This window comes from Aegilops tauschii, chromosome 5 (genome assembly GCF_002575655.3).
Source record: "Aegilops tauschii subsp. strangulata cultivar AL8/78 chromosome 5, Aet v6.0, whole genome shotgun sequence".
NCBI lineage: Eukaryota > Viridiplantae > Streptophyta > Magnoliopsida > Poales > Poaceae > Aegilops > Aegilops tauschii.
In genome coordinates, this window is record NC_053039.3 from 2131553 (window position 1) to 2203641 (window position 72089).

At 43.1% G+C, this 72089-nt stretch overlaps 1 protein-coding gene and 1 pseudogene across 1 annotated transcript; one reads left to right on the plus strand and one right to left on the minus strand.

Annotated features, from left to right (window-relative positions):
- Window positions 1-4238: 4238 nt before the first annotated feature.
- LOC109757534 (uncharacterized) lies at window positions 4239-5845 on the minus strand. Its single transcript, XM_073499597.1, has one exon. The coding sequence runs from the start codon at window positions 5270-5272 to the stop codon at window positions 4478-4480; it is 795 nt and encodes a 264-aa protein (XP_073355698.1). The 5' UTR covers window positions 5273-5845; the 3' UTR covers window positions 4239-4477.
- Window positions 5846-16204: 10359 nt separating this feature from the next.
- LOC109757532 (uncharacterized) lies at window positions 16205-53866 on the plus strand (annotated as a pseudogene).
- The last annotated feature ends 18223 nt before the right edge of the window (window positions 53867-72089 follow it).

Genomic DNA, 72089 nt, shown 5'->3' on the forward strand with positions numbered 1-72089 from the left:
TAAAATTTTCATGATTTGTCTTTTCATAGCTCGTAATTTTCTGTGACATTAAATTAAATGTCAAAGTTGCATTTTAGATATTATTGTCATATCTAGCAAATAGAGGGAGTACTATATAGAAGATTTTTCTTCACTTCCATGCAGCCAACGGTATATACTCATTGTATGCATATTAGAGGTAGTACTAGTTATAATTTTTTTTGTTTAATGTTAATACAATTTTACATTCAATACCTGGATAATAACCTCACAAATAAATGTGCTTAGCCAATTTGAAGCGTCAGCATATCTTCATGTAAACTAGAAACATCAAATTAACAAACTGAAGAAACCTGTTTTGCTTTTCAGAACAGTGGAAACTGTTTCTTTCTTTGTGAAAACTTACGTGTTGGTATCATCTTATGAATGGCATGTGGAACACTTGACGAAAGAGTTATTGGCTGTATTGCATGCATGTGCTTCACTGAACAAATAATATACTTTAGCTAGGAAAAATTTCAAGTATACTCCAATTTTATGTGCTAGAAGAAATTATAGGCATCCTGCATAAATGTAGGCCTTTTAGGATCTGTATGCATGCATGCTGGCGAAAGAAATTAAATTATATGGCACCTACATGAATTTGAAACACATTTACGTACCCAATACGGCCTAGTTTTGGTGCTCCTGTATTCAGAAATGTCAAACTACATTTTGCTAATTGCCATCTATGTTATCTCCTCTCCATGACTATGTGTAAGAATTTTCGAATAATATGATGTACTATACTTCCATTCATAAATTATGGTGTCCAGGAAAAAAATGCAGCCAGCATGATTCTCTAACATGGACTTACAATACATAAGCAAATAGTTTGACTGATTAGCTAAAATAGATTTAAATTTTTCATGAATTTTGTTCACAGTATCAAAGTTCATCGTTTTCTGTAACATTAAAATTAAAAACAAAGTTGCAAGTTAGAGATTATCGTCATGTGCAGAATGACATCTATTTATGAATAGAGGGATACTATATAGAAGATTGTGTAATTCACTTCCATGCCACAGATATATTGTATGTAGAATGTGATATAAGTAGTACTGTTTATGAATTTCTTATATTTCTGAATATTGAAATAAAAGATTTATAAAAAAAAGTTGGTGTTCTGTTTTATCTATGCCGTTTCTGTAGGTGACGGAAGTTTGATCTATTATTTTGCCTCGTCTTTTTAAACTGACGATTTATCTCTCTTTATTTTTCTCTTAGCGAACTAAGTATGTATTTCTCGTTTTACTTTGCTGTTAATGAACTCTCTAATACTAAGTAATAATTGGTGATTATTTCCTAATTCATTCAGTATGTAAAATAAGTAGACATATGCCCTTGCTTCAATATCAACTTGCCTTAGTATACATAAGATGTCGTACATAAATGTACATACAACAAGACTAGCTAACTCCTAACATTTTAATAAAATATTTTATGTCGGGAAACATGCTCCTTTTTTGCTCTGTTCTCTTCTTGCTCGTTCTACAGTGACAGGGGTAGTTATGGACAGATATGTGACTCTGGTGGGATGTTAATTGTTGTACAATTTAATACATTGAACTCTGGTGCGATGGACACTGATAATTTGGAGTACATGATTCGTTTTCATGTTTCTTGCAGGAAGCAAACTGTTTCCTGTGAAATTCCTTCGTACTGAACAGTTTAACCTCCGCTTATCTTTTGATGTTGTTTACTAAATATTTTTTATATGCGTGGAAAAATAATCACTTTAACAATCAAGAGGCATGTCCTTCACTGAATTATCTTCTGGAAGAGACATGCGTCATGACTGGTGCAATGAAGGCCTGCAAGAGTTGTATGTGAAGGTTTGGAAAAGGTAGTGACTAACGTTGTGACAAGATTTATTCATTTTATTCTGATGAAAAAAGACACATGGTTTGTAGAAAGAATTATGAGGCAAGTAGCGCCACCATTTTCGGAATGCAAATTGGGAACCTAAAGGGTACCTTCTGACCCTTCTTAGTTCAACCAAATAAACTAATTTTTCCTAATTTAGTTCATTCAGTTGAACTAAGTAGGGTCGGAGGGTACCCTGGAGGTGCCAAATTTGCATCCCTAACAAATATACTATGGTACAGATATATGTGGTCATACTTCCTCTTGGTGGGGGGGGGGGGGGGGGGGGGTGGATAATGGTTCTCCCTATGTTTTTGATAATTGTGTGAAAAAACTCACGTGTTCCTGCAGGCTAGTTAAGCAAGTCTTCTCGGGAAGAGATAGTGGCCTTGTATAGATGCAAATTGTATTTTTGATAATGGCCTTGTATACAAAAACAGAGGAGGTAACTATATTTATAAAAGGAAACATGCTATTTGATTCAGCTAGAAAAAAGATAGAAATTCTTGATCTGCATGCAATGCTAGTTCCTACAACATTGTGTAATTCAGTCTGGCAGACACACTCTGAATCATATATATGTACTGTGCGTGTGGTGATTCTACTCTCAAGAAAGATCACACAGTTATAAATCACATGTCATTATTATCCAATGGGTTAGTGCCTTTCTATTACACAACCAATTAAAGTGCCGTTTTCTGAAATTTCTGAAAATAGCTTTCACGTAGAGCCTAACTGATAATTTATTCAATCAGCACATTTCCTTGGTGCAGATACCTCATTAGTACTTTGTCATGCCTGTAAGATCAGAGGTTAAGATTATGTACTAGGCTCTGTGGTACTACTTGAGTACTTATTATGTTTCTGGGAAGTGATATGCATGCATGCCTCCATACAAAAATTATACAAGTTAATATAAGTCACAGTTTAATCCATGTGTCATTCAATTAGATAATAATTAAAGAGGTCCGCTATAGATGTTTACTCTAGAATTATTATTGACTGATAATTTTATGCAGAATCTGGCGAAAACTGGAAGGATCTGAGGATATCGTATTAATTACTACCTTACATTGGATGAACTAGTTAATTAATTAGTACTGTATATTATTATTTACTTGATTCTTCTGATACATTATGGCTTGTCAACTTTTCTCCTGATGTGTGTGATTGGTACTACTGATGAGTGCATGCATGCATGGATAGGGTTGATGGTTTGCATACATGAAACCAAAATCCATAGTAGTGCATGTACGTGGATGACAAACTGATCTGCCAGCAACATGGACACTTTAAGCTAGTGTTGTGTCGTTGTCGCCTGTCCTCGGTACTAGTTCTGTCGGCTGCTCGTACTTCCCAATCAGTTACATGATGCAAATAATAGATTTTGTTTTTGCTTAACAGTATAGTAGTGTGTGCAATGATCTATCTTACTACTGCTTTTGGTCTTATAGCCCCTGTTTGGATGCATATGTGTTGTCCACATGTATTAATGGCGCCTATCTGCTGTGGTACTGCAAACAGAGCTATCGAATAGTACTATTAATAAATGTTTCTAGCAAACATATAGTATCGTTTGAGAAGGACACAACATATTATGTATTTCTCGATGATGTAATAAGAGAAACTTGCATGATACTAAATTCCTTAATTAATGGAATCTTGCTGTTGCATTTTGGTTAAATGTGTATCAGTATGATTTATTTTGTGATGTAAAATTCTGGTGCTGAACATTTTCATGTCATCAAAATTGTATACATCTAACTAAGCTTAATTAAGTTAGGTGCTGGATATTTTTCATGCGATATAAATGTTATATACATGCTGCTTCGTTATCTAATATTTGCATGTTTCTTGATTGAACATAAAAATATTGTTTCAAATATCATTGGGACTAAAGAGTATCAACTGATATAACAACCAGACAAAATTTGTAACATTAGTTGCTGGTGATGAACAAGTGTGGACACACATATATCTAAGGAACTAAGGTAAACCATGAAATTATTATCATGTAATTATGTGTTGCGAAAGAAACTAAGAAAACCGAGTAGCTATTTTGGGTTTGGTCCATAATAAAGATATGACATATACGCATGCATCAACGATACAGATGCTGGAGGGTAATATATACATCTTCCATTTTCAACTTGTTTCAAAAACACAAAGTTTCCTTTTCCACCAAAGATTAAGAATTAAGGCGGGTGAAGTGACGTTGTATCTTTAAACTCTAGCATGGTAGCTCAAACAATATTTCATCTCTCATCTTTCTACACATATAGAGAAGGGTTGCAAGTTATATTCTTGTCATGGTTACAAACTAGTAAGTCACATCAACAAATTAAAGCACTCGATGATCATTCAGAAATATAATCCATAAACAGCGCAAGATGTACTACAAAGCAAGCAAATAGATTAATCCATCCATTCATCACTGATGGATGGATGAAGTTGTTGCAGAGAAAGAAAAAAAAAGAGGCAAGATCGAGATAGAAAAGCAATCAGTTAATGGAAACACACGTACTACGTACGAATCGAAGATAGAGGAGCCTCTGCAAGTACCGATTTGGATGGCCTTTATTCGACTGGATGATCAGTACTGGATGCGTGGTTTGGCAAAGACAACTCCTCCCAGTTCCCATGGCTCTTGCTCCCCATCCTCGTAGTAGTTGTTGCTGCAGGCTGCTGCCGGAACCACTGGCTGCCCCGCTGGCGCCGGAGCCGGAGCCGGAGCTTCCGACCGGAGGCGGTTCCTCTCGGTTCTCTCTCTGGCCCGCTGCCTCGCCCTCGCCCTGGACGCCTTTTTGTCGGGGAGGAGAACAGGGGCGCCGCCATTTTTGCTCTTCTTCCTTGGAGCAGCAGGAGCTGGACTTCTCCTAGCCTTCGGCATCTGCTCCTGCTGCTTGTTTGTTTCAGCATCGGCCGCCATGGCCATGGCGTGGTCGTTGTTGTCCTGGTCCAGGAGCACCGACCCGTCCTCCTCCGACAAGGACATGGAGGCGGCGAGGTGGTTGATGCCGGCCGTCGACCTGTCGAGGAGCCACTGCACCGTCTTGCTGGCCTTGTCGAAGCCCAGCTTGTCCTGGAGGGCGAAGAAGCGGCGGGCCACGTCCAGGGACAGCCGCATCCGCCGGTCCCTCATCCCCCCCGCCGTGCATATCTTGCTATGCCTGTCTTTCCTCACCACCGCCCTCGATCTTGACGCCCTTGACCTTGAAACTGCCGGAGGCGTTGGGTTGTCCGTCGTGGCGGCCGCGGCCGCGGCGAACGGAGGGTAATAGAAGTAGTAGGAGAAGGCATCTGGTACTTGTGAGGAAGGAGGAAGAGGAGGAGGAGGGTGTTGATGGTGGTGAGGCCAAAGAAAGTCCATCCCCATTTCCATTTCCATCACTATCTCCTGTTAGCTAGCTCCCTTCTGAGCTCGAAATAATTCACGCATCATCTCATGGTCATATATACCTGCAGCTGCAGGGCTGCACTGACCTGCTCGCCCTTCCCCTCCTACTACAGTGCTTACTACTTGACGACCAGAGGGGCCATGCTATTCTAGTGTATGCTTGTTCAATACATACCCTACACATCATACATACCGGTAGGAAACATCTTTTTTTTGCTATAAGGAAAAGAAACATTAGAAGGCATGGCAATTGTTCGATAAAAGGAAACAAATTAATGGCCTCCAGCCAGCCATAAAAAAATCTAGCAAATGAGTGACAAAACATGCATGGACCAACTAAGTTGAACGTTTTTTTACTATAGTAAAGGACATTTTCATTCAAATGTTAGAAAATGTTGATACAAACGCAATGTGTTAATGTCCGACCTCTGCATAACAAGCTGCACACATCCAACAACTAGAAAAAAACATTAAAAACATCGTTTTACAGCAATAGTACCTGGTCATATCCGCAATCGGGTATGATGTCGTCATAATAAGATTTGTGTCCTCCATCCTCTGTAGGATAGAGCAAGTACGGAGCAAGTGAGTACAAGCATGAATAACCTGCAAAGGAGGGAAACACACTTTTTTTTAAAATCCACATCATTCCTAGGAAGGCACGGAGTCCAAAATATGGTTGCCGCCCCCACGAGGATATGTGTGGAATTTATTTGTCATTCCCCTCAACAAGTTACCAAAAAAATTATGCACACTACATGGTGCTATAGGGTAGAAGCTACCTGAAAAATAATAGACCGTACTGTATGAGCAACCTTATACTAAAAATAGGTGTTTAATTCACATGTGATGGTGAAAAAAGACACAACACTTATTACCCTGCCAATGTTAGTGTGCAAGGTTGTCTCTAGTCAAGACCACACCCGATTTAAAAACCATAGGAATTCTTCACGTGCAAAGGTATTTTTGAGATTCCATATTTTGTCACTGTCCATAGTGACGTCACTACGAGCGAGTGACATGTACAAAGAATGGACCGAGGACTAACTAAGATGAACGTGCCCAATAAGATCACCCTCAACACTCAGAATCCTATCGGTGGGATGCCGTCCAAACAGGGATCTAAATTGGTGATTCACTCCAACTTCTTTGTACCAAGCTCCATCATCTCTGTATGTCACACCTGTGATAACATCCATAGATTAAACTGCCCCAGAAGATTACAATCTTCCTATGGCAACTAGTGCGGGGGCACCTTCCTTCTGGCACGGAGGTGCTCAAACGGAATGGCCCATCGGATGGTCTATGCCCTCTTTGTTCCTGAAGACTCGAACCACATCTTCTTTTCTTGCCCCTCCGCGAGATTTTTATGGTGTTGCTTGCACGAGATCGTAGGTGGCGGTTGGTGCCATACGAATCTCCTGGATTTGTTCGTGGAAGTGCTTACCTTCCCTATTTTTGCATGTCCCTCCCTTTGGGTGTTGGTCGGATCGCTGTTGTGGACATTACGGAATGTCCGCAATAAATTGGTGATTGAGCATTACATTCCCCTGCGTGTCACTGACGCCATATACAAACTGTGTGGCTTTTTTACAGCTCTGGAGGCCGCTTAGCAAGCGCTAAGACCGCATCTCCATCGACAGGATGATCACTGACCTGCGCTCCTCCGCTTATAGACTCGCACCGCCGCTCCAGCATCAGCTTACGCCGCCTCCATCGGAGCCAGATTAGTTTAGCTTTTATTTGAGGGGTTTGTTGTATTGCGCCCCAAGTAAGACCTTTGGTTCCTTTGCGTGTATGTCTGTTGACGGGTCCGCCTGACGGAAGCTTGCTACCCTACTTTGTTCTGTGATAGGTGCTTTATAATATAAAGCCGGGGGAAACCCTTGTTCATCAATAACATCCATAATTGGTAGTACATGAGAGTGGCGCCTGTAGACAAGAATGAACCTTATTCATTTCAAAAGATGACATTATTTTTCCATTGCCATTTAGACCAAAACACCGCTGAAATTAAAGATCATAAATAATTACAACAGTCCCCATGGCCAAGACCCAAAAGTATGTGGAATACTCCTTCAGAAAATAAGTATGTGGAATACTACAAGGAATGTGATACTAAAAGATAAATACACAGCTCATCCTACAAGACATGCCAAATATCAGTCAAAAAAGAAATATTGGATGGACATTTGCTTTAATAAAATTCCGATTTATCTCTAATAAACTATTGTCTTGCTCATTTTTTCCCCAAACCTTTCTTGTCTTAACTCTATCATGTCTAGAGTGCTTTAGCCCCTAGCTGGTTTCCATAACATAAAATCTGTTTATGGAAACTATATAAAATACCCAAAATATCATGTACTCTATGTAGGTTGATGCATGGATTTTTTTCGTTCACACATTTTTTTGTAAAAGGAAAATTATGATATTTGAAAAAATGTAACACATTCAATATTTTAATTTTGGCCCAAATAGCCATACTTTGTGTGCAAAATTTACATGCATATACATATACTTCATCAGGTGACTTACATGCATGATTTATTTCAAAACAAAAATACAACATGCTATAGGTTGTAATACGCGAATACTTTGGAAGAAACTGAGAGGGGGTGGGGAGAATTGGTGAAGTGCTCAGAGATATAGGTTCTTAATCATCTACACCGGTATCTGAAAGACCAGATTTTGTTTTAGAAAATAGAATATATATTGCCTCTAATATTTGCACATATGCACACAACCAAATTGATTACAAGCTCAAAATAATAAAATGTCCAAATCACATGCTATCCGCCAGACAATAGCCTAATTATATTATGATTGCCATCTAAATCAAGACATAAATTCTTCCGTAAGCCACTTCAAGTGCTTGGTCCCAGATTCCATTGCTTCATGTGTTGAATTTTGTCAGAAGCCCAATATCGCAACAAATTGATATATGAGAATAGCAGTTGCCTGAAAGAGTGAACATTTTTTTATTAAGAAGGAAATCAATTCGGCACAATCAACTATCCAAAAATCGGTGATGGTGCTAATATGACTTTAAGGACGAAGACACTTCTGCACACCACATAGCCATGCACCAAACTTTTTGTCACAAGCTACATGGTAGAGGTATTTAAACACACAATGTATAGCTTGCCAAGCAATTCAAGCAATTGTGCATGTATCAGAAAATACAATTTAAATTGCATCTTGCTCAAAGCAGAAGCAACATTGTGCCCCCACCTCCCTTTTGTGGTTTAGTCTAATTATCCATAGTACACCATAAAGATCTTTCTTTTTGAAGGAAGTTTCAAAGTTATAGTCCCTTAAGACAGATTTTTTTATTGAAGTTAATGAATGCCATTCCCATTACAATAAATGCGAGGTGTGAACTATATATATTTGCTCCAAGTGTCAAAAACATATATCGGCGTTGGCCACACAAAAATGAATGACAAAATAAGATAAACAAGCATACATTTCTTAATTCCCAAGGAACAAAATATGCATGGCTTGATTAGTTGGCATGAATTTGTATGGATTGAATAATGCAATAAATTGTCAGAGGGAAAACCATGCACGATCTGTGACGAAATTCATGCTTGGTGATGTGGCATGCTTGCATCGAGAGGAAAATTTTGTAGTGGGTTGCGAATATTTAGGAATAGAGGATGCGGAAGTGCTTCTCTTCTGGGAGGATAAATTGTTAGAGGCGGCTCCACTCTACCGAACATACCCCTCCATTTTAATATTGTGTGCAATAGACATGCCATGGTTGTTAGCATGTCGTGATCAATACCTTTAAATGTAAAGTTTTGATAAACCCTATTGGGGTAGATGTTGAGAAAACAACATTAAGTGGTATGTAAAGTGGTTGAGACTACACTAACTTGGGCAAGACACATTTATATGGATCCTACATGTGTCTCAATAGCTTAACCCCTGCTCCAAAAAAATGTACAATAGATTAGCAACCCTCTGTTTTAATCCACTCAACTATCTCTCCCCGTTCCACATCAAAAGGTTTCGTGACATAAAGAGGCAAGAAATAATGGTTGCAAAGAAAACCTTTTTTCATTCAAGAATAACGTTATTTGAATCTGCCTTTTCCTTCTCTCCCTTGAAAATATAACTCAACCAAAATCCAATTTTTTATTCAACAAAAGCTTGCTTGTAAGCTTTTGAGATAATAGAAACATGTTACCATTTGATTCCGGCCACAAGAAACTCTTTTCCTAATGGCAGAAACAAAAAATTATGTTGGTTATCTTGAAGCTATTCTAATCTCAGACACACACAAATTTGCAATTATTCCACAAACAGTAAAAATCCCTCTTTTGCCTACCTCTATGTTAATGAAAGAAGACAAAAGCTCTTTCTACTGTTTGGGTAATAATAAAATTTTGAAAATCCTTTTAATACAACGGAAAAAATCCAAAAGGTTTCTATTTAATGATGAAATTAAAGTGATAAATAGAAAAGGCTTTTGAATATATTTTTCCTTAAATGTTAATAAGCAAGACATGCTTTATTTATCAAGCATATCTTCAATTTCGTTCAAGCAAGATCAGAGGTATCTGCCTTGGATTTCTAAACAAAATTATCATGTCATTTTTGTTCGACCTAGCTAGAGTCACATATGAAATAGTCGAAGGAAGAAATTTAGCAGCATGTTTCCCGCAAGCAACTCTTTCATGGATTTTTCGTTGATTATTTGCGATGGTTGGCAAATAGCAAAAACACAAGTTTCGATATATCTTTATGGATTGACGTGACATGAGCATGAAATAGGTTCAAGAATATGGTTTCTTTTTATAAGTGGTAAAATCACTTATCTTTATAATCGGTTCTTTCCAGTTAAGAGCTTATTCTTACACTTCACTTTCTAAGAGGGCATTTGATGCATCAATCCCTTCTGATTGCCTTTTTCCGTAGAGATGGACAATTTGTCCACCCGGTTTTATTAATTCTATACTAATAAACAAAAGTAGATTATATTGGCATTTCCATTCGATCATTCAACATCATTTTTTTCACATACTTTGTATATTTTATTGTCTATCAAATGTAAATCACGAACACTCTTATTTGCTTTGCATTAGTATTAGTTATTTTTGTAGCATCTAATTTTAACAAGTTTCCTGCAACAACGCGCGAGGTATCATCTAATTTTGGGTATGAAAAGACTGAAACTAGAGAAAAATGTCTTTAACCTTCCAAAAAAGGCTAAATAGCTGGGAATACTTGCCTCAAAATCCTTGGCTTCAACGAGACACAATATACTTCCTCCGTTCCTAAATACAAGTCTTTTTAGAGATTTCAATAAAAACTACATACGGATGTATATAGACATATTTTAGAGTGTTCCTTTTGCTCCGTATGTAGTCCCAGTTAGAATCTCTAAAAAGACTTATATTTAGGAACCGAAGAAGTATTTAACTCCCACAAAAATTAGTTTAAAAAGCATGGCGGCTACTAAATGACGCAAAAAATGAGCTTCATGTTCATGGCACGCAGCCACGAAAATATTGGTGCCATCCGCATACCACAGGATGGAGAAACTGTCATTGTCATCAACAAGGCGGGAAATGACACCACTAACAAATCTGTCGCCATGCCCGGCTAGCTCTGTTAATTAGTACTAGTGTCCAAAACATATCCTTGATTGGGCAGTAGGTATTTAGAGTAACCAGTCATTAACCAAACAAAGGCCAGGGACAGTAAAGTAGTACTAGCTACTCCAGATAAGTAGGAGCTAGGGTACGTAGTGCGAAGGTGGATGGGTGATAGTGGAGCACCATATGCCGTTGCCATCGTTTGTCACGGATCCCAGCCCTTGGTGGAGCTGTCGGAGCACACGTTTCGGACGCCAGGCGCAGGCAGCTCCTGTAGCCAAGGAAAGTGACCGGCCTCTGCCCTCTGCCCTCCGCTAGCTGTGGCTAACAAAGAGATGAGATGCACATCCGTCTTTGTGTGATATGTGCATGCACCTGCACTGCTGTGCATCTGCATCCTATCATTCCAAGGTGGAAGTTGGGGACCAAATTAACCTCTAGCTAGGCTAGAGCTGCAGCTTGACCCCAGCACTAACTGGCTGGGTACTTGAGGATGGAGGACAATGGCTTTTAGGGGGTATCTCTTTCTCTGTCGTGTCGCTATTGGGGAGCAGTGGTGATGCTTTGGATTTATCATCTCAGTCAAGTAACCCAGTAGTACCATGCATATATATGGCCCATGGTAGTACTGCCGATGGTGGTGCCTGACCAAGAGCACGGGTGCACAGCTAGTTTTCCATGATGGAGGCTTTTTTTGTTGGCCCTCCCTTCTTCTTATCAAGATGATACAACCGCAAAAGAATTTAAACCGTTAGGGCATCTCCAACACCGTACTGTAAATCAGACTTGCTATCCGTGCATCCAGGGACATGGACACGGAAACGGCCATCCAACCGCATGCTCTAAACGTCCATCCGTATTTCAAACCTAAATTGAGCAAACCGGACAAATTTGATGCAAACCGAACAATTTTCATGCAAAGCAGACCTAATTCATACCCCCGATCTGACCGCTCGTGCTTTCCCCTCGCTCGCGCTGCCCCCGGGGGGCGGCTCGAGCGAACCCTAGCCGCCGCCGCCCCCAACCCACCTCCACCTCATCCTCCCCGCCGCCGCCGGAGGAAGCTGGTGAGCGAAGCTCGCCCAGCGGACGGCGATGGCGGCTTCGCCTCTTCTCACTTCGGGGCGCCCTCCGACCGGTGCGCGACGGCGTCCCTGGGCGCTAGGCATTCCGGCGAAGCCAGGAAGCTGGGGCGGCGGCCCCAGGGACTCGGTGGTGGCGGCGCCGCCACGGCTGCTGGGGCAGCGTGGTGGTCGCCCGTGGTGCCTGGTCGCGGCGGATCAGGGTGTCCCCTGTTCAGATCCGTTCTGACGAGGGTGGTGGTGGCCCGAGCGCTCATCGGCGGCCCTGCTATGCGTCAGGGTGCTCTCTCCTCCGGCGTGATGTTGGGATGTCGTTGGTGCTGCGGGCGCGGTGGATCTGGAGGAGGTCCAGATCATTGGCTGGTGGTGTTGGGGGCGGTTTCTCTCCGGCTTTCGGCACGTGCGGCGGTGGGAGCTCGGTAGGTTCTGCTCTGCTGTGGCTTTCGGATCCCAGGGCGGCAGTCAGGCCAGTAGGTCCGGCACGGACGTCCGGTCGTGGCTGTCCTTGGTACAGGAGAGGCCGGCGGCGCCCGGTGTCGCCGTTCTTCTTTGACAAGGGTGTGGCTTTCCTTCTTGCAGTGGTGGACTCTGCCAATGACTGATCCCCTTATCTCCGCTCCGGTGGTTTGGACTTTGGTCAACGGCCGGGGCGAAATCCCCGCATGGCTGGCCTATGCTGGCAGCGACGACGCCTGCGAGTGCCGTGTCCTCCTTGGGGGCGCTGCTATGGCCTTGATCGGGTCTCTCCTCGAGTGCCAGGGGAAACCCTTGTTTCGGTTCACTGGGACAGGCAGTGGCGGCGTCATGACGTCGTTTCCTTCATGAAGGCGCTGCCTTGGCCATGCGGAGGCCTCAGAGTTGGAGCTTGGGGAGTTTCTGTTTGCGGTTCGGGTTGCCACTCAGGACATGGGCCTCCAGGGCGCAATGTATGCCATTGCCAACGCTTCCGGCGTGTCTTCTTCCTCTAGCTTGGCTTGGTCCTGCCACCCACTTGCCGACTTCTCTAGGTGACATGGGTGGGTGGTACGTTGACCCTGTCAGTCTTAGGGTGGTTGTCGCGGCTTGGTTGTGTAGTGCATCGGTCGGACGCGGTCTAGTTGCTCAGTGCCCCATCTCTTCGTCATCTTAGCTGGAGATCATGCAAGGCGAGTTCATTTGCTTTCGATTGTAGTAGGCGTGGTTCTAATCCCAGGGATTAACGTGGAGTTGTTTGCCTATTTGGCATTGTATCTGGGGTGGAGTTGTACTGGCCGCTTGGCCCTTCTTCTATGAAATGATGATACACCCTTCCATGGTGTATTCGAGAAAAAAAACTAATATTAAGAAGAGTAGAAAAAAAACTAAGCGAGCTACCGGGCGGTAACCTCGTACGGATGCCTGCCCTGGCCGATGGGACCTCCGTCGTTGTTGCTGTCAGAGTTGGAGTCATCATGGTCCTTCCAACGGCGGAAGGGCTCGTAAGGGCTGCGAGCAGCCCTAATTGGCCGCCGCCTGCTACTCGCAGCATAGGCGGTAACACGATATCAAATGCTAGTCAAAACATGAAAAAAAAATGCACACAATCAAATTATTAGAAAAAGGAAAGCAACCGTGATCCATGGAAGGAAATAACACTGACCATTCCTTGACAACACATGGACTGACTTTTCCTTCTTGTAGCTCACATGCTTGGGATTATCGATCTCTTCACAGCGAGATAGGTAGCTATATGTATTTTCCTTCTAACTCTTTTTTTCAAGTAACAAAATTCTTGCATGGTACAGAAAATTGTTAGATGTCTAAATTCGACACCATCTACTTCCACCACAAATAAGGCTGACAGAATCACTTGGACTCAGATTTTTTTTGTTACGTCATTTTCCATAAATAGAAATAATTAAGTATTTTCCTATAAATACTTTTTTTGCAGGTACTACAAATACACCGATTTCTGTTGGTAAATGAAATTTTTTAGCACGGGCCATGGGCTCCCATTCAGCACTAGGCTAGCGACCTTACCTAGATACCTTTTCTGGGTCTTTTGTAACACGAGAGAGTGTTGTTGTGTTAGGTTTCCCAATATCACCATAGGGTATCTGCGCCCATATGGGAAATGCAAGCTTCATTTAACCCTGCTTCAGTAATAAAATAGATATAAAATGGTTTGCTGTTGGAAACAGTGAACCCATCGTTTGGCTCAGTTACCTTGTTGAAGGCATTGCTTGGAGTTTGCTCGAACTTCTCTTCGAGGTGAAAACCCACGATCCATCCTCAATAATTGCATCAGGCGACGGCGTTGTCGTGCAATGTTCCCTTCTTGGAGGCGTTGTTGTTGGAATACATATCATGTTACCCTTGGGTTGCCATCATCGGTTGATGTTGATCAGTGATCACTCTGCAATAATTTGGTTGTGTGCATCTCAATGTCTTGACTAGCTCCTTGTATCATGTTGGTGCAGAGGCCATATCTAACTGATATATTCTTCATATTAATATATTCCTTCTTTGAAAAGGAATAAATTGTACTATGACACTTGCTTCCATTTAGTTTCTTCAAAGTTAAGGGCTTTTCAGTGACGAGTAAAAGCGGGCCAACATCACACTAAAAGTGCATGGGGATATGGCTATAAAAGAAAGGAAGACATGTCAAACAAATAAACAACAAAGTTCTATCCTCACTTACTTTCATGCTAAAAAAAGAATATAACCACTTACTTCATTCATCCTTTTTCATCATTCTAAATGCAAATGGATTTAATCTAATAATATATTTAACATCAGTTTAGGCCTTGTTTGACTTGTGAATCATGAGGTCACATCTCGCTTTGAAGGGGATTAGTGGCATGTTAAAGTCCACCGACCTTTGATTGGTTGGATCTTCTGTAGGCGAGATCTAGGACAATGTTGGCAAGACCAATGGTGGAAAGCAATAGGGTGCAGGTAGACCTAGGACAACAGTGGAATGGTTATGGTGGAAACAAGAAATGAAGAGGTTGGAAGAGGTGTCGATGATGGAGAAGGAGGACAAGTGGGATGAAGCATGATTAAGAGGGGAGAGAAAAAAGTTTTATTTGAATCAGCAGCGGGAGAGAAGGAGAGAGAAGCAATATGAGGAGCATTATGTAAAGTCGGATAGAATTGAAGAGTGTCGCCTCTTGAAACTATATAGGTGGCACAACTTTTGGGCAATGTCAAAGTCCACCGACCTCTTGCATGTTTAGAATTTGGGAGACTCAAGTTGTATGTCTTGGGTATTTTCATGTTGGAAAAAAGAGAGCTGCCAAATTCTCGTCAACTCAGGGAAAAATTTAAGTCAATGCCCATGTCACAAATCGAGCGAAAAACTGAAGATGCATGAAACTAACATGAGCAGAAACAAAGGACAAAGTGCCGACGTGATGAGACTTTGTGATCATCCTAGCTAAGCAAATGAAATAGCTAGTGGATTATATAATTAAGTTGGGGAATCCAGAGTGTTAGTGCGAATAGAGATGGATTGGTGGAATCAATGTTTATTCCTTGAGCCTCGTGGGCATATTTATAGGAGTACATAATCTTCTTGGAGTACAAGACAAGGTAGGGTAAGATCCTACTCTATCCTATCTTTTCTAATAATCATAATACTCAACATCCCCCGCAGTCACAACGATAGCGACGCAGGCGGTGAGACTGGAGAAGAATCCGAAGGTACGTCGACTGACATCCCCCCACAGTCGTAACGGTCGATGCATCGCGGAAGTCGTGTCTGGAGTGGAAATCGACGAGGTTGCCCAAGCAAGGCGGTAGCACTTTGTGCCGATGTCGAGGTAGTCGAGAGTGTAGGATGGTGTATTCGTGGTCGAGGTAGTCGTGCGAGGGATGTTGTAGTCGATGTCGAGCCGAGGTGGACAGTGTCGAGGTAGTCGTCGTGGAGCCGCGGGCGAGTTAGTCATGGGCGCAGTGGTGCGAAGTAGTGGTGCACCGGGAAGAAGATATTATTGACGAGGCAACGCGCCGAGTTTGCCAAGTCCGGGGACACGTCGTGGATGAAGGCACACATCGGTGTTGCTAGTACCGGGCATGCGTAGAAGGACGAAGTCGGACGATGCCTCGCTCCAGGCTTGCCCTGCCCGGGGACACGTCGTGGACGAAGGGACGCGTCGGTGTTGCCAACATCGGGATGCGTAGATGGAAACCAGCACGAGTTGTACGCATGTCGAGGGGGCTAGTAGAGAAGGACTCGATGACGGTTGCGGCGCTAGTCGACACGAAGCCAGCCAATGTCACCCGCGGTGGTCAGAGTAGATGAAGTGGTCGGGGAAGATGACAGCAACGCTGGCGATGAGCTGGGGCTAGACGAGGACAAAGGTGGTGGACGGGCGGCGCGGCTCGGGTGAGCGAGCGGCAACACTGCCGAAGAAGAGTGGCAGCGGTGCCTGACGCCTGGGTTAGGAGCACGATGGCGATGCTCAAAGTAGACGAGGAAGAGCCCGACAACGTGACTAAGATCGGCGCAGACGGAAGCATTCCCGTGCCAAGGAAGGTGGCACGACGCATACCACGTGGAAGTCGACGCGCCGAGATGGCGGAGGGGACCGCGCGCCGCAGCGGTACGCCACGAAGGGGCGACGCAGCGGCAACGCGCGGGTCAGGGCGACAGCGGGAAGACCTCAGGGTAGCGGCGTTGACCGCGTGCTGCGGCGCTAAGGCCCGAAGGGGCGACGCAGCGGCGGTGCGAGGGCCGGTGCAACCGCGGGGACGACCTCAGGGCAGCGGCATGGACCGCGTGTCGCGGCACTAAGGCCTGAAGGGGCGACACAGCGGCAATGCACGAGTCGATGCAGCCCCGGTGGGAACCATGGGGCGGCGGCACTCGGGACGACGGGGTGACACAGTAGCATCCTGTTGCTCAATCGGTGTAGGGGTGCGTTGTACTCGTGACGGTATTCATGGGACCTGCGGAGGCGCGCACAACCGACGGGCCAGATCGGCCACACGATGTGGATGACGCGGATCACGGGCGGGCGGGCGATCAATCTGATCGTGCGCGAGGTCAGGGACGCCGCTCGGTAGAGGCAGAATCCAAGATGAAGCCGGTGACGGCAGTCGGCATGGGACGGCGTGAGGACGAGCACAACCGGCCCGAGGCAACCGGCAGGCGGTGAGGCAGGCGGCAGGGCGTCCGTACAGACGCGGCGGAGGCGGGTGGTGATGAAGAAGTCCAGGTCGGAGCAGGGCGGCGACGGACGGCACAGGGCGACGGGTGGGCAAATGTGCATATGACGGCCTGCTTGGTCGCGCGAGGCCGTCGGGTCGGAGTAGAGACCGGGTGGTCGTCCCGGTGTCGGAGTAGAGGCACGGGATCGGCGGGCGACGCAAACAGATTTTAGATCGGAAAACTAAAAAAAAACACCGATCGTTGCGACGGGCGAAAGAGAGAAAAATCAGGATCAAACGGTTGGGGAAAAGACTCTCCAGGACAGCCGGTCAACACGACCAGCGGATGGCGGTCATGGAGACCGACCGCCCCGGAGCGACGCAGAGCGGAAGCAGCAACGGCGACTTGGGTTTGAATCGGTTAGGCTGGTACTATGTTAGAAAGGAATAGAGAGGGATTAATTGGTGGAATCAATGTTTATTGCTTGAACCTCGCCTTCATATATAGAGGAGTACATAATCTTCATGTAGTACAAGACAAGGTAAGGTAAGATCTTGCGCTATCCCATCTTTTTTAATAATCATAATACTCAACGCAGAGATTTTTGTTTTGGTACAGATATATGCTGTTGCTGCAATCCACTGACTGGAGTTACCAATCCATTTCACCGTGGTTGTTCAAGGCAAAGCTGCTATCTCTACATAGATGGATCGATCTGTCACAGCACTATCATCTCACTAGCGTCTGCCCCCAAACAGAGAAGTAAAGCCGCCGCCTCCGTAGATCGGCCGCTCGTAGTGTTCGTGCACCCTACAAAGCTGCTAGCTCAGACAGCTCAACACATGGCATATACTCGCTGGTGCACGTGCTAGCTTCTGGATGGAGCTGCCAAGCCTACACTACAGCGATGCGTTTGTTTGTTTGTGCCCTAGCTTTTTTTTTTTTTTTGACGGCTTGTTTGTGCCCTAGCTAGCTAGCATCCTTGAGCCATTTCCTCTTTGTGTGGCGTAAAAAATGCAGCCAAATCCTCTGAGTTGCACGCACCGAGCTAACCTAACAAAACGATTCGTTACTGCCATCCTTTTTGAGTTGTACTACCTCTGCTACCATCCAGGTACACTCCCTGGCCTATAATCCACACAGAAGCGCTATGTACGGTACCATCTTTCTTTTTTGCCAACTACACAGGGGAAGCAAAAGAACTCAACTGAGCTGAATAATACCTTGTTGCAGCATAGACACAAATTGTTGCTCAATTTCAGTTTTCTGCATTGGACAGTAACGATAGGGTTTCACATTTACTGAATAATACCACATTTAAAACATTTCCCTTGTTGAGCTCTCAAGTTATCCACCTTATCAGGTATTTTGACGATGTCCTCTTGTGTCTTGTCTGTTGGTGCAGCACAAAGCAGTCCTTGATGCACATAGGGCTTAGAAGTGTACTTAGATTCCCATTTGCGGCTCAACTTGGTTGTGTCCTCAGCCAACAACTCCTCTTGTGTTTGAGCCAATGAGCCAGGTCCACTGTAGCTGGCTCTTGCAGCTTCACCGGTGCTCCAATGGCAGGTTTAATTTAAGACCGTCCACAAAGCGATTAATGAAGAATGTTTCATCATAATTAAGCATGGTTATACATGAGCATAGTATGCATGTGCTCCTCAAAACTATGTGCATACTCATCGACGGATCCCGTTTGCTTCAGAGAAAAGAACTAACACATCAATTGTCTTTGTATACTTGTTTCTGTTAAACTTGGCAAACACCGCGACGCCGACGCATAGCCCTGCCCAATTATCAACAGTGTGCATGGCTTGGTAAGTCTGAAACCACAACGCTGCATTCCCAATAAAATGCATCGTAGCGAAATCCACCCACAGATCAGTCTGCAGTCTGCACCAAGTACATCCTGAACTACTTCTTCCACCATTTCGGGTTTATGATCCCCATCAAACTTAGGAAAATCAGAATGAGGAATGCGTGGAGTGTGACGCGGCCGATGCGATGTATTGATAGAATTAGGTGACAGGAATGGATCCTCATTATCATCAGACATGCCTCCATGCTAGCAATCCACAGATTTTGAATGTTCACCATTGCCCGTGGGGAAGGGAAGCGACGCGGTCTGTGCAATCGCAGGTCTACACCTGGTGCTTGATGGCCGCCCTGGTGTGTGTCCAGTCCACCCGCACCGGATCAGCCCGCGGCGGACCCTGTGGTTGTGGTGCGGCAGGAGCTTGCTCCATCGAGTCCACCCGACGACGTACTCCTTGGAGGGAGAGGCGCATCCACTCCACCGCCGCGTCTAGGTTGATGTTGGAGCATAGTTTTAAATAGCACGCTAAGCCTCTTAGCGGCGGACCTTTTCTAAATGATATAGCATGCATAACAAAACATAAAAATAGCCATCAAGAAAATTTATGTTTTTCCTGCGGCGCGTCCAAACAACTTCTGCTACAAGATTTTCTGTTCTCGCATTTAGCATTATCTCTACCTAAAACAAAAATTCTATTAGGGTTGTCTTCATCAAATCTCTACCCATGCTTTTATTACATGCATTTCAAATGGAAAAAAAAGACCCTTAGTTTTTAATTCTATTTGTTGCATGTTTCTATAACTAAATAATGCAAAGAAAACTAGCCAGTTTTTATTGATCAGTGCAATAGGATAATTTCAGCGGGTTCCTTAGAAAATTTTCCTTTAGGGCCTTTTTAAGTTTTTTTTATTGAACATTATAGAATCATTTCTTATGAACTACTTCCTATCTCTATTAGAATCTGCAAATATCCTAGGTTATAAAATGTGCGCGCTAGTAGAATCTATAACTCCGACATTAGAATTCAATTGGACAAAACTTTCTTTATTTTTATGACAATGTCATGAGAAACACCTAGAACATTTGTTTGTTGGTGCAACAACCAAAAACATTTGTGTTATGTATTCAGAAAAGGTGGTTTCTTTTTACATCTTGTATGGTGTCTTATACAACATTTGTTTTGGGTAGTGGGTATGTATTTTTCACCTTAAGACAAGGATAGATATGATTTCCCTTCAGAGCTAGTTTACGGGGACATTCCCAAGGTTCGGGTTTCTCTTTTCTTCCATACATTTTTATTTGTCTATTATGTTTCCTTTTTCTATTTTTTTCCTTTACTTCATGTTTATTTTTTAGCAAATACACAAAAATTATTTGAAGTATGTGACATTTGTTTTTGCAGTCATGCATATTTGTTTCATACATATGGACATTTTTCTCTGAAATACATAAATGATTCTTTTCAGATACATTAATTATTTTTTAAGCCATGAACATCTATTAAAAATAGAAGAACACTTCTTTTTTGTAATACATGCACACCTTTTTATTACTAATCTTTTTACAAAAATATTTTTATAAACATGTACAAAATTAAAACACATCTTTCTAGTATTTAGGAGAGTGTTGATGGACCGTTGTCTAGCGGCTAGCCCAGAAGCTTTTAGGCGATTTGCCCCATTTTTTGCTTCGCTTAAAGCGGAGAATGGAAGCATTTCATATGCTCCAAGGGGGAAAAGGAATATATGCGGGCCAATGTGTTGAGCTGTGTTGCAGGCCGAGGCTGGGCTGAAAGCTATAGGCCAAGCGATGAGTGGGCCTAGGAAATAAAGCCATGAGTAGGCTTCCTACAAGAAGTGTTATATCTCGTTTGCTGCAAAATAATATATGCAACTCTAGCCTTGACCTCGCTTCCTCCAGAGCCTCCAGAGCCATGAGTAGGCCCAGTAGTAACCATGAGCGGTTTTCTGCATTATTTTTTGGAATGTTTTACATTTCTAGCGTGAGATCGCCAAGCAGGATTCTTTTTCGCTTTTGTGTATATCGCACTCAGAGGTATGAGCTGGCCAAATGGACAGACCTATGCCAGGATTTATGGTTTTCCCATTTTTCCTTTTAGTATTGTATTTCTTTTCTTTCCCATTTCTTTTACTTTTTCATTTTTCCTGTTCCTTTTAAATGTTCTTTCCTTTTTTTTACTTCTGTATATTCTAGGTTTCTTGATTTTTTTTTATAATTTTCTTTTATTTTATTATAATACATAAATTTGGTTAATATGCCATTACTTTTGTATACATGGTATAACTTTCTCAAAATAAAAAAAATAAAAAAATTCAAATACAGTAAGACATTTTTCTAATAATCTCTCTGTCTTAAAATGTAAGACATTTTTTGACACTATACATTTTGAAAACAGATGGGTATATGATAAACATTTTCATACACTGTCATTTTTAATAGAAAATAGACATTTGTAAAATACAGGGTGAACATTTGTAATACATGTTGAACATTTTCCAGATAAACATTTCTTAATACATAATCTACTTTCCTTACATGACACTTTTAAAATGAACGGGAAATTCTTTTTAATACACGGTGAGCTTTTTCTCTAACATAAGATCAACATTTTTAATACATGATCATTATGTGTTAATCATGATGAACATTTTGTAATACATAAAAAAAATTAGTATCTGATCAATTTTTCTGAATAGAAGATGGATATTTTCAAAATACATAGTGAAGATTTTTCAATACACGATGGCAATTTTTCTAACATAATATACACATTTTTAATACATGATCAATTTGTGCTAATACATTATGGAAAAAATTTAAATACACGGAACATTTTTATTACATGTTGAACATTTTTCTAATATCAGATAAAAAATCATACAGTGACCTTTCAGAATACACAGTGAACACTTTTAGTAGATGATGAACCTTTTTTAATATAAGATAAATAAATTTAATACATGCTGTTTCGCACAGGGGCTCCACTTGGCGGGCCTTCTGGGCCGCTTCATGTTTCTTCCATTTCGCGTGCGAGTGAAGAGAGTGTTCATGTTTTCTTCGTATGGTAGACTGATTCTTACAGAAAAGTAAACTGTTTCGTATAGGAAAACCTGATACTAAGCTGTTTCTGTTTCTTCTGTTTCAACGGAAGTCTTAGACTTTGTACTGTGCAATGCAAAGAAACGAATAGAAAAATGTTTCTCTACAGCTAAAACTATCTCTGCAGTTAATGAAAGTAAACAACATACCATTAATAAACTCAAAATTAACTGGAAAATACCATTAACAACATACCAGCTGAAACTATCACTGGAACACAAAATACCATTAACAAACTCCAGGAAACAACATAAAAACAGATTTCTCGTTGACATGAATAAAACTATAGGAAGCATCTTTCAATGGAACGATTTCTTGTAGTTGGAAATCTTACTTGGCGGTGGAGTTTTGCTTGCAGTTGAAAATAATATTAGTGATGTAAACCTGCAGAATAAAAGAAAAGGAGGGTAAGTTGGGTAAGATCATTCTCATTTCTGTCACAAAAATAATTAGTGATGTAAACCTGCAAAATAACTAGTATAGTCCCTTTGGAGTAAGAACCCTAACCTGATAGACTTTCAGTTTTCTGATACCAACACTACTGGAAAGTTGTGTGTCATCGAAAGAGATGATGCATAGAACTAGTAGATAAGTACAACTAGAAGGACGAAAAAGAAACTATTCAAACTAATGAAACCAACAATCCTTTCCATCAATGGGCACATCATGTAGACATTTCTCCATTTTTCAACTTTCCAAACATGCTAAATAAATAATGTGCAGCTTCCTCTATCACAAACTGCATTCTTGCCTTACAGAGAGAAATACAAGTTTTGAGTTTGTATATACATAATAATACATTGGGCATACAGACGATGGCTCTCAGTTTCGGCTCACTTACATACATTTCCCTCCATTCGAATGAATAAAGAATTGTTGGCTCGATAGTGAAACAACATTGGAACTAACTTCCTTGGCTGTATTCTTCTTCGTGCTCGAACGACAGAGAGGAGAAGGGTTGCCGCAGCCTCCCGTCTGACCAAATATTTTGCATCTATGAAGCCCAGCTACCCATCATGGAACAAAACCAATAACTTAACACTTGTTGCATGTTTATTTTCTATCTACACAGGCGGAATGGACGAGAAAAAACTTATGGGCACAAAAACACCTTCAAAATTAATCCACGTGATGATGGATTTCCATACAGTAGAAGTCGAAACCACATGATTGTAAAAAAATATTTTCTTACAAACCACTGTCCTTATACTCATCCAATAAAAGTAAAAAAAAATCTATTGTTCAAATAATGTTTTTCTATTCACAAGGTTGGAATTTAAAATATTGTTGCTAAATTAAAAAATCTTCAATTCAAATAATGTTCTTGGAAGTTCAAAAATATTTGCCATTCCAAATATTGTTCTTGGAATTTTAGAAAATATTTTTCAATTCAAATAAAGTTCTTGGAATTACAACAAGTGTTCCTAAAATTACAAAATGTTCTTCCATTCAAATAATATCTCTTTGAATTTCAAAGTGCACGCCAATCCAAATAATGTTCTTAGAAATGCAAAAAAATGTTATTTAATTCAATGTTGTTCTTGGAAGTCAAAAAATGGTTCCTCAATTCACATAATGTTCTTTGGATTTCAAAAATTGTCTGTCAACTCAAAGAAAGTTCTCTAATTAAAAAATTGTTGTTGGAAGTCAAAAAAATGTTCCTCGATGCAAATAATGTTCTTGGGATTCCATAAAATATTCGTAAACTCCAATAAATTTCTTGGAATTCCAGAAATTATTATTTAATTCAAATAATGTTCATAGTAGTGAAAAGTTGTTCCTCATTTCAAATAGTATTCTTGGGATACCAAAAATGTTCGTAATCTCAAATAAAGTTCCTGGATCCCCAAATACATGTTCTTCAATTCAAATAATGTTCTTGGAATTCAAACAGATGTTCCTAAGTAATGTTCTTCGGATTTGTATTAATGTTTTTAACTAAAAATGTTCCTGGAAATTGGAAATTGTTCTTTAATTGAAATAATCTTTTTGCAAGTCGAAGAATTGTTCGCAAATTCAAATAATGTTCTTAGGATTTTACAAAATGTTCACGAACTCAAACAAATGTTCCTCAATTCATATAATGTTCTCGTTCTTGGAATAGAAGAAATAGTCTTAAATTCAAATAATGTTCTTGGAACAAAAAAAATCAAGAATTCCAAGGATTTGTAAAAATATTCGTAACTAAAAAAAGTTCTTGCATATCCAAAACATTTTCTTTAATTGAAATAATGTTTTTGGAAGTCAAAAAGTTGTTCCTCAATTCAAATAATATTCTTGGCATTTTAAAAACTGTTCGTGATCTCAAAACATGTCCTTCAATTCAAATAATGTTATTCAACTCAAAAAAAGGTCTTGTATATTCAAAATTTATTTTTTAATCAAAATAATGTTCTTGGAAGAGAAAAAATGTTCCAGAATTCAAATTGTTCTTTACATTTTGAAAATCGTTCATCAAGTTAAAAAGTTCTTGGAAATTCAAGAAATGTTCATTAATTGAAATAATATTCTTGGAAGTAAATAAAATTTTATAAATTCAAATAATGTTCTTGGATTTCCAAAAAATGTTCATCACTAGAAATAAAGTTCATATGAATTTAAGAAATTATTCCCCATGTGGAAAAATATGTACTTCATATCTAATATTGTTCTTTGAATTTCAAAAAATGTTTTCCAAATCCAAATAAAGTTCTTAGAATTCCAAAAAATGTTCCTTAATTAACGTAATGTGCTTGGAAATCCAAAAAATTGTTCTTTTATTTGAATGATGTTCTTGGAAGTCAAAAAATTGTTCATTGGATTTAAAAAAATCGTTCTTTGAGTCAATTCCTGGAGTTTAAGAAATTGTTTATCAATTGAAATATTGTTCTTATTAATTTTTGAAAAATATAGCTCCATTTGTGGAATGTCCTTGAAAGTCCAAAAATATTCCTAAATTCAAACAGTATTCTTAACGTTCCCTAAAATGTTCATGAAAAATCAAATAAAGTTCTTAGAATTACAAAAATGTTTTTGGAAGTCCAAAAATGTTCCTCGGGTTGGGATTCCAAAATTTGTTCTTTGATTCAAATTATGTTCTTGGAATTTCAGAAATTTGTTCTTAGAAAAATATAAAAGTGTTCCTCCATTTGCATAATGTCTTTGTAAGTCAAAAAAATAATTTGTTCTCTCCATTCAAAACATTGTTCCTGGAATCTACTTAAAAAGGGAAAAAAGTACTTCATTCAAAAGGTATTCTTGGAATTCCAATTTTTTTATTAAATTCAAAACGTATTATTTGAAACATGAAATATGTGGTACGACTCAAACGTTGTTGGAATTCCAAGAATGTTCTTTCATGCAAATATTGCTCTCGGGAAACAAAAACTTGGTGGAAGTAAATCATTTTGATCTCTTTCCATAACTTGTCACACTTGTATATCTACTTGTATGCATTACATCTTTTCGCAAGGGAAAAAGAAACTTTTATACACTACATGCATGCAATTAAAATCATCAAATGACAAAAGGTAATAACCCAGGAACCATGCAAAAAATGATAAAATTTAGATGAAATTAACCTAAAAATGCAAATATAAATCACAAGTAGTTAGCTTGCGGGCATAAAACAATGGAAAAACTAAGCATCCTTCTACCACATGATGCATATTCAGGGTTGGCAGTTCGAAGCCCTCAATATGCATATAACATGTGAAAACTATTCAACAACTTATCAAAGCGTAAAAACCTTAATTATATATGGTTAGAATTAAGTGCAATACGCAGTCGTGGAATCAGTCGACCATGGCGGATCAGCCGCGAGATTCTTCGTAAGTTCTTTTTGCTCTTCCAACCGCATGCGGTTTCCTTTTTCTTTCTATGTACTCCATCAGCCAGGAGTAGGCAGTTTTTATGTCTGTGGATTGCGATGTTTGGGATACAAGTGCGGTTTCTCTTTTTTCTGACCCGCGCCCCATATTTTTCAAAAACACAAAATTTATATTTAGTCTTGTTTGGAGGGACTAAATTTTGCTATGCAATGGTCGCCGCTTCCGGTTGATGTTGAGATGGATTGCCTAGCTGCAGTGGGCTCTATCCGGGCACAGGCGCATGATAGATAGCAACATGCGATGATGATCAACGAAGTCAAGTCAGTTCTAGGTGAAAGGGATAGCTCTATTGCTCATATTAGTAGGCACCAAAACATTGCCAGTCATAGATTAGCTTCTTTTGGTCGTGTAGAAGCTAGGACGGCTGTTTGGCTAAGGTCTGGCCCTGCTAATGTATCCGAACTTTGTTTGTTTGGAGGAGCTTCCTCCAGCTTGAGCAATGAAATCACTTTTAACCCCGCAAAAAAACATGATTCGATATGTGTTCGTAAAATTCATACAAATAAGTCAAAGTTTATGGGTCTATAAAGGAAAGAAAAGTTTCACCCACATATTCGTCTTTTCTCTCTAGACCATGGATCGAGATATAATTTATATCCCCTCCATTTGGAAATAAATGGCGTGGTTTTAATTGAAATTTAAGTAACGTGGTGAGTTACTTATTTCTGAACGGTAGGGAATTTATACATACATCTTTCACATCCGCATGTATCCGCCAAAAAAAAAGTTCTGGAATTTCTGGATTCCAAAGGTGTCACTTAAGATAAATAAATACATGGCTCATTGTAGTCCGGGATTCAAATTAACTCTTTGTTGCAGAACAATTTTGACAAATTCCTGCAACACCATCCGTGTTGCAGAACTTCTTCCGCAACAACATCCATATTGCAAAAAAGTTAGGGCGAAAAAAATCCCTGCAACATCATTTGTGTTGCAGAAGTATTTCTGCAACAATGCTCATGCTTCAAAAAAAAGTTAAGACAGAGACAAAAAATCTGCAACAGAACCTCTGTTGCAAATATTTCTGCAACAAAAGGTCTGTTGCAAAGAGTTCCGCAACAATGCCTTCGTTGCGTTGGTAAGGAAAAAAGACGGGCCACTGAATAGCCTCAAATTAAGCGGCTATGAAGCGCGCCAGATCTTTTAACGGCCAATGCGGAGCGTCGCTCAAATAATAGCATAAATTTGTAGAAAAAAACTCGTTATGTAAAAAAATATAAGAGCATTCAGATAATTGTAGGCCAGGCCAAGGCGAGAAAATTAAAAGTAAAAGGTGTCTCTCGGCTCCCCGTGGTTCCCCACAAATTCCCCAATTAAACAAACGAACCCTCGTTAGTCCGCCCACCTCCTTCGACGTTCCCGTCCCCGTCTCCGTCTCTGGCGGCACCACCCCACCATGTCGGTGGTAGACTGCTTCGTCCCGTTCCACTCTCCTCTCCGGGAGCCGACCGCCTACGACCGCTGGGGGAAGGGCCCGCAACCCTGCTGGTCACAGCCACCAGTTCGATTTGGACAAGTGCGCAGTGGGAGTCTCGCAAGGGCAAGGCGGCGTCGACAGGTGCATCCTGCTTCGATTCGATTCGTTTCGAATTCCGCTCACATGTGTCCTATCCGACAACAATCAATCTCCTATGGTTTCGAGTGAAATTTTGCGAGAGTAGAATTAATCATTGGTTTCATAGATAGATTGTGCGTGAAGAAAATATACCCTAGAGGCAATAATAAAGTTGTTATATATATATTTCCTTATATCATGATAAATGTTTATTATTCATGTTAGAATTGTATTAACCGGAAACTTAGTACATGTGTGAATACATAGACAAACAGAGTGTCACTAGTATGCCTCTACTTGACTAGCTCGTTGAATCAAAGATGGTTAAGTTTCCTAGCCATAGACATGAGTTGTCATTTGATTAACGGGATAACATCATTAGAGAATGATGTGATTGACTTGACCCATTCCGTTAGCTTAGCACTTGATCGTTTAGTATATTCCTATTGCTTTCTTCATGACTTATACATGTTCCTATGACTATGAGATTATGCAACTTCCGAATACCGAAGGAACACTTTGTGTGCTACCAAACGTCACAACGTAACTAGGTGATTATAAAGGTGCTCTACAGGTGTCTCCGATGGTACTTGTTGAGTTGGCATAGATCGAGATTAGGATTTGTCACTCCGATTGTCGGAGAGGTATCTCTGGGCCCTCTCGGTAATGCACATCACAATAAGCCTTGCAAGCAATGTGACTAATGAGTTAGTTGCGGGATGATGCATTACGAAACGAGTAAAGAGACTTGCCGTTAACGAGATTGAACTAGGTATTGAGATACCGACGATCGAATCTCGGGCAAGTAACATACCGATGACAAAGGGAACAACGTATGTTGTTATGCGGTTTGACCGATAAAGATCTTCGTAGAATATGTAGGAGCCAATATGAGCATCCAGGTTCCACTATTGGTTATTGACCGGAGACGTGTCTCGGTCATGTCTACATAGTTCTCGAACCCGTAGGGTCCGCACGCTTAAAGTTCGGTGATGATCGGTAATATGAGTTTATGTGTTTTGATGTACCGAAGGTAGTTCGGAGTCCCGGATATGATCACGGACATGAAGAGGAGTCTCGAAATGGTCGAGACATAAAGATCGATATATTGGATGACTATGTTTGGACTTTGGAAGGGTTCCGAGTGAGTTCGGACGAATACCGGAGTACCGGGGGGTTACCGGAACCCCCCGGGGAGTGTAATGGGCCTCATGGGCCTTGGTGGAGAGAGGAAGGGGCGGCCAGGGCAGGCCACGCGCCCCCTCCCCCTCTAGTCCGAATTGGACAAGGAAGGGGGGAGGGCGGCGCCCCCCTTTTTCCCTTCCCCCTCTCTCCTCCTTCCTTCCCTCCTACTCCTACTCTTGGAAGGGGTGGAATCCTACTCCCGGTGGGAGTAGGACTCCCCTTGGGGCGCGCCTAGGAGGTCGGCCTCCTCCCCCTCCTCCACTCCTTTATATATGGGGGAGGGGGGCACCCCATAGACACACAAGTTGATCATTGATCTCTTAGCCGTGTGCGGTGCCCCCCTGCACCATAATCCACCTCGGTCATATCGTCATAGTGCTTAGGCGAAGCCCTGCGCCGGTAGATTCATCATCACCGTCATCACACCGTCGTGCTGTCGAAGCTCTCCCTCGAAGCTCTACTGGACCGTGGGTTCGTGGACGTCACCGAGCTGAACGTGTGCAGATCGCGGAGGTGACGTACGTTCGTACTAGGATCGGTCGATCGTGAAGACGTGCGACTACATCAACCGCGTTTTCATAACGCTTCCGATTTCGGTCTATGAGGGTACGTGGAGAACACTCTCCCCTCTTGTTACTATGCATCACAACGATCTTGCATGTGCGTAGGATTTTTTTTTGAAATTACTACGTTCCCCAATAGTGGCATCTGAGCCAGGTTTATGCGTAGATGTTATATGCACGAGTAGAACACAAGTGAGTTGTGGGCAATACTAGTCATACTGCTTACCAGCATGTCATACTTTGATTCGGCGGTATTGTTGGATGAAGCGGCCCGGACCGACATTACGCGTACGCTTACGCGAGACTGGTTCTACCGACGTGCTTCGCACACAGGTGGCTGGCGGGTGTCAGTTTATCCAACTTTAGTTGAATCGAGTGTGGCTACGCCCGGTCCTTGTTGAAGGTTAAAACAGCACATACTTGACGAAATATCGTTGTGGTTTTGATGTGTAGGTGATGTCTACTACGCAACCTTCTTCTTGTAGACGTTGTTGGGCCTCCAAGTGCGGAGGTTTGTAGGACAGTAGTAAATTTCCCTCAAGTGGATGACCTAAGGTTTATCAATCCATGGGAGGCGTAGGATGAAGATGGTCTCTCTCAAACAACCCTGCAACCAAATAACAAAGAGTCTCTTCTGTCCCCAACACACCCAATACAATGGTAAATTGTATAGGTGCACTAGTTCGGCGATGTGATAGTGATACAAGTGCAATACGGATGGTAGATATAGGTTTTTGTAATCTGAAAATATAAAAACAGCAAGGTAACAAGCGATAAAAGTGAGCGTAAACGGTATTGCAATGCTAGGAAACAAGGCCTAGGTTTCATACTTTCACTAGTGCAAGTTCTCTCAACAATAATAACATAATTGGATCATATAACTATCCTTCAACATGCAACAAAGAGTCACTCCAAAGTCACTAATAGAGGAGAACAAACGAAGAGATTATGGTAGGGTACGAAACCACCTCAAAGTTATCCTTTCTGATCGATCTATTCAAGAGTCCGTAGTAAAATAACAGGAAGCTATTCTTTCCGTTCGATCTATCATAGAGTTCGTACTAGAATAACACCTTAATACACAAATCAACCAAAACCCTAATGTCACCTAGATACTCCAATGTCACCTCAAGTATCCACGGGTATGATTATACGATATGCATCACACAATATCAGTTCATCTATTCAACCAACACAAAGAACTTCAAAGAGTGCCCCAAAGTTTCTACCGGAGAGTCAAGACGAAAACGTGTGCCAACCCCTACGCATAAGTTCACAATGTTACGGAACCCGCAAGTTGATCACCAAAACATACATCAAATGGATCACGTGAATATCCCATTGTCACCACAGATAAGCACATGCAAGACATACATCAAGTGTTCTCAAATCCTTAAAGACTCAATCCGATAAGATAACTTCAAAGGGAAAACTCAATCCATCACAAGAGAGTAGAGGGGGAGAAACATCATAAGATCCAACTATAATAGCAAAGCTCACGATACATCAATATCGTATCACCGCAAGAACACGAGAGAGAGGGATCAAACACATAGCTACTGCTACATACCCTCAACCCCGAGGGTGAACTACTCCCTCCTCGTCATGGAGAGCGCCGGGATGATGAAGATAGCCACCGGTGAGGGTTCCCCCCTCCGGCAGGGTGCTGGAACGGGTCTAGATTGATTTTCGGTGGCTACAGAGGCTTGCGGCGGTGGAACTCCCGATCTAGGTTATGTTCTGGGGGTTTCTGTATATATAAGAGGTTTTGGCGTCGGGAACAAGTCAGGGGGGGTCTCCGGGCTGTCCACGAGGTAGGGTGGCGCGCCCAGGGGGTGGGCGCGCCTCCCACCCTCATGGGCAGCCCGGGACTCTTCTAGCCCAACTCTTTTACTCCATGGCCTTCTTCTGGTCCAAAAATAAGCTCCGTCAAGTTTCAGGTCAATTGGACTCCGTTTGGTTTTCCTTTTCTGTGATACTCAAAAACAAGGTAAAAACAGAAACTGGCACTGGGCTCTAGGTTAATAGGTTTGTCCCAAAAATCATATAAAATAGCATATAAATGCATATAAAACATTCTAGAAGGATAATATAATAGCATGAATACTTCATAAACTATAGATACGTTGAAGACGTATCAGCATCCCCAAGCTTAATTCCTGCTCGTCCTCGAGTAGGTAAATGATAAAAGAAATAATTTATGAAGTGTGAATGCTAGCAGGTACACAAGTTTGATCAATGATAATTTTAATCACCTTTTCTAGCATCATTATATGTCATAACAGTAGCTCATATCATAAAGCTTCTCATGATCAAGTAACAAGCTATTCGCATGTTAAAGTATAGATCATAAACTTTCTTGAAAACCAACAAACAGTTCTCAGTCATCAAACAATTGCAATTCATCTTATTTTCAGGAAGGGTCTATGTAAGAGCTTTGATTTAGCAAATCCCACATACTCAACTATCATATAGTCTTCCATGATTGCTACCACTCAAAGCATATTTTTAGAACAAATAGCATCCATCGAACACAGAGAAAGATAGGGGCTTAATGTTTCGCCTCCCAACTTATCTATCATACAGATAATTGTCAACAATAATAATTCATGATCAAATATATTTGAATGGCCATATATGCTTAGATCTTTCTCCACCACATGATGCTTGCCAACTAAAAAGTTGGTTGGAATGAGAAGGAATACTACTGACTCTTGCATAAAAGTAAAAGATAGGCCCTTCGCAGAGGGGAGCAGGGATTTGCAGAGGTGCCAGAGCTCAAAGCTAAAACATAGATGAAAATAATTTTGAGAGGTATGCTTTCATTGTCAACATAACGACCAAGAGTTCCCAATATCTTCCATACTAGATACATTATAGGCAGTTCCCAAACAGAAAGGTAAAGATTTTACTCCCCCTCCACCAACAATTACACTCCACGGCTTGTCCGAAACAACGGGTGTCGTCCAACTATCAAGAATCCTGGGGGAGTTTGTTTAAATTATTTGTGAATTTGTTTTTGATTCTTTGATCATAGGACTGGGCATCCCAATTACCAGCCATTTTCTCGTGAATGATGAGCGGAGTCCACTCATCGTGAGAATAACCCACCTAGCATGGAAGATACTGACAGCCCCTAATCGCTACATGAGCGATTCGGGCATACAAAACAGATTATTATTTGAAGGTTTATAGTTTGGCACATGCAAATTTACTTGGAACGGTAGGTAAATACCGCATATAGGTAGATATGGTGGAAACTCATGGAAGAAACTTGGTTTAAGGAATTTGGATGCACAAGCAGTATTCCCACTTAGTGCAGATATTTTGGCTACCAAAGGATTCTAGATAGCAAGCACCACATGTTGGAGGATCCATAACAATATAACTTCTATACAAATATACCCAAGCATAACTCATTATGTTGTCTTCCTTGTCCAACTTCAACTAATTTGCTCAGGTTCGAAAATAATTAATGGGGCTCACAACCATATAAGATGTCCAAGATAGTATATTTATATGTGAAATCTCTCTTCCTTCAATATTCTTTCATGAATTGTTCAAGTGACCAATACAATGTTTGCTAACCTTCAAAAAATTTACCACCTCTACTTCTTATATGTGAAGGCATTACTCCCCATGGGAAAGGCATATGAAACATATATAATTTCAGATTTATGATATTCAATTCATTCAACGATTTACTCATAGGATATAAGTGAAGCACACGAGTAAATGACAAAACTACTCTAAAAAGATATAGGTGAAGATCAATGAGTAGTCGAATAATTATGCAACTATGTGAAGACTCTCTAACATTTAAGAATTTCAGATCTTGGTATCTTATTCAAACAGCAAGCAAAACAAAATAAAATAAAATGACGCTCCAAGCAAAACACATATCATGTGGTGAATAAAAATATAGCTCCAAGTAAAGTTACCGATGAACGAAGACGAAAGAGGGGATGCCATCCGGGGCATCCGCAAGATTAGGCTCTTGGTTGTCCTTGAATATTACCTTGGGGTGCCTTGGTCATCCCCAAGCTTATGCTCTTTCCACTCCTTATTCCATAGTCCATCGAATCTTTACCCAAAACTTGAAAACTTCACAACACAAAACTCAACAGAAAACTCGTAAGCTCCGTTAGTATAAGAAAATACATCCACCACTTATGTACAGTTGTGAATTCATTATAAATTCATATTGGTGTAATATATAATGTATTCCAACTTCTCTATGGTTCATACCCTCCAATACTACTCATAGATTCATCAAAATAAGCAAACAACACATAGAAAACTGAATCTGTCAAAAACAGAACAGTCTGTAGTAATATGTATCAAACGTATACTTCTGGAACTCCAAAAATTCTGAAATAAATAGGTGGACGTGAGGAATTTATCTATTAATCATATGCAAAAATAATCAACCTAAAAGCACTCTCCAGTAAAAAATGGCAGCACATCTCGTGAGCGTTAAAGTTTCTGTTTTTTACAGCAAGATCACAAAGACTTCACCCAAGTCTTCCCAAAGGTTCTACTTGGCACAAACACTAATTAAAACATGAAACCACATCTAAACAGAGGGTATATGGATTATTTATTACTAAACAGAAACAAAAAGCAAAGAACAAAAATAAAATTGGGTTGCCTCCCAACAAGCGCTATCGTTTAACGCCCCTAGCTAGGTATGATGATTTCAATGATGCTCATATAAAAGATAGGAATTGAAACATAAAGAGAGCATCATGAAGCATATTAATAACACATTTAGTCTAACCCACTTCCTATGCATAGGATTTTGTGAGCAAACAACTTATGGGAACAATAATCAACTAGCATAGGAAAGTATAACAAGGATAACTTCAAGATTTTCAACACATAGAGAGGAAACTTGATATTATTGCAATATGTAAAAGCATATGTTCCTCTCTCATAATAATTTTCAGTAGCATCATGAATGAATTCAACAATATAACCATCACATAAAGCATTCTTTTCATGATCTACAAGCATAATTTTTTTATTACTCTCCACATAAGCAAATTTATTCTCATGAATAGTAGTGGGAGCAAACTTAACAAAATAACTATCAAGTGAGGCATAATCCAATTGAAAGTTAAAATCTTGATGACAAGTTTCATGGATATCATTATTCTTTATAGCATACGTGTCATCACAATAATCATCATAGATAGCAACTTTGTACTCATAATCAATTGGAACCTCTTCCGAAATAGTGGAATCATTACTAAATAAAGTCATGACCTCTCCAAATCCACTTTTATAATTATCACAATAAGATTCAATATCCTCCAAAATAGTGGGATCATCACTTCCTAAAGTTGACACTCTTCCAAACACACTTTCATCAATAGGAGGCATGCTATCATCATAATAAATTTGCTCATCAAAACTTGGGAGACAAAAAATATCATCTTCATCAAACATAGCTTCCCCAAGCTTGTGGCTTTGAATATCATTAGCATCATGGATATTCAAGGAATTCATACTACAAACATTGCAATCATGCTCATCATTCAAATATTTAGTGCCAAACATTCTAATACATTCTTCTTCTAACACTTTGGCACAATTATCGGAATCCTTATTTTCACGAAAGACATTAAAGAGGTGAAGCATATGAGGCAACCTTAATTCCATTTTTTTGTAGTTTTCTTTTATAGACTAAACTAGTGATAAAACAAGAAACTAAATGATTCGATTGCAAGATCTAAAGATATACCTTCAAGCACTAACCTCCCCGGCAACGGCGCCAGAAACTGCTTGATGTCTACTGACCTTCTTCTTGTAGACGTTGTTGGGCCTCCAAGTGCAAAGGTTTGTAGGACAGTAGCAAATTTCCCTCAAGTGGATGACCTAAGGTTTATCAATCCGTGGGAGGCGTAGGATGAAGATGGTCTCTCTCAAACAACCCTGCAACCAAATAACAAAGAGTCTCTTGTGTCCCCAACACGCCCAATACAATGGTAAATTGTATAGGTGCACTAGTTCGGCGAAGTGATGGTGATACCAGTGTAATACGGATCGTAGATATAGGTTTTTGTAATCTGAAAATATAAAAATAGCAAGGTAACAAGCGATAAAAGTGAGCATAAACGGTATTGCAATGCTAGGAAACTAGGCCTAGGGTTCATATTTTCACTAGTGCAAGTTCTCTCAACAATAATAATATAATTGGATCATATAATTATCCCTCAACATGCAACAAAGAGTCACTCCAAAGTCACTAATAGAGGAGAACAAACGAAGAGATTATGGTAGGGTACAAAACCACCTCAAAGTTATCCTTTCTGATCGATCTATTCAAGAGTCCATAGTAAAATAACACGAAGCTATTCTTTCCGTTCGATCTATCATAGAGTTCGTACTAGAATAACACCTTAAGACACAAATCAACCAAAACCCTAATGTCACCTAGATACTCCAATGTCACCTCAAGTATCTGCGGGTATGATTATACGATATGCATCACACAATCTCAGATTCATCTATTCAACCAACACAAAGAACTTCAAAGAGTGCCCCAAAGTTTCTACCGGAGAGTCAAGACGAAAACGTGTGCCAACCCCTACACATAAGTTCACAATGTCACGGAACCCACAAGTTGATCACCAAAACATACATCAAGTGGATCACGTGAATATCCCATTGTCACCACAGATAAGCACATGCAAGACATACATCAAGTGTTCTCAAATCCTTAAAGACTCAATCCAATAAGATAACTTCAAAGGGAAAACTCAATCCATCACAAGAGAGTAGAGGGGGAGAAACATCATAAGATCCAACTATAATAGCAAAGCTAGCGATACATCAAGATCGTATCACCTCAAGAACACGAGAGAGAGAGAGATCAACACATAGCTACGGGTACATACCCTTAGCCCTGAGGGTGAACTACTCCCTCCTCGTAATGGAGAGCGCCGGGATGATGAAGATGGCCACCGGTGAGGGTTCCCCCCTCCAGCAGGGTGCCAGAATTGGTCTAGATTGATTTTCGGTGGCTACAGAGGCTTGCGGCGGCAGAACTCCCGATCTAGGTTATGTTCTGGGGGTTTCTGTATATTTAAGAGGTTTTGGCGTCGGGAAAAAGTCAGGGGGGTCTCCGGGCTGTCCATGAGGTAGGGGGTGCGCCTAGGGGGGGTGGGCGCGCCTCCCACCCTCGTGGGCTGCCCGGGACTCTTCTGGCCCAACTCTTTTACTCCATGGCCTTCTTCTGGTCCAAAAATAAGCTCCGTCAAGTTTCAGGTCAATTGGACTCCGTTTGGTTTTCCTTTTCTGCGATACTCAGAAACAAGGTAAAAACAGAAACTGGCACTGGTCTCTAGGTTAATAGGTTAGTCCCAAAAATCATATAAAATAGCATATAAATGCATATAAAACATCCTAGAAGGATAATATAATAGCATGAATACTTCATAAATTAAAGATACGTTGGAGACGTATCAGTAGGTAAGAACGGTTCTTGCTCAGCCCGTCGCAGCCACGTAAAACTTGCAACAACAAAGTAGAGGACGTCTAACTTGTTTTTGCAAGGCATGTTGTGATGTGATATGGTCAAGACATGATGCTAAATTTTATTGTATGAGATGATCATGATTTGTAACGGAGTTATCGGCAACTGGCAGGAGCCATAGGGTTGTCGCTTTATTGTATGAAATGCAATCGCCATGTAATTGCTTTACTTTATCACTAAGCGGTTGCGATAGTCGTAGAAGCAATAGTTGGCGAGATGACAATGATTCTACGATGGAGATCAAGGTGTCGCGCCGGTGACGATGGTGATCATGACGGTGCTTTGGAGATGGAGATCAAAGGCACAAGATGATGATGACCATATCATATCACTTATATTGATTGCATGTGATGTTTATCCTTTATGCATCTTATTTTCCTTAGTTCGGCGGTAGCATTATAAGATGATCTCTCACTAAATTTCAAGGTACAAGTGTTCTCCCTGAGTATGCACCGTTGCGAAAGTTCGTCGTGCCGAGACACCACGTGATGATCGGGTGTGATAAGCTCTACGTTCACATACAACGGGTGCAAGCCAGTTTTGCACACGCAGAATACTTGGGTTAAACATGACGAGCCTAGCATATGCAGATATGGCCTCGGAACACTAAAGATCGAGCGTGAATCATATAGTAGATATGATCAACATAGTGATGTTCACCATTGAAAACTACTCCATCTCACGTGATGATCGGACATGGTTTAGTTGATTTGGATCACGTGATCATTTAGATGACTAGAGTGATGTCTATCTAAGTGGGAGTTCTTAAGTAATATGATTAATTGAACTTTAATTTATCATGAACTTAGTCCTGATAGTATTTGCATAACTATGTTGTAGATCAATAGCTCGCGATATAGCTCCGCGTTTATTTTTGATATGTTCCTAGAGAAAAACTATGTTGAAAGATGATAGTAGCAATGATGCGGACTAGGTTCGTGATCTGAGGATTATCCTCATTGCTGCACAAAAGAATTATGTCCTTGATGCACCGCTAGGTGATGGACCTATTGCAGGAGCAAATGTAGACATTATGAACGTTTGACAATGCTCGGTATGATGACTACTTGATAGTTTAGTGCACCATGCTTTACGGCTTAGAACTGGGACTTCAAAAATGTTTTGAACGACATGGAGCATATGAGATGTTCCAAGAGTTGAAATTGGTATTTCATACTCATGCCCGTGTTAAGAGGTATGAGACCTCTGACAGTGTCGGTGTCAAAACCGGCAGATCTCGGGTAGGGGGTCCCGAACTATGCGTCTAAGGCGGATGGTAACAGGAGGCGGGGGACATGATGTTTACCCAGGTTCGGGCCCTCTCGATGGAGGTAATACCCTACTTCCTGCTTGATTGATCTTGACGATATGAGTATTACAAGAGTTGATCTACCACGAGATCGTAGAGGCTAAACCCTAGAAGCTAGCCTATAGTATGATTGTTGTTGTCCTACGGACTAAACCCTCCGGTTTATATAGACACCGGGGCGGGCTAGGGTTACACAGAGTCGGTTACAAGGGAGGAGATCTACATATCCGTATCGCCAAGCTTGCCTTCCACGCCAAGGAGAGTCCCATCCGGACACGGGACGAAGTCTTCAATCTTGTACCTTCATAGTCCAACTGTCCGGCTAAAGGATATAGTCCGGCTGTCCGAGGACCCCCTAATCCAGGATTCCCTCAGTAGCCCCTGAACCAGGCTTCAATGACGATGAGTCCGGCGCGCAGATTGTCTTCGGCATTGCAAGGCGGGTTCCTCCTCTGAATATTCCATAGAAGATTTTGAACACAAGGATAGTGTCCGGCTCTGCAAAACAAATTCCACATACCACCGTAGAGAGAATAGTATTTCCACAAATCTAATCTACTGACACGTTCGGCAGCATGACATCACACCACGGCCCGGTCATTATTCGAACCGTTTTTCTCAACCAGCTACTGCACATATTGCGAGGCGGTTTTCTTGGCACGTCTTGTCGAAGCAGAGATCGTGTCCCCTTATCACGGGATTCTCATCAATACGGGTGTGGGTAACCCAACCGCGCCATCAATTACGGCGCTTGGGGAATAAGCGAGTTTACCAGGCAGGTGGGGAGGTGTATAGTTTCTTCTGCCCTTACAAAGGGACAAGGATTCCTCTTTTTCACCCACGCCCTCTTCCTCCTTGCTCATCCATTCTTGCGCACTCGAGTTCCAGCACCCAAGTTCACATTTCCTCCTCAAACCACTCCAAGCATGTCCGGAGCGGGAGGCAAGTGGATGGTCTCCTCCGTTACGGAGGAGGACATCACAAAGCTACGGGGAGCCGGATATTTGGCCGCGGATATCGCACACCGGCTGCCAGATGCGGGGCAGATCGTCCCTACTCCAGTACCCCATGAGAGGGTGGTTTTTCTTACCCACTTCGTCCGCGGACTGGGATTTCCCCTCCACCCGTTTGTCCGCGGGCTCATGTTCTACTATGGGCTGGATTTTCACGATCTGGCCCCCAATTTCATCCTCAACATCTCGGCGTTTATCGTCGTGTGCGAGGCCTTCCTCCGCATCAAGCCCCACTTCGGCCTGTGGCTGAAGACCTTCAACGTTAAACCGAAGGAGGTGGTCGGCCAGCAAGCGGAGTGCGGAGCCGCCATGGTGGGAAAAATTTCCAACGTCACCTGGCTCGAAGGCTCCTATGTGGAGACCATAAAGGGGTGACAATCGGGTTGGTTCTACATCACCGAGCCGCGGACACCAACTGGGTGGCGGCCCCCGAATTTCGATCCGGAATCCCCATGCGGCTCACCTCCAGGAAAGAGAAGGGCCTATCCTGGGGTTCCTCGGTAGAGCTGACCGGACTCCAGACCTGTGTCAAAAACATGATGAGCAAGAAAATCAAGCTCGTCAACGTGGTCCAATTCATGCTCTTCCGCCGGATCCTCCCGTGTCAAAGACGGGCATTCAATTTGTGGGAGTTCGACCCGGCCGAGCACCAGACGCTGCGAGAGCTCTTCGACACGACACACAAGGACGTCTAGAGGGTGCTGTTCAAGGGCGCCGAGGTACCTCTTCCCCTTACCGAGGACCGCGGACTCAGCGCAAAGCGCCCTGCTAATCCGGTAAGTCTTTTATATCTTATAAGATGTTCATTTTCCCCAGTTTAACCATGCGCGGGATCTAAGCCTCCACGCCATTTAACAGGACTGGGTAGCGACAGCGGAGCAGATCGATTGTCTAGCCCAATGCCCGAAGATCCAGCAGATGCTCTCCTAACAAAGATGCTGGTTCCGGCGCCTTATGAGGTGCCGGCGAAGAAGGCCACGGGGACCAGGAAGGGTCTCCGGCGCAGGGTTATATCGGACTCATCGTCCGAAAACACCGAGGCGCACTCCTCCCACGAAAACGAGGAGGAAGAAGAGGAAAGTTCTCCTCCCCAGCCGGGGGGGACAAGAAAAGGAAGGCCGCCCCATTAGGGGAGGCCGAAGGGTCCAAGAAGAGAAGGACCCTCCTCCCGGACTGTTCCACGATGGCCGCTTTCAGCGACGAGGAGTGGTTGCCCAGGGACAAGCCCCTGGCGAAGTCGTGAGTATCCGGATACCCTAACAATTCTTGGTACGTCTTATTGTACTGTTTCTTATCACGCGGCGCATGATTATGCAGCCCATCCCGAGCCCACATCGACGTATCTTCATCAGATGATTCTTTGGGCCCGTCGGATATGAACAGCGATTCACTCCCGACCGCCTCCTCCCCCCGCCCTACGGACGACACCGAGGTGTTGTCTCAAAGGGGACTGAACCAAGGGGAGACAGTTCCGGAGGCGCTTCAAGGTGACATTCCAGGCGCTGGGCGCACGAGGGGCAAGACTCCTCTGGGCCCCAACGCCGGGGGCAGCAAGTCTAGCCCCAAGCCGAATACGGCGCCGGAACCTCCAGTGGTTCTGGATTCTGTCCGGCAACCCCTCGCTAAGGGGGGCAAGCCGTCTGTGCCGATGGCCTCTGTTCATCTAGAGGCATCTCTTGCTGGAAGTGCTTCGCGGTGCTTCCATTGACGAAGAGCACCGCACCATTATGAGTGCGGTGGTCAAGAAGGTTCAGTCCGCCTAGAGCGGACTGACTGAAGCCTGTGCCAGCCTCCTAACAGGCTTTGAGGTAAGTAACAAGATTATAAGAGAATGTTACCGCATAGACAGTAGCCCCTGATGCTCTGTTTGGCGTTCGCGAAGAAAGGCCGAATAGAGGATCAAATAATAACCGCAGGAGTCTAATCGGAATATGTCTATGTGCATATGCAGGCTTCACCGCTAGCCGCTGCTGCACGTACTGCGGAGGTCGCCGCACTAAAGCGGGACCTTGAGCGGTCCAAGGAAGAGCTCGGCCTTACCAAGAGGCAGCTCGAAGAGAACAAAGGTAAGTGATACCCCGTCTGTATATTATAAAAAAATTGGTTTTAGAATAATAGGATCGTCATGAATTTTGCTAGGGGCCACGACCGAAGTGGAGGCCCTGCAGAAGGCGCTATCCGAGGCCAAAGACAAAGCGGCCAAGGAGCGCATCGAGCAAGAAAAGCAAGAAGCCCGAGTAGGCGAGGTGCAGCAAGAGCTCTAGGCTCTCGCCAAAAAACATGAGTCCTTGGAGCTTGACTCTAAGACGCAAGGGTCCGAGCTTGCGAAGGCCCTCGAAAGTGCACAACATGCCAAGGCCGAAGCCCAAAAGGCCCTCCGGGAAATCAAGGCGGTTAAGAAGATAGCGGTGGGTAAGGCATTCATTATGGAAAGCAAGCATGTGAAGGAAACTTTCTTTTTACTTATCCGAGTTAGGAGCTCTCCAGGAGCGTTCGTAGATCTACCCCGCAGTGTGTCGGATGCCGCCGAGTTCTACCGGGATGAGGAGGGGAACTCGACGGAGAAGTTGTTCTGGTCTCAGTATACTGGGACCGAACACCCAATGCCCTTGAGCGACCAGCTGAAGCAACTGGTCGAGCTCCACAAGGCGGCCAAATAGGCCATGAAGGGTCTTATAGTCCGGATGTGGCCTGGCGAGCCCCTGCCTGATAGCTACTTCGGTCTAGTGAGGTGGCTTGTGAATGCTTGCCCACAGCTTGAAGTCATAAAGTGGTCCGTCTGCATCGAGGGTGCGCGCAGGGCTTTTGCCCGGGCGAAGGTGCACTGGGCGAAGCTGGACGCCGAAAAGCTGGTGAAGGAGGGGCCGCCGGAAGGCAAGGAGCATCGCCACCCCGAAAAGTATTATGACAGTGTCCTGAAGGGTTCTCGCCTTGTGGCGGACGAATGTGCTAGGGATGTAATATTCGAATGAATGTACTCATGTGTTCCTGTAATATGAAACGAGTTCATTTGCGCTATGAAACGCTTGTTAATTTAAAATATTACCTTCTGTGCGGCCGTTTATGAAATCTGAGAGTTGGCCAGTCGTCGGCTTCTGCCCCCATGTAACTAGTACTGAGGTGTTCGGGATAAACCTGAGCACTCTTTATCCCAATTTTGGGTCCTTCGAAGGAGGTGTTCAGCATAGCGAACCAGGCAATCGGACTATAAAGCTTTATCACTCTCACTTAGCCATAGAAGTCTACAATTTTAAATTTTGGCGAAGCCCCTAGTATTCGGAAGGCCGAATTTGGGGCGCTATATACGCCTAAGTCGGGCAAGGCTGACTCCTCGCCCGAAGCAAAAGAAGTCTTTAAGGACTTGAGACCTCTCGAACAGCGACCAGCTCTCGCCTCATCATGACAGTCAGTTTTCGGCTTTCTCTACTGAGGTGCCCGTCCGGAAGAACCGGGACACAATCTCAGTAGTTCTCCCAGTGCTACCTTAGCCGATATTGCGGAATGTAAGGTACCAAAACATGGGAGCCGGGCAAACCCAACTATTGACCCAAGACATGATTCGGAGCTGATGCATATAATGCTATAAGTTCGGGGTGCCGCACTGTCAAAAGTGTTCGGACTTCTCACGCCGTGTTATGGGATATACTGAAGCCCCTGGCGCACTGGTCGTACCAGAATGTACGGGTGCAAGTTGTCGTAAATAGGCAGACAAGCGAAAGAAAGAAAAAAAAGGAAGAAAGGGGAATGCAATAATAGGCTAACGCTATGCATTGTTATTAAAGAATACGTCAAAGCGTACGGATACAAGTAGTGCCATAAGCAAAAAATAGGTCCATTTGACATGTCCTATCCAAGGGCAAGTTGCGTACGGGTATGTAAAATAGGTATTTTGATCGTTATCAGAGACCACCTGGGGATTCCCTCATACGTCAGACCGTCTTGCTTCCTTGGTATTTCCCTGCCGTGATGAGTCCAACAATTAGACTGCCAGAAAGGGCTTCCAGAGAGTAAGGTCCTGAAAGAGAAAATGATGAAGGTATACAGCCCCTGGGGCGGTTGAGCCGCATTGTGGGATGTGCCGTAGTGGTGCCTCCGCCCATGCCCATGGTATCTTGAGTGCGTAGTTATGTACGCGTGGCATAGATTTCGCCACTTGACTGGGACTGGGACGGAGGCCGGATTGCTAGTCGAGCTCAAAACGTGCATGCCGATCCGCCTGTGGGGTACTCCGGACTCGCTTGAAGGTGTCCGGGGTCTTTGTCGCCGAATTGGCGGTTTCCTAATAAGGCTGCTTTGCGCTTTTGCTGCGAGGGCCGCAGTGTGCTCCTCTGTGCGGAGCGAGCGCTCTGTGTTTCCATTAACTGTTATAACCCCGCGTGGTCCTGGCATTTTGAGTTTGAGGTATGCATAATGTGGTACCGCATTGAATCTGGCAAATGCGGTTCGTCCGAGCAGTGCGTGATAGCCGCTACGAAAGGGGACGATATCGAAGATTAACTCCTCGCTTCAAAATTTGTCCGGAGACCCGAAAACCACTTCCAGTGTGATTGAGCCCGTGCAACAGGCCTCTACACCTGGGATTACACCTTTAAAGGTGGTTTTGGTGGGTTTGATCCTCGAGGAGTCTATGCCCATTTTGCGCACTGTATCCTGATAGAGCAGGTTCAGACTGCTGCCACCGTCCATAAGGACTCGAGTGAGGTGAAATCTGTCAATGATGGGGTCAAGGACCAATGCGGCAGATCCTCCATGACGGATACTAGTGGGGTGGTCCCTGCGATCGAAGGTGATCGGACAAGAGGACCAAGGGTTGAACTTTGGGGCGACTGGCTCCATCGCATAGACGTCCCTTAGTGCACGCTTCCGTTCCCTCTTGGGAATGTGGGTTGCGTATATCATGTTCACCGTTTTCACTTGTGGAGGGAACCTCTTCTGTCCTCCTGTGTTCGGCGGTCGAGGCTCCTCCTCGTCGTTGCTATGCAGCCCCTTGTCCTTGTTTTCGGCATTCAACTTGCCGGCCTGCTTAAACACCCAGCATTCTCTGTTGGTGTGATTGGCTGGCTTATCGGGGGTGCCGTGAAGCACAAGCGATCGAGTATGTGGTCCAAACTGGACGGGCCCGGATTGCTTCTTTTGAACGACTTTTTCCGCTGACCGGATTTAGAGCCACTGAATCCAGCATTGACTGCCGTGTCTTCGGCGTTATCGCCGTTGTTGCGGCGCTTGTGTCTGTTACGATGTGGTCTCCCGTTAGTATCTTTGGCATCTGAGGTGCCAGGATTCCTTGATGTGTTGTTGCTGCGAACCAGCCAGCTATCCTCGCCCGCGCAAAAGCGGGTCATGAGTGTCGTGAGGGCTGCCATGGACTTCGGCTTCTCTTGGCCGAGGTGTCGGGCGAGCCACTCGTCTCGGATGTTATGTTTAAATGCCGCTAAGGCCTCGGCATCCGGACAGTCGACGATTTGGTTCTTTTTAGTTAGGAACCGAGTCCAGAATTTCCTGGCCGATTCCCCAGGCTGTTGGGTTATGTGGCTCAAGTCATCAGCATCTGGTGGTCGCACATAAGTGCCCTGGAAGTTGTCAAGGAATGCATCTTCCAAATTCTCCCAACTGCCAATGGAGTTTGCTGGCAGGCTATTCAGCCAATGCCGAGCTGGTCCTTTGAGTTTTAGTGGGAGGTACTTGATGGCATGTAGATCGTCACCGCGGGCCATGTGGATATGGAGGAGGAAATCCTCGATCCATACCGCGGGGTCTGTTGTGGCATCGTATGACTCAATGTTCACGGGTTTGAATCCTTCTGGGAATTCATGATCCACTACTTCATCGGTGAAGCATAGGGGGTGTGCAGCGCCTCTGTGCCGGGCTATGTCATGACGCAGTTCATACGAGTCTTGTCTGCTGTATTCGGCCCCGCCGTATTTGCTTTTAGTGTATCCGGCGTGACGATCATCGTCGCGCGTTGGGGCACGACCCCGTGATCCGTAGATTGATCCTGTATGTCCTGCTTTGTTTTCCAATACGTCTCGCAGGTCCCGCGTGCTGCCCCGGGCCTTGGTGTTTTTGTTTGTCTGGCGACGGGGTGCGGGCTGGACTTCGGGCTGATATGCCCCTCTGTCTCGGCCACGAGGTGGCCAATCAGCCGCATCATACGCTGGTAATGTAGGTTCTGATGCTTCCTCCTCGAGTTGGGGTAGCAACCTGCGCTTTGGGTAACTCTTGGTTGGGCGTTCGAGTTCGTATTCCTTGGCCGCAAGGACTTCAGTCCATCTGTCTGCTAGCAGATCTTGATCAGCTCGAAACTGTTGTTGCTTTTTCTTCAGGCTATTTGTTGTGGCTATAAGCCGGCGCTTGAAGCGCTCCTGTTCGACGGGATCCTCAGGCATGATAAATTCTTCATCGCCGAGGCTCACCTCGTCTTCGGAGAGAGGCATGTAATTGTCATCCTCCGATTCTCCGTCTGCTGCCTGTTCCGGAGGGCTAGCTTGTTCATCCTCCCGCTCTAGGTCTGGCTGGAGGGGATTTTCGTCGTCCTCGGCACTATCCGGAGCGTTATTGTCTCTTGTGCCGGTATCGCTGCTTTTGCTATGGCGGGACTTAGAGCGGCGCCGCTGACGTCGGTGCTTGGATTGCTTCTTGGAGGGATTATCCTCCGCTGTCTTATCGCCATCGCCTTCTTTGGGGGTGTCCACCATGTATATGTCGTATGATGAGGTGGCAGTCCAGCGCCCTGTGGGCGGTGGTTCTTGTTCGTCTCCTGCATCGTCATCCATACCGTCGATGTCTTCGGAGCCGAAGTCGAGCATGTCGGTTAAATCGTCGACAGTGGCTACTAAGTGGGTGGTGGGTGGGGAGCGAATTTCTTCGTCGTCCGCATCCCGTTCTAGCTGGACATAGTTCGGCCAAGGGTCTCCTGACAGGGAGAGAGACCTCAACGAGTTTAGCACGTCGCCGAAGGGCGAGTGCTGAAAGATATCCGCGGAGGTAAACTCCATGATCGGTGCCCAATCGGATTTGATAGGCACGGACGCATGCGGCTCAGAGCCCATGGCCGGGGACGAATCCAACGGTTCGGCAACACGGGTCTCGTAGGAGGTGAAGTCAGTATTCGGCTCTATCGCCACTGAGTGTGCGGCCTCCGTGGCGGGGTCCATCCACCCGTCCTCAGATGGCGCAATTTGTTCCGGATTGAGGGCCAGAGTAGTTCCAGGCGTGATCTCCCAAACACTGTCCGGCGGCAGAGCTAATTCATGCTCGTCGTGATTGTGCGGCGCACCTGACATGGGCTCGAATCCGTCGAAGATCAAGTCTCCGCAGATGTCGGCAGTATAGTTCAAGTTTCCAAACCTGACCTGATGGCCAGGGGCGTAGCTCTCGATCTGCTTCAGATGGCCAAGCGAGTTGGCCCGCAGTACGAAGCCGCCGAATACGAAGATCTGCCCGGGGAGGAAAACCTCACCCTGGATCGCATCATTGTCGATAATCGACGGAGCCATCAAGCCTTTATCGCGACGACACAGTGGAACTCTCAATGAAAGCACCAATGTCGGTGTCAAAACCGGCGGATCTTGGGTAGGGGGTCCCGAACTGTGCGTCTAAGGCGGATGGTAACAGGAGGCGAGGGACACGATGTTTACCCAGGTTCGGGCCCTCTTGATGGAGGTAATACCCTACTTCCTGCTTGATTGATCTTGATGATATGAGTATTACAAGAGTTGATCTACCACGAGATCGTAGAGGCTAAACCCTAGAAGCTAGCCTATGGTATGATTGTTGTTGTCCTACGGACTAAACCCTCCGGTTTATATAGACACCGGAGGGGGCTAGGGTTACACAGAGTTGGTTACAAGGGAGGAGATCTACATATCTGTATCGCCAAGATTGCCTTCCACGCCAAGGAGAGTCCCATCCGGACACGGGACGAAGTCTTCAATCTTGTATCTTCATAGTCCAACAGTCCAGCTAAAGGATATAGTCCGGCTATCCGAGGACCCCCTAATCCAGGACTCCCTCAGACAGTACTTTGCCTACAAGATGGAGGAGAATAGCTCAACCACTGAGCATGTGCTCAGATTATCTGAGTACTACAATCACTTGAATCAAGTGGGAGTTAATCTTCCAGATAAGATAGTGATTGACAGAGTTCTCTATTCACTATCACCAAGTTACTGGAACTTCGTGATGAACTATACTATGCAAGGGATGACGAAAACGATTCCCCAAGCTCTTCGCGATGCTGAAATCGGCGAATGTAGAAATCAAGAAAAACATCAAGTGTTGATGGTTGACAAGACCACTAGTTTCAAGTAAAAGGGCAAGGGAAAGAAAGGGAACTTCAAGAAGAATGGCAAGCAAGTTGCCACTCCCATGAAGAAGCCCAAAGCTAGACCCAAGCCTGAAACTGAGTGCTTCTACTGCAAAGGAAATGGTCACTGGAAGTGGAACTGCCCTAGATACTTGGCGGATAAGAAGGATGGCAAAGTGAACAAAGGTATATTTGATATACATGTTATTGATGTGTATTTACTAGTGTTCATAGCAACCCCTCGGTATTTGATACTGGTTCAGTTACTAAAGAGTAGTAACTCGAAACGGGAGTTGCAGAATGAACATAGACTAGTTAAGGGTGAAGTGATGATGTGTGTTGGAAGTGGTTCCAAGATTGATATGATCATTATCGCACACTCCCTATACTTTCGGGATTAGTATTGAACCTAAATAAATGTTATTTGGTGTTTGCGTTGAGCATGAATATGATTTGATCATGTTTATTGCAATACAGTTATTCATTTAAGTCAAAGAATAATTGTTGTTCTATTTACATGAATAAAACCTTCTATGGTCATACACTCAATATAAATGGTTTATTGAATCTCGATCGTGGTGATACACATATTCATAACATTGAAGCCAAAAGATGCAAAGTTAATAATGATAGTGCAACTTATTTGTGGCACTGCCGTTTAGGTCATATTGGTGTAAAGCGCATGAAGAAACTCCATGCTGATGGGCTTTTGGAATCACTTGATTATGAATCACTTGATGCTTGCGAACCATGCCTCATGGGCAAGATGACTAAGACTCCGTTCTCCAGAACAATGGAGCGAGCAACTGACTTATTGGAAATAATACATACTGATGTATGCGATCCGATGAGTGTTGAGGCTCGCGGCGGGTATCGTTATTTTCTGACCTTCATAGATGATTTGAGCAGATATGGGTATATCTACTTGATGAAACATAAGTCTGAAACATTTGAAAAGTTCGAAGAATTTAAGAGTGAAGTGGAAAATCATCATAACAAGAAAATAAAGTTTCTACGATCTGATCATGGAGGAGAATATTTGAGTTACATGTTTGGTCTTCATTTGAAACAATGCGGAATAGTTTCGCAACTCACGCCACCCGGAACACCACAGCGTAATGGTGTGTCCGAACGTCGTAATCGTACTTTACTAGATATGGTGCGATCTATGATGTCTCTTACTGATTTACCGCTATCGTTTTGGGGTTATGCATTAGAGACAGCTGCATTCACGTTAAATAGGGCACCATCTAAATCCGTTGAGACGACACCGTATGAACTATGGTTTGGCAAGAAATCTAAGCTGTCGTTTCTTGAAGTTTGGGGTTGCGATGCTTATGTGAAAAAGTTTCAACCTGATAAGCTCAAACCCAAATCGGAGAAGTGCGTCTTCATAGGATACCCAAAATAAAATGTTGGGTACACCTTCTATCACAGATCCGAAGGCAAGACATTCGTTGCTAGGAATGGATCCTTTCTAGAGAAGGAGTTCCTCTCGAAAGAAGTGAGTGGGAGGAAAATAGAACTTGATGAGGTAACTGAACCTCTCCCTTATTGGAAAGTAGTTCATCACAGAAATCAGTTCCAGTGATTCCTACATCAATTAGTGAGGAAGCTAATGATGATGATCATGAAACTTCTGATCAAGTTACTACCGAACCTCGTAGGTCAACCAGAGTAAGATCCGCACCAGAGTCGTATGATAATCCTTTTCTGGAAGCCATGTTACTTGACCATGATGAACCTACGAACTATGAGGAAGCGATGATGAGCCTAGATTCCACGAAATAGCTTGAGGCCATGAAATCTGAGATGGGATCCATGTACAAAGTATGGACTTTGATTGACTTGCCCGATGATCGGCGAGCCATTGAGAATAAATGGATCTTTAAGAGGAAGACAGACACTGATAGTAGTGTTACTATCTACAAAGCTCGAATTGTCGCAAAAGGTTTTCGACAAGTTCAAGGTGTTAACTACGATGAGAATTTCTAACTCGTATCGATGCTTAAAGTCTGTCTGAATCATGTTAACAATTGCCGCATTTTATGAAATCTAGCAAATGGATGTCAAAACTATATTCCTTAATGGATTCATTAAAGAAGAGTTGTATATGATGCAACAAGAAGGTTTTGTCAATCCTAAAGGTGCTAACAAATTGTGCAAGCTCCAGCGATCCATCTATGGACTGGTGCAAGCATCTCGGAGTTGGAATATACGCTTTGATAAGGTGATCAAAGCATATGGTTTTATACAATCTTGCGAAGAAGCCTGTATTTACAAGAAAGTGAGTGGGAGCACTACAGCATTTCTGATAAGTATATGTGAATGACATATTGTTGATCAGAAATAATGTAGAATTTTTCTGCAAAGCATAAAGGAGCGTTTGAAAGGAGTTTTTCAAAGAAAGACCTCAGTGAAGCTGCTTACATATTGAGCATCAAGATCTATAGAGATAGATCAAAGATGCTTGATAAGTTTTTTCAATAAGTACATACCTTGACAAGATTTTGAAATAGTTCAAAATGGAACAGTCAAAGAAGGAGTTCTTGCCTGTGTTGCAAGGTGTAAAGTTGAGTAAGACTCAAAACCCGACCACAGCAGAAAATAGAAAGAGAATGAAAGTCATTCCCTATGCTTCAGTCATAGGTTCTATAAAGTATGCTATGCTGTGTACCAGACCTATTGTGAACCTCACCATGAGTTTGGCAAGAGGGTACAATAGTGATCCAGGAGTGGATCACGGGACAGCGGTCAAAATTATCCTTAGTGGAATAAGGACATGTTTCTCGGTTATGGAAGTGATAAAAAGTTCGTCGTAAAGAGTTACGTCGATGCAAGCTTTGACACTGATCCGGATGACTCTAAGTCTCAATCTGGATACATATTGAAAGTGGGAACAATTAGCTAAAGTAGCTCCGTGCAGAGCATTGTCTAAATTTGCAAAATACATACGGATCTGAATTTGACAGATCCGTTGACTAAACTTCTCTCACAAGCAAAACATGATCACACCTTAGTACTCTTTGAGTGTTAATCACATGGCACTGTGAACTAGATTACTGACTCTAGTAAACCCTTTGAGTGTTGATCACATGGCGATGTGAACTATGGGTGTTAATCACATGGTGATGTGAACTATTGGTATTAAATCACATGGCGATGTGAACTAGATTATTGACTCTAGTGCAAGTGGGAGACTGAAGGAGATATGCCCTAGAGGCAATAATAAAGTTGTTATATATATTTCCTTATATCATGATAAATGTTTATTATTCATGCTAGAATTGTATTAACCGGAAACTTAGTACATGTATGAATACATAGACAAACAGAGTGTCACTAGTATGCCTGTACTTGACTAGCTCGTTGAATCAAAGATGGTTAAGTTTCCTAGCCATAGACATGAGTTGTCATTTGATTAACGGGATCACATCATTAGAGAATGATGTGATTGACTTGACCCATTCCGTTAGCTTAGCACTTGATCGTTTAGTATATTGCTATTGCTTTCTTCATGACATATACATGTTCCTATGACTATGAGATTATGCAACTCCCGAATACCGGAGGAACACTTTGTGTGCTACCAAACGTCACAACGTAACTGGGTGATTATAAAGGTGCTCTACAGGTGTCTCCGATGGTACTTGTTGAGTTGGCATAGATCGAGATTAGGATTTGTCACTCCGATTGTCGGAGAGGTATCTCTGGGCCCTCTCGGTAATGCACATCACTATAAGCCTTGCAAGCAATGTGACTAATGAGTTAGTTGCGGGATGATGCATTACGGAATGAGTAAAGAGACTTGCCGGTAACGAGATTGAACAAGGTATTGAGATACCGACGATCGAATCTCGGGCAAGTAACATACCGATGACAAAGGGAACAACGTATGTTGTTATGCGGTTTGACCGATAAAGATCTTCGTAGAATATGTAGGAGCCAATATGAGCATCCAGGTTGCACTATTGGTTATTGACCGGAGACGTGTCTCGGTCATGTCTACATAGTTCTCGATCCCGTAGGGTCTACACGCTTAAAGTTCGGTGACGATTGGTAATATGAGTTTATGTGTTTTGATGTACCGAAGGTAGTTCGGAGTCCAGGATATGATAACGGACATGACAAGGAGTCTCGAAATGGTCGAGACATAACGATCGATATATTGGATGACTATGTTTGGACTTCTGAAGGGTTCCGAGTGAGTTTGGACGAATACCGGAGTACCGGGGGGTTACCGGAACCCCCCGTGGAGTGTAATGGGCCTCATGGGCCTTGGTGCAGAGGAGAAGGGGCGGCCAGGGCAGGTCACGCGCCCCCTCCCCCTCTAGTCCGAATTGGAAGGAAGGGGGGGCGCCCCCCTTTTTCCTTCCCCCTCTTTCCTCCTTCCTTCCCTCCTACTCCTACTCTTGGAAGGGATGGAATCCTACTCCCGGTGGGGGTAGGACTCCCCTTGGGGCGCGCCTAGGAGGCCGGCCTCCTCCCCCTCCTCCACTCCTTTATATACGGGGGAGGGGGGCACCTCATAGACACACAAGTTGATCATTGATCTCTTAGCCGTGTGCGGTGCCCCCCTCCACTATAATCCACCCCGGTCATATCGTCGTAGTGTTTAGGCGAAGCCCTGCGCCGGTAGCTTCATCATCACCGTCATCATGCCATCGTACTGTCGAAGCTCTCCCTCGAATCTCTACTAGATCGTGAGTTCGTGGGACGTCACCGAGCTGAACGTGTGCAGATCGCGGAGGTGCCGTACGTTCGGTACTAGGATTGGTCGATCGTGAAGACGTACAACTACATCAACCGCGTTGTCATAACGCTTCCGTTTTCGGTCTACGAGGGTACGTGGACAACACTCTCCCATCTCGTTGCTATGCATCACCGTGATCTTGTGTGTGCGTAGGAATTTTTTTGAATTACTACATTCCCAACAGTGCGGACGGCTCTGCTGTAGTAATTCTGAATTATTGGCATGTTGTGGTTCAGGCACAAGGAGAATTTGCCAGAGGAGCCAAAGCAACACCATCCTGCTCAAGCTGCAGTCTCATCCGCCGCTTCCAGGGGGAGGTACGCAAGGTAAAAAAAAGTAATATAACAGCCGCTCGCAAGCTCTGGTTGACAGTAGCAGCTGTCATCCACGCCTGGCACCCTGTTTAATTCACAATGTCAAATCCGAATTTGAGATAAACTATTCAAGTTTTGGATCTCCTGTAACCGGTTTCTCACAAACTCTGCACGCATCTCTTAGAGAGACACACCACACTTCATCATAGTAAAAATGGAAAAATGATACTGGTAACTTTATTTTTTAGTGGTAGAGCGTGCTATATTATCTTTGGTCATTTTTATGACATGATCATAATTTGTCGATGCATTAGGAGTCGGGTTGGGTGGGCTTCCAAGGACAGGAGTACCCCATGCGTCAGGAGCCGAGCTGCCTGTGCTTCCAAGGAGAGGAGCACTCCTGAAGGTATCAACATGGAGGAACATGGATTTAGGTTTCAGTTCACTTTCCCTGAACCCGATTATGGGGAGTACGGCGCCGATTTCGGTGAGGAAGAGGATTGTTTACCCAGGCAGAGGAAACCTCCGGAGGTAAGGAATGCACTACGTTTTTCATCTTGTTTTTTCAGTTTGAGCTGGTGGAGGTACCAGTGATCCGTGAGTTTTGGGAGTTTGGAGGGGGCTGCATCCATTACAACTTCACGGCTAAGCAAGCAGAGGATCATCATCATTCTGCTGATGCCGACAGCACCAAGCTCTTCTTCTATGAGGTCAACTCCGCTTTCCATGGAGAGAAGGATGTGGTCCTGTGCTGTATCGTTGGAGAACATGATAATGGTATGTACTGGCCAGAGAGATTGTTGTTTTCTAATTTATGAGGTCAAATCCTGGATATAAGTTGTCCATGCCATAAACTCGTAGAAACAATCAATTCTAGTGATTTTGCATGCCCTTCCAGCTACATAGATAGTGTCATCTTTGGCAAATGAACATCCTGCGAATAATATGAACCTTTGTTGAAACTGTCAGTTATTCCTCTAGATCATATGTCCTGCTGCTTAATGGATGTAAATATACATGAAGAAGCAGTTAAGCAAAAATGGCATTTTTGAGATGCTCAAACCTGCTTTATTAGGCTTCCAGTTAGCTGGAATCTATTTTGTTTAGTCATGTTAACATTTTTCTGACTCTTTTTTTGTGTGTGCCTTTTCTAGGGCATTGCTACGGCTGCGAAGGCTTCAAGCCAACCGTTGTTCACCCTAGCAGCCAAGCATATGGCGGTGGCAGTAGTACTTGCATTGATTTTGCTGGTTCAGACGGAAGCTCGGAGAGTGATTAAAACACAAAATCATGAAAAAGGGTTTCCCCCGCTTTATATTATAAAGCAACAACACCAAGCATCCAACAAATCGGTTCAAAGTAATCTTCCAGTGGTTGAGCTCGGTGGTCGTATTTGGCTCAAGTCTCAAATCATCGCTGGGGCACAGCAAGACAAGCCCCAAGCAAAAAGAAAAAAGAAGCTAAAACACAAAATCTTCCAGTGGTTGAGCTCGGTGGTCGGATTTGGCTTGCATGCATGGCTAATCTTCCAATGTGTTCTGTCTTAGCTCTTCATGCCGTTCTTAAATAGTATCTTTTAGCAGGATATATTTACAGTGAGTAGGTAAATAAAGTTAAATATGGACATGGAAAGTGAAACCCGAGTTTTTGTTGTATGTTATGTGTTACGGGATAATGTCATATTTTGCTCTCGCAACTTGATTATGTTTGTCAGAAATTTTTCTTTGTGATTCTCTCTGTAATTTCTTGATATACTCATAATCTCGTAGAATTTAATTCTGATTCTTGGATGTCATGTCGTTCTTCATTTAAGAATGCCTATGCCACTCCACTGTAAAAGAAGTCTTAAATGTGGGTTTACATCATGACCCCTCCTATCGTGGATGCTGTCCTACATTATGACTCGTTGAAAAAGGCTTTCATGTTGCTTCATTGTTTGTAAAGCAACAACCGAACAACATGCAATGGTAGCCCACACACACATCAATCATGCTCGAGGTTCCAACTACCATAGAACCACAAATGGCCAAACAAAGATAAGCACAAGAACTAAAGGGGCTCTCTTGATCCAGATGATGAGCACATGTCTTCATATAGCTCCTTGACACACCTCACGATGCGGGGCACCGCTCCCAAGGCACGCAGCTAGTGCCGAGTTTGGTGCTATAGGATAGCAGGAGTTTGAAGGAGGAGGGACTGATAAAACGACCTCAAAAGAGAAGCACAACATCCACGGATGTCGTCATCGTCCATGAGAAAGGTCATGCAAGACTTTTGCCGATGCCTCTACTAACCCTAGAGACCAAACGTAGCCACCCACCGCACAACCAATGGACCTTGGCAAGTGGATGAAACATCAAATGATCCTTGTGGCATGGCACCAATCTCAACAACCCCAGGTCATGGGATGGCCTTCCAATCAAGAAGCACGTCGTTTAAAAGAAGTTGAGAGCACATTGAGGTAGCAAAATTACGACATGAGGACACAAGAGTGAACCTTGGCAACCCTGCACACACAAGGGCACCACATAGAGGGACGCCGAGGAAGGGCGGCCTTGGCAAAGGTGAGGTTATCGTCTGATCTAGAGAGAAGGCGCGCAGAAGCAACACCTCCAAGGAGGAGAACACGACGTCAAGCGATGTCGTCGTTGCCTCTAATGACCAAAGCCTTACGCAACTTTCACTGATGCCCCTCCTCCATAGGCCCCGACACACGAAACCATGAATGTTGAGGGAAAGCTTGGCGTACGTCACTCCAACAAAACCTCAAGCCCTGGAGGCCCATCGAACGAATCTCCCATGCGAGGAGCATGCCATGGGACCCCGTAGCCCTCTCCGAGAACCCAACAGCTGCCGCCACCAGCCTAACCACCTTTGGAGACTCTGCCCCTCCAAATCTGGATCCAGGGCTCAGGCCAGGACCAAGAACCCACGGCAGCAAGTTGCACCCACGAGTGGGGTGGCAGCCGCCCGAGTTGCTCCTACAGAGCAACGTTGGGGTGAGTTTCTACATAATGGCTTGCACCTGGCATGCCTAATAGTTGTATCCTTACCAACGAAGAAAATAGTTCTCCATAAGAATTAGCTCGGCCCTTCTCTAGATGCTATGCATGTTATAGCGTGCCATATTTGAAAACATCGTTTTGCATAAAAAATGTTAACTATATCTAAAAAATGTGAACTATGAGGCATAATTTATTTGATGGATGCACATAGTCAGCCACTACATTCGATCCAATTTTAAACTGGAGTTTGAACCAGTCGCTCCCTCTTCCCTACTTCCTCTCCATCCCCTGCAGACTAGAGACTACCCATACCATCCCGATTCGTCCTGCCGGTTTGTCAGATCCGTCGAGCCTGGCCTAGGATTCGCCGTGTGCTCCCCATCTCCACCACGGTCGTGCCCCCTCCCTCCATCTCCTACGCGTGGCAAATGCAAGAAGTGGCTGCAGCAACACATGGGAGCAACAACAGTGTACGAGCAAGCAGCAACAGAAGCACGCGCACGTGCACGAGCAGGCAGCAGTAGCACGCGCACGGACAAGTGCCAGCAGGAGCTCAGTGATGACCCACAAGTATAGGGGATCTATCGTAGTCCTTTCGATAAGTAAGAGTGTCGAACCCAACAAGGAGCAGAAGGAAATGACAAGCGGTTTTCAGTAAGGTATTCTCTGCAAGCACTGAAATTATCGGTAACAGATAGTTTTGTCATAAGGTAATTTGTAACGGGTGACAAGTAATGAAAGTAAATAAGGTGCAGCAAGATGGCCCAATCCTTTTTGTAGCAAAGGACAAGCCTGGACAAACTATTATATGAAGGAAAACGCTCCCGAGTACACATGGGAATTATCGTCAAGCTAGTTTTCATCACGCTCATATGATTCACGTTCGTTACTTTGATAATTTGGTATGTGGGTGGGCCGGTTCTTGGGTACTGCCCTTTCTTGGACAAGCATCCCACTTATGATTAACCCCTATTGCAAGCATCCGCAACTACAAGAGAAGTATTATGGTAAACCTAACCATAGCATGAAACATATGGATCCAAATCAGCCCAAACTAGGGTTTAAGCTTCTGTCACTCTAGCAACCCATCATCTACTTATTACTTCCCAATGCCTTCCTCTAGGCCCAAACAATGGTGAAGTGTCATGTAGTCGACGTTCACATAACACCACTAGAGGGGAGACAACATACATCTCATCAAAATATCGAACGAATAACAAATTCACATGACTACTTATAGCAAGACTTCTCCCATGTCCTCAGGAACAAACGTAACTACTCACAAATCATATTCATGTTCATAATCAAAGGGGTATTAATATGCATAAAGGATCTGAACATATGATCTTCCACCAAATAAACCAACTAGCATCAACTACAAGGAGTAATCAACACTACTAGCAACCCCCAGGTAACAATCTGAGGTTTTGGGACAAAGATTGGATACAAGAGATGAACTAGGATTTGAGATGAGATGGTACTGGTGAAGATGTTGATGGAGATTGACCCCCTCCCGATGAGAGGATCGCTGGTGATGACGATGACGATGATTTCCCCCTCCCGAAGGGAAGTTTCCCCGGCAGAACAGCTCCACCGGAGCCTAGATTGGTTCCGCCTCGTGGCGGTGGTGTTTTGTCCCGAAAGCTTGCTTATGATTTTTTCCAGGGTAAAAGACTTCATATAGCAGAAGATGGGCACCGGAGGCCTGCCAGGGGGCCCACGAGGCAGGGGGCGCGCCCCCCACCCTCGTGGCCAAGGTGTGGGCCCCCTCTGGTTGATTCTTTCGCCAATATTTTTTATTAATGCCAAAACGTGCCTCCGTGAAGTTTCAGGACTTTTGGAGTTGTGCAGAATAGGTCTCTAATATTTGCTCCTTTTCCAGCCCAGAATCCTAGCTGCCGGCATTCTCCCTCTTCATGTAAACCTTGTAAAATAAGAGAGAAAAGGCATGTGACATAACGTGTAATAACAGCCCATAATGCAATAAATATCGATATAAAAGCAGGATGCAAAATGGACGTATCAACTCCCCCAAGCTTAGACCTCGCTTGTCCTCAAGCGGAAGCCGATAACGAAAAATATGTCCACATGTTTAGAGATAGAGGTTTCGATAAAATAAAATACGGACATGAGGGCATCATGGTCATTCTTGTAACAACAACATATATGGATATTGTCATATGATTTCTTATGCTCAAGTAATAATCTATTCACAATTTCAGGTATGAATCAGAAACTTCATTGAGAACTAACAAACTAGGATCTCGGTCATTGAAGCAATTGCAATTTATCATAATATCGGAAAGAGTCATTATAACAGCTTTTCAGCAAGTCCACATACTCAACTATCATTTAGTCTTTCACAATTGCTAACACTCATGCAATACTTATGGGTATGGAGTTTTAATCAGACACAGAGAAAGATAGGGGCTTATAGTGTTGCCTCCCAACCCTTTACCTCAACGGTAATGTCAACAATAATAATTCATGCCAACTTACATCCAATTGGATATATATATATGTGAGGATCTTTCCAACACAATGTGCTTGCAGGATAAAATGTAAAAAGGAAAGGTGAAGTTCACCATGACTCTTGTATAAAGTATAAGACAAGAATAAAAGATAGGCCCTTCGCAGAGGGAAGCAGAGGTTGTCATGTGCTTTTATGGTTGGATGCACGAAATCTTAATGCAAAAGAACGTCACTTTATATTGCCACTTGTGATATGGATCTTTATTATGCAGTCCGTCGCTTTTATTTCTTCCACATCACAAGATCGTATAAAGCTTATTTTCTCCACACTAATAAATCATACATATTTAGAGAGAAATTTTTATTACATGCAACAATGACAACTTACTTGAAGGATCTTACTCAATCCATAGGTAGATATGGAGGACTCTAATGGCAAGACTGGTTTTAAGGATATTCGGAAGCACAAGTAGTATCTCTACTTGATGCAAAGAATTTGGCTAGCATGAGGGGGAAAGGCAAGCTCAACATGTTGGATGATCCATGATAATATACTTTATTTCAGATATAAGAAAACATAACCCATTACGTTGTCTTGCTTGTCCAACATCAACTCTTTAACATGTCATATTTTAATGAGTGCTCACAATCATAAAACATGTCCAAGATAGTATATTTATATGTGAAAACCTCTCTTTCTTTATTACTTCCTATTAATTGCAACGATGACCAAAACTATGTTTGTCAACTCTCAACAACTTTTATTCATCACACTCTTTATATGTGAAGTCATTACTCTCCATAAGATCAATATGGTCTCTTTACTTCTTTTTATTCTTTCTCTTTTCTTTTTATTCCCTCTCGGTCATAGTAAGATAATCAAGCCCTTGACTCAACACTAATCTTTATTATATATAGCTCACGGACTCGATTACATAGAAGGATCATAAAGCAAAACTCAAAACTAAATCATACCAAAACGTTATTCTACAAGATCAAGATATTACCAAAAGGATCGAACTAAGAAAAACGGTAAAGATAGGAGTGTGAAGGTGATACGATACCGGGGCACCTCCCCCAAGCTTGGTCGTTGCCAAGGGGAGTGCCCATACCCATGTGATTATGTCCCCTTCTTCGGAGGTGAAGAGGATGGTGATGATGAAGATAACTGTGCCTTTAACTTTTTTATATTGTAATTGAGAAGAGCAATTTCCTCCTTCAAATCATCGATCTCAGATTCCAGCTTCAAAATCTTGTCACATAAACCCCCTTTTCTTTTCTACCGAAAACGAGAAGGAATAGATCGGTTGTTAGACAGTTTAGCCCTCTTAGGGAGACTAGACTTCTTGAACTTCACGTGCATATCCCCAGGTTGAGGTAGTGGAACATCCTCCTCCTCTGAACTTGAATCATTGATCCTCCTCGAATGAGCATCCTCCTCACCATCCGTAGTTCGACCACAAGGAGATAGATCCCGATAGGTCTTTGGGTCAGCAATGAGATGTGAGACATAGCTCTCTCCGTCGGAGTCCTGAGATGACATCTTGATCTAAATCTGCAACAGAAACAGCTCGAAACAAAAATAGAGGATATTTGTGTGGTACGGTTGTCAAAACCTTCGGGAGATTATATAGTGATTTTTTACCGACCAAAAGAAGTATCATGCAAGAAAACAGAGTCCGGAGGACACATGAGGTGCCCACGAGGCAGGGGGCGCGCCCAGGGGGTAGGGCGCGCCCTCCACCCTCGTGGACGCCTCGTGTCCTTCCTGGACTACTTCTTATTTTCCTATTTTTTTAAATATTCCAAAACGGAGAAAAATTGCCATTAGAACTGTTTTGGAGTCGGTTTACTTACCGTACCACATATCTATTCCTTTTCGGGGTCTGAAATGTTCTGGAAAGTGTCCCTTATGTATTCCTCCGGGGTTACGGTTTCAATAACATTAGTTTCAACATTTATAGGATTACCTGAGATGTAATGTTTGCTTCTTTGACCGTTCACCACCTTCGGATTTGTGCCTTCGAAGTTGTTGGTTTTTATGGCACCGGAACGATAGACCTCCTCGATCACGTAAGGGCCTTCCCATTTAGAGAGAAGTTTTCCTGCAAAAAATCTTAAACGAGAGTTAAATGGCAACACATAATCACCTACATTAAACTCACGCTTTTGTATCCTTTTGTCATGCCATCTTTTAACCTTTTCTTTAAATATTTGGCATTCTCATAGGCCTGGGTTCTCCAGTCATCAGGTGAGCTAATGTCGAATAGCCTCTTCTCACCGGCAAGTTTGAAATCATAATTGAGCTCTTTAATGGCCCAATATGCCTTATGTTCTAGTTCGAGAGGTAAGTGACATGCTTTTCCATAAACCATTTTATACGGAGACATACCCATAGGATTTTTATATGCAGTTCTATAGGCCCATACTGCATCATCAAGTTTCTTGAACCAATTCTTTCTAGATCTATTAACAGTCTTTTGCAAAATTAATTTGAGCTCTCTATTACTCAATTCTACTTGACCACTAGACTACGGGTGGTATGGAGATGCAATTCTATGATTAACATCATACTTAGCAAGCATTTTACAAAAAGCACCATGAATAAAATGTGAACCACCATCAGTCATTAAATATCTAGGGACTCCAAACCTCGGAAAAATAACTTCCTTAAGCATCGTAATAGAGGTGTTATGATCAGCACTACTAGTTGGAATAGCTTCTACCCACTTAGTAACGTAATAAACAGCAACTAAGATATGTGTATACCCATTGGAGGAAGGAAATGGTCCCATATAATCGAAGCCCCAAACATCAAATGGTGCAATAACAAGTGAATAATTCATAGGCATTTCTTGACGTCTACTAATATTACCAATTCTTTGACATTCATCACAAGACAAGACAAACTTACGGGCATCTTTGAAGAGAGTAGGCCAATAAAAACCGGATTGCAATACCTTATGTGCAGTTCTATCTCCAGCGTGGTGTCCTCCATAAGCCTCGGAGTGACACTTGTGTAGGATCTGTTCCTGTTCATGCTCAGGTACACAACGTCTAATGACACCATCTACTCCTTCTTTATAAAGGTGTGGGTCATCCCAAAAGTAATGTCTTAAATCATAGAAAAACTTTTTCTTTTGCTGGTATGTGAAACTAGGTGGTATAAATTTAGCAACAATGTAATTAGCATAATCAGCATACCATGGAGTAGTACGAGAAGAATTTATGACAGCTAATTGTTCATCAGGGAAGCTATCATCAATAGGTAGTGGGTCATCAAGAACATTCTCTAACCTAGACAAGTTGTCTGCAACTGGGTTCTCAGCTCCTTTTCTATCAATAATATGCCAATCAAATTATTGTAGCAAGAGAACCCATCTAATAAGTCTAGGTTTAGCATCTTTCTTTTCCATAAGAAATTTAATAGCAGCATGATCTGTGTGAACAGTTACTTTAGAATCAACAATATAAGGTCTGAACTTATCACAAGCAAATACAACTGCTAAAAATTCTTTTTCATTAGTAGCATAATTTCTCTGGGAATTGTCTAGAGTTTTACTAGCATATTGGATAACATTTAATTTCTTATCAACTCTTTGTCCTAGAACAGCACCTACAGCGTAATCGCTAGCATCACACATAATTTTAAAGGGTAAATTCCAGTCAGGTGGCTGAATGATAGGTGCAGAGATTAATGCTTTCTTAAGTATTTCAAATGCTTCTACACAATCATCATCAAAAATGAAAGGTATATCTTTTTGTAATAGGTTAGTCAGAGGCCGAGAAAATTTTGAGAAGTCCTTAATGAACCTCCTATAAAAACCGGCATGACCAAGGAAACTTCTTATACCTTTGATGTCCTTGGGACATGGCATCTTTTCAATAGCATCAACTTCAGCTTTATCCACTTCAATACCTCTTTCAGAAATTTTATGCCCCAAGACAATTCCTTCATTAACTATAAAGTGGCACTTCTCCCAATTCAAGACAAGGTTAGTTTCTTCACATCTCTGCAAAACTCGATCAAAGTTGCTCAAGCAATCATCAAAAGAGGATCCATAAACGGAGAAATCGTCCATGAAAACCTCTCAAATCTTTTCACAAAAATCAGAGAATATAGCCATCATGCATCTTTGAAAGGTAGCAGGTGCATTACATAAACCAAAAGGCATACGTCTATAAGCAAAAGTACCGAAAGGGCAAGTAAAACTGGTCTTTGCTTGATCATCAGCTGACACAGGTATTTGAGAGAAACCAGAGTAACCATCTAGAAAGCAAAAATGTGTATGTTTGGATAATCTTTCTAGCATTTGATCAATAAAAGGTAAGGGGTAATGATGTTTCTTAGTAGCCTTATTTCATTTGCGGAAATCAATTACCATCCTATAACCTGTAATAATTCTTTGTGGAATCAATTCATCTTTATCATTAGGAACGACAGTAATACCTCCATTCTTAGGGACACAATGGACTGGACTTACCCACTGACTATCAGCAATGGGATAAATTATACCTGCCTCAAGGAGCTTTAGTATTTCCTTTCTTACCACTTCTTTCATCTTAGGATTCAGCCATCGTTGATGATCAATAACTGGTTTGGCATCTTTCTCCAAATTTATTTTGTGTTGGCATAGAGTGGGACTAATGCCCTTAAGATCATCAAGAGTATATCCAATAGCAGCACAGTGCTTCTTCAGAGTTTTCAATAATTTTTCTTCCTCCTTCTCTGAAAGGTTAGCACTAATAATAACAGGATATATCTTCTTTTCATCTAGATAAGCATATTTAAGAGTATCGGGTAATGGTTTAAGTTCAAACACGGGATCACCCTTGGGTGGAGGAGGATCCCCTAGGATTTCAACAGGCAACTTGTGTTTCAGAATAGGTCCCTGTTTAAAGAATACTTCAACTATTTCCCTTCTTTCATTCATAAACATATCATTTTCATGGTCTAGCAAATATTGTTCTAAAGGATCATTAGGAGGCATGGCAATAGAAGCGAGACCAATAATTTCATCTTTACTAGGCAATTCCTCATTACGGGGTTGTCTACGAAATTTAGAGAAATTAAACTCATGAGACATATCATCCAAACCAATAGTAACAACATCCTTTTCGCAGTCTATCTTAGAATTAATAGTGTTCAAGAAGGGTCTACCAAATATAATGGGACAAAAGCTATCTTGTGGGGAACCAAGAACAAGCAAATCAGCAGGATATTTAACTTTCCCACGCAAGACTTCAACATCTCTAACAATCCCGACCGGTGAAATAGTATCTCTATTGGCAAGCTTAATGGTGACATCAATTTCTTCTAACTCAGCGGGTGCAATATCATGCATAATTTCTTGATATAAAGAGATAGTATTGCACTAGCACTAGCACCCATATCACACAAGACATGATAACAATGATCTCCTATTTTAACAGAAATAACAGGCATGCCTACCACAGGTCTATGTTTATCTTTAGCACCAGGTTTAGCAATTCTAGCAGTTTCCTCACAGAAATAAATAACATGCCCATCAATATTATCAGCTAAGAGATCCTTAACCATAGCAATATTAGGTTCAACCTTAATTTGCTCAGGAGGTGTATAAGTTCTAGTATTACTCCTACGAACCACAGTTCAAGCTTTAGCATGATCCTTTATTCTAACAGGGAAAGGTGGTTTCTCAACATAAGCAGTAGGAACAATAGGATCATTATAAGTGATAGTCTTTTCTTCAACTTTGATAGGTTCAACTACTTTTACTTCTATGGGAGGATGATATTTAAACCACTTCTCCTTAGGGAGATCAACATGAGCAGCAAAAGATTCACAAAAAGAAGCTACTATCTCAGAGTCAAGTCCATATTTAGTGCTAAATTTACGGAAAACATCGGTATCCATAAAAGATTTAACACAATCAAACTTAGATGTTATACCTGACTCCTTACCTTCGTCGAGATCCCAATCTTTAGAGTTGCGTTTAATTCTTTCTAATAAATCCCATTTGAATTCAATAGTCTTCATCATAAAAGAACCAGTACAAGAAGTATCGAGCATGTAGCGATTGTTGTCAGAAAGCCGAGCATAAAATTTTTGAATAACCATTTCTCTTGAGAGCTCATGATTGGGGCATGAATATAACATTGACTTAAGCCTCCCCCAAGCTTGAGCGATGCTTTCTCCTTCGCGAGGCCACAAATTATATATATATATATATATATATATATATATATATATATATATATATATATATATATATATATATATATATATAATTACGATCACGATGAACAAGATGCATAGGATAAAACTTCTGATGAAATTCCAATTTCAATCGCTTGTAGTCCCATGATCCCATATCATCACATAACCTATACCATGTCAATGCATCTCACTTCAAAGATAAAGGGAAGACCTTCTTCTGGATAACATCATCGGGCATACCTGCAAGCTTAAATAATTCACAAACTTCATCCACATAGATTAAGTGTAAATCGGGATGCAATGTTCCGTCTCCTACAAAAGGATTAGCTAGCAGTTTATCTATCATACCCGAAGGAATTTCAAAGTAAACATTTTCATTTTCCGTAGGTTCAGTAGGTTGAGGAGCAACTCTTTGATCTACTGGTCGAGGTGAAGATACCCCGAACAAGCCCCTCAAAGGATTACTTTCCATAGTAACAAGTGACATTAAATTTCAGCACACTATATAAATTTTTTCCTTACCAAATTCCACCTACCAAAGGCGCTTCACTCCCCGGCAATGGCGCCAGAAAAGAGTCTTGATGAACCACAAGTATAGGGGATCTATCATAGTCCTTTCGATAAGTAAGAGTGTCGAACCCAACGAGGAGCAGAAGGAAATGATAAGCGGTTTTCAGCAAGGTATTCTCTGCAAGCACTGAAATTACCGGTAACATATAGTTTTGTGATAAGGTAATTTGTAACGGGTAACAAGTAACAAGCGTAAATAAAGTGCAGCAAGATGGCCAATCCTTTTTGTAGCAAAGGACAAGCCTGGACAATTTCTTATATAGAGAAAAGCGCTCCCGAGGACACATGGGAATTATCGTCAAGCTAGTTTTCATCACGTTCATATGATTCGCGTTCGGTACTTTGATAATTTGATATGTGGGTGGACCGGTGCTTGGGTGCTGTCCTTACTTGGACAAATATCCCACTTATGATTAACTCCTATTGCAAGCATCCGCAACTACAAAAGAAGTATTAAGGTAAACCTAACCATAGCATGAAACATGTGGATCCAAATCAGCCCCTTACGAAGCAACGCATGAACTAGGGTTTAAGCTTCTTTCACTCTAGCAACCCATCATCTACTTATTACTTCCCAATGCCTTCCTCTAGGCCCAAACAATGGTGAAGTGTCATGTAGTCGACGTTCACATAACACCACTAGAGGAAAGACAACATACATCTCATCAAAATATCGAACGAATACCAAATTCACATGACTACTAATAGCAAGACTTCTCCCATGTCCTCAGGAACAAACGTAACTACTCACAAAGCATATTCATGTTCATAATCAGAGGGGTATTAATATGCATAATGGATCTGAACATATGATCTTCCACCAAGTAAACCAACTAGCATCAACTACAAGGAGTAATCAACACTACTAGCAACCTACAGGTACCAATCCCAGGCTATGAGACAAAGATTGGATACAAGAGATGAACTAGTGTTTTAGAGGACATGGTGCTGGTGAAGATGTTGATGGAGATTGGCCCCCTCCCGATGAGAGGAGTGTTGGTGATGACGATAGCGATAATTTCCCCCTCCCGGAGGGAAGTGTCCCCGGCAGAACAGCTCCGCTAGAGCCCTAGATTGGTTCCGCCAAGGTTCCGCCTCGTGGCGGCGGAGTCTCGTCCCGAAAGCTTGCTTCTGATTTTTTTCTCAGACGAAAGACATCATATAGCAGAAGATGGGCACCGGAGGGCCACCAGGGGGCACACGAGGTAGGGGGGTGCGCCCAGGGGGGTAGGGCGCGCCCCCACCCTCGTGGCCAGGGTGTGGGCCCCCTCTGGTATTTCTTCGCTCAGTATTTTTTATTATTTCCAAAAATAACTTCCGTGGAGTTTCAGGACTTTTGGAGTTGTGCAGAATAGGTCTCTAATATTTGCTCCTTTTCCAGCCCAGAATTCCAACTGCCGGCATTCTCCCTCTTTATGTAAACCTTGTAAAATAAGAGAGAATAGGCATAAGTATTGTGACATAATGTGTATTAATAGCCCATAATGCGATAAATATCGATATAAAAGCATGATGCAAAATGGACGTATCAAGGTTCGACTACATCAACCATGTTGTCAAACGCTTCCGCTTCCGGTCTACGAGGGTACGTGGACACACTCTCCCCCTCCCGTTGCTATGCATCTCCTAGATAGATCTTGCGTGAGCGTCGGATTTTTTTTTTTTGAAATTGCATGCTAAGTTTCCCAACAGTGGTATTCGAGTCAGGTCTATACGTAGATGATATGCACGAATAGAACACAAAGAGTTGTGGGCGGTGATAGTCATACTGCTTACCACCAACGTCTTATTTTGATTCGGCGGTATTGTTGGATGAAGCGGCCCGGACCAACCTTACAAGACCACATTCATGAGACCGGTTCCACCGACAGACATGCAACTAGTTTTGCATAAAGGTGGCTGGCGGGTGTCTGTTTCGCCAACTTCAGTTGAATTGAATTTGACTACGGCCAGCCCTTGTTGAAGGTTAAAACAACAAACTTGACGAAACACCATTGTGGTTTTGATGCGTAGGTAAGAACGGTTATTGCTAGAAGCCCGTAGCAGCCACGTAGAACTTGCAACAACAAAGTAGAGGATGTCTAACTTGTTTTTGCAGGGCATGTTATGATGTGATATGGTCAAGACATGATGTGATATACGTTATTGTATGAGATGATCATGTTTTTTAAAAGTTATCGGCAACTGGCAGGAGCCTTATGGTTGTCGCTTTAGTGTATGAAATGCAAACGCCATGTAATTGCTTTACTTTATTACTATGCGTTAGTGATAGTTGTAGAAGCAATAGTTGGCGAGACGACCACGACGCTACGATGGAGATCAAGGTGTCAAGCCGGTGACGATGGAGATCATGACGGTGCATTGGAAATGGAGATCAAAGGCACAAGATGATGATGGCTATATCATGTCACATATTTTGGCAAGGGAGTACAATAGTGATCTAGGAGTAGATCACTGGACATTGGTCAAAATTATCCTTAGAGGACTAAGGAAATATTTCTCGGTTATGGAGGCGATAAAGAGTTCGTCATATACGTCGATGCAAGCTTTGACACCAATCTAGATGACTCTGAGTCTCGATCTGGATACATATTGAAAGTCGGAGCATTTAGCTAGAGTAGCTCCATGCAAAGCATTGTAGACATAGAAATTTGCAAAATACATACGGATCTGAATGTGGCAGACCCATTGACTAAACCTCTCTCATAAGAAAAACATGATGACACTTTAGTAAACCCTTTTGGGTGTTGGTCACAAGGCGATGTGAACTATGGGTGTTAATCACATGACGATGTGAAGTATCAGTGTTAAGTCACATGGCGATGTGAACTAGATTATTGACTCTAGTGCAAGTGGGAGACTGAAGGAAATATGCCCTAGAGGCAATAATAAAGTTGTTATTTTATATTTCCTTATATCATGATAAATATCTATTATTCATGCTAGAATTGTATTAACAGGAAACCTAGTACACGTGTGAATACATAGACAAAATAGAGTGTCCCTAGTATGCCTCTACTTGACTAGCTCGTTAATCAAAGATGGTTAAGTTTCCTAGCCATAGACATGCGTTGTCATTTGATGAACGGGATCACATCATTAGAGAATGATGTGATGGACAAGACCCATCCGTTAGCTTAGCGTAATGATCGTTTAGTTTTATTACTATTGCTTTATTCATGACTTATACATGTTCCTCTGACTATGAGATTATGCAACTCCCGAATACCGGAGGAACACCTTGTGTGCTATCAAACATCACAACGTAACTGGGTGATTATAAAGATGCTCTACAGGTGTCTCCGATGGTGTTGTTGAGTTGGCATAGATCGAGATTAGGATTTGTCACTCCGCGTATCGGAGAGGTATCTCTGGGCCCTCTCGGTAATGTACATCACTATAAGCCTTGCAAGCAATGTGACTAATGAGTTAGTTACGGGATGATGCATTACGGAACAAGTAAAGAGACTTGCCGGTAACGAGATTGAACTAGGTATGAGGATACCGACGATCGAATCTCGGGCAAGTAACATAACGATGACAAAGGGAACAACGTATGTTGTTATGCGGTTTGACCGATAAAGATCTTCGTAGAATATGTCGGAGCCAATATGAGCATCCAGGTTCCGCTATTGGTTATTGACCGGAGATGTGTCTCGGTCATGTCCGCATAGTTCTCGAACCCGTAGGGTCCGCACGCTTAACGTTCGATGACGATTTGTATTATGAGTTATGTGATTTGATGACCGAAGTTTGTTCGGAGTCCCGGATGAGATCACGGACATGACGAGGAGTCTCGAAATGGTCGAGAGGTAAAGATTCATATATAGGACGATGGCATTTGGACACCGGAAGTGTTCCGGGTGATACCGGGTCACCGGAAGTGGTTCCGGGCAACCCCCGACAAAGATATGGGCTTAATGGGCAAGTAGGAAACACACCAGCCCACAAGGGGCTGGTGCGCCCCCTATAGGGCCAGCCATGTGGGGAGAAAGGGAAAGGAGAGGAGGAAAAGGAAAGTATGAAGTAGGACTCCCACTTCCTTCTCCTCCCCCCTCCTTCCTTTCCCCCTTGTCCAAATATGGTAGGGGGAGGGGGGCGAATTGGACTAGGGGCCCAAGTCGGATTCCTCCTACTTGGGCGCACCCTAGTCTGCCTCCCTCCCTCTCCCTCCTTTATATACGTGGGGAGGACACCCCTAGAACACACATCAATTGTTCCTAGCCATGTGTGGTGCCTGCCTCCACAGTTACACACCTCGGTCATATCGTCGTAGTGCTTAGGCGAAGCCCTGCGCCGGTAAATTCATCATCACCGTCGCCACGCCGCCGTGCTGACGGAATACTCCCTCGGCCTCAACTGGATCAAGAGCTCGAGGGACGTCATCGAGCTGAACGTGTGCTGAACACGGAGGTGCCGTACATTCGGTGCTTGGATCGGTTGGATCGTGAAGACGTTCGGCTACATCAACCGTGTTACTAAAGCTTCCGCTTTCGGTCTACGAGGGTACGTGGACACACTATCCCCGCTCGTTACTATGCTTCTCCTAGATAGATCTTGCGTGATCGTAGGAATTTTTTTGAAATACTATGTTCCCCAACAGATAGTGATCCAGGAGTGGATCACTGGACAGCGGTCAAAGTTATCCTTAGTTACCTAAGAGGACTAAGGAAATATTTCTCGGTTATGGAGGTGATAAAGAGTTCGTCGTAAAGAGTTACGTCAATGCAAGCTTTAACACTGATCCAGGTGACTCTGAGTCTCAATCTGGATACATATTGAAAGTGGGAGCAATTAGCTAGAGTAGCTCCGTGCAGAGTATTGTAGACATAGAAATTTACAAAATACATATGGATCTGAATGTGGCAGACCCGTTGACTAAACTTCTCTCACAAGCAAAACATGATCACACCATAGTACTCTTGGGTGTTAATCACATGGCAATGTGAACTAGATTATTGACTCTAGTAAACCCTTTCGGTGTTGGTCACATGGCGATGTGAGCTATGGGTGTTAATCACATGACGATGTGAACTATTAATGTTTAATCACATGGCGATGTGAACTAGATTATTGACTCTAGTGCAAGTGGCAGACTGAAGGAAATATGCCCTAGAGGCAATAATAAAGTTGTTATTTTATATTTCCTTATATCATGATAAATGTTTATTATTCATGCTAGAATTGTATTAACTGGAAACTTGATACATGTGTGAATACATAGAGAAAAAACCATGTCCCTAGTAAGCCTCTACTAGACTAGCTCGTTAATCAAAGATGGCTAAGGTTCCTAACTATAGACATGTGTTGTCATTTGATGAACGGGATCACATCATTAGGAAAATGATGTGATGGACAAGACCCATCCATTAGCTTAGCATGTTGATCGTTCAGTTTTATTGCTATTGCTTTCTTCATGTCAAATACATATTCCTTCGACTATGAGATTATGCAACTCTCGGATACCGGAGGAATACCTTGTGTGCTATCAAACATCACAACGTAACTGGGTGATTATAAAGATGTTCTACAGGTATCTCCGAAGGTGTTTGTTGGGTTGGCATAGATCGAGATTAGGATTTGTCACTCCGAGTATCGGAGAGGTATCTCTGGGCCCTCGCCGTAGTGCACATCATAATAAGCCTTGCAAGCAATGTGACTAATGAGTTAGTTGCGGGCTGATGTCTTACGGAACGAGTAAAGAGACTTGCCGGTAACGAGATTGAACTAGGTATGAAGATATCGACGATCGAATCTCGGGCAAGTAACATACCGATGACAAAGGGAATAACGTTGTTGTCATTACGGTACGACCGATAAAGATCTTCTTAGAATATGTGGGAACCAATATGAGCATCCAGGTTCCGCTATTGGTTATTGACTGGAGAGGTGTCTCGGTCATGTCTACATAGTTCTCGAACCCGTAGGGTCCTCACGCTTAACGTTCGATGCCGATTTTGTATTATATGAGGTATGTGATTTGGTGACCGAATGTTTTTCGGAGTCCCGGATGAGATCACGGACATGACGAGGAGTCTCGAAATGGTCGAGAGGTAAAGATTCTTATATTGGACGATGATATTCGGATACCGGAAGTGTTCCGAGGGTACCGGGTACATATCGGGTCACTGGAAGGGGTTCCGGGCATCCCCCCGGCAACTACATGGGCCTAATGGGCCAAGAAGGGGATAGACCAGCCCCTAAGGGGCTGGTGCGCCCCATGTAGGACAAAATAAAGGGGAAGGAAAGAGGGGAAGATAGAAAGGAAGGGGAGCAATTCGGCCTCCCCCTTCCTTCTCTCCTCCCTCCTCCTTCCTTCCCCATCCGGATGAATATGGAAAGGGGGGAGGCCGAATTGGGATATATATATATATATATATATATATATATATATATATATATATATATATATATATATATATATATATATATATATATATATATATATATATATAAGGGGGGCACCGCTAGAACGCACACCAACGTTTCTTAGCCGTGTGCGGCGCCCCCTTCCACAGTTTACGCCTCTGGTCATATTCACGTAGTGCTTAGGCGAAGCCCTACACGGATTACTTCACCATCACCGTCACCACGCCATCATGCTGACGGAACTCTCCCTCGATACTTTGCTGGATCAAGAGTTCGAGGGACGTCATCGAGCTGAACGTGTGCAGAACTCGGAGGTGCCGACATACGGTGCTTGATCGGTCGGAACGAGAAGAGGTTCGACTACATCAACCGCATTGTCAAACGCTTCCGCTTTTGTTCTACGAGGGTACGTGGACACACTCTCCCCCTCTCGTTGCTATGCATCTCCTAGATAGATCTTGCGTGAGCGTAGATTTTTTTTTTGAAATTGCATGCTACGTTTCCCAACACTCGGGTGCGGTGGTGTCAAGGTCTTGGATGCTGGGGCGGCGGCCCTGGTGGTGGTTGCACGGTGCTCTTGGGCAGAGCCCGTGTCTTGGCGCTGCCCGGTGGCCATGGCCGTGTGGGCGGCGTGGTAGCCGGGTGTAGCGTTCGGTGGCGGTGAGTGTTGGTCGGGGTGAAAACCTGCTCTATCTTCGGACAGGCCGGCGACGGCGAAGCTCGTTCCCTTCTTGAAGGCATCGTCGCGGCTCGCACCGCCCGTCATGCGGCTCCAGGGGAAACTCTCATCCTCGGATCGGGCGGCGGCGGCGCTCCGGTGTTGTATCCTTCCTGAAGGCGCCGCCTTGAAGTCCACAGTTCGTTGTATATGGCTTCATTTCTTCGTGGTAGTGTGCTATGGGTGGTGTTGCTGTGCTCAGCGCTTATGTATCCTGCCTTGAGGGTGTGTGGTGTTGGCGTGCGTTTGTTCCAAATGATGTTGATCTATGCTTTATATATAAAACGGGGCGAAAGCCTTTTCGGTAGAGAAGTTTGTGGACTGTGGCTGGC

Bases quoted from the DNA above. Each gene is read 5' to 3' on its own strand.
- LOC109757534 (XM_073499597.1), bottom strand. From the start codon at position 5,272: ATGGAAATGGAAATGGGGATGGACTTTCTTTGGCCTCACCACCATCAA.